General features: G+C 39.7%; 1 pseudogene; it reads left to right on the plus strand.

The window, feature by feature from the left end:
- Positions 1 to 4,985: 4,985 nt before the first annotated feature.
- LOC114907566 lies at positions 4,986 to 45,096 on the plus strand (annotated as a pseudogene).
- Positions 45,097 to 72,089: the final 26,993 nt, after the last annotated feature.

A 72,089-nucleotide genomic window follows, 5' to 3' on the forward strand; every position in this document is an offset into this window, starting at 1 on the left:
TCTCCAGGCGGTGGGGTACAAGGCAATTTGAAATTTCTTTTTATGCTTTTCTGTATTTGCCTCGTTAACCAAAAAGAAGGCACAACCTAAAAGTTGAGAATTACATTTTATTCGGAGGACTTTCTGAGGACCTCAAGCCTTGGGAGGCAGCCTCTCCAATAGCTCTGAGGGACGGCTCCGAAGAGGTAGGATGAGCCAGAACATACAGGAGTTTTTGCAACAAAAATCAGGTAGTCGGAACATCAAAAGATGACTGTTAATTAAAGGAAACCAGACATCTCAAGTTAAGGAACTTAGTAGCGCTTTTCTATGTTCGGGAAGATGCAAGAGTTTGGGCTCACTGAAATCATTCCTTTGGTACGTACCTCAGCTATCTGGGGCCAGTATCCTGTGCCTTCTCATCCTGAGACCCCCAGGTGCACCTTTGGGGAGGGGGCAGCTACAGTGTCTGAGGGTTTGATGTCGGCCATCCTGTTTCCATCCTGATTTCCCTCTCAGGGCTTACTGTGGAGGTGGCTATAATGTGATGGCTTGATGGCTGCAACATCCTTTGTTTACTGATATGGCAGGTGGCATGTTTCATTCACAGTCTTTTACTTTATTAATCAACGAACAGAAACAATAAATGCCCCTGTGGTCTGACCTCAGACTGTCTCACCCCACATCCCCTCTCCCATCAGTGGTCACTTGATGCTTCTGCTTCGGGGCTGCCTGATTCAGCCCCAGATCTGGAATAAAAGCCTCTGTCCCCACCTTCCTCCCAGGGCTCAGCTCCACGTCCCTCCCTGAGCACAAACCATGAGAACTGATCAGAGCCTTCCTGCAAAATGGGAGATTTGTCAAATATATGAAAACTAAGTAGTAAAATGTGACACACCAGCTAAATATAGGTGGTGCGAATGTCCAGTTTGAAATAACCTCAGTCCCTGGGAGGAGGGCACTGCCCATGACTAACACAGAACTTCACCCCATGGCTGGCTGATGTTATTCCTGCATTTCTCAAATGCCTCCCCTTGGCCCTTTTCAAAATAAACCAGAGAATTGGGCTTTATGTGCTTATTTGGCAAGGTTGCTCCCTAGGATCCCATCACAAGGCTGAAGCATAAAATCTAGTGAAGAGTTCTTGCCAAACCATGAATCAGTTACAGCAGGATATTCTGAACTCTGCTCTTCTTTTTGTTCCATTCTCTAATATTTCTTCACATCACAGCCCAAACAATCGCTCATAATTAAACCGAGTGAAGGAGTGGGCCTGGCAGGAAACATACTTGGCAAGGAGCCCAAATCCCTACATTGTCCTCGGCAGAGAACAATTACATCAGTTCCTTCCATTTCCAGAGGAAGGATGGGTTTTGCAGAGCAATGGATGAAAATGAGAGGAAGCAGACAGCTGATTTACATATTGCTATCAGGTTAATCTACAATTTTTTTATGGGCAAAGGAAAAGTCTTAGAGAATGGAAAGGTCTGGGGGAAAGCGGGGGTGGGAGGATGAATTGGGAGATTGGGACTGACATATATACACTAATATGTATAAAATATATAACTAATAAGAACCTGCTGTGTAGTACAGGGAACTCCACTTCGATGTACAGTAGAAACTAACACAACATTGTAAAACAACTATACCCCGATTTTAAAAAAATTTTTAAAAAGAAAAAGAATGGAAAGGTCGTTGTCAAAACCTGCTTTCACTTCCTCCGGGCTCCACACCACCTGCTGACCACGACCTCTGCTGAAAACTTTCCAGGTTCAAAGGGAAATGCAGCCAACAAGTGTGTGATAGCCCAGAGTTTGGAGGCTTCGAGAGAAGTTAGATGCCATCCCCATGTTTGAAGAGTTAAAAACATATCATCACTCAGTTCTTAGCATCTGCTATTTACTCAGTAGATTCACCGCAAATCCAAAAACAGAGAGAGGATTTAGAGTCTAAATGCGGACGCCAAGGTGGGGTAAGATAAGGGATGTCTTTTTATTTTATTTAATTTTTTAATTTTTATTTTATATTGGAGTATAGTTGATTAACAATGTTGTGTTAGTTTCAGGTGTACAGCAAAGTGATTCAGTTATACATATACATCTACCTATTCTTTTTCAAGTTCTTTTCCCATTTAGGTTATTACAGAGCATTGAACGGAGTTCCCTGTGCTAAGGGATGTCTTAAGAGTCGTTTGGCTTTGGCTCGGCTGCATCACAGAGCATCATAGCCCACCAGCTGCTTCCTGACCACAAAAGGCCTCACCAGCTCACATGTGTGCCAGGGCTCAGGTGCCTCGGGGTCCAGCGAGTGAGGAGAGGCCAGCCCAGCTTATGTTTACCCTGTCCTTCCCTCTTCTGCCCGTTCGCCAGCTCTTGGCAGTCCGAAATTTACCACAGTTCCCTAGGAAGGGACAGTTGGGGTTGAGGGGCCAGTTCTCAGAAACCCCAGACATGCTGGATATGTACAGAATCTGCTCTCCAGCCTCCCAGGTAGATGGGATGAGGGAGCCAGGCTCTCCACAGAGTGTCTCAGGCATCCAGGAGGAAGGTGTACATTCTGGAAGGCCAAGGAGATATTAGACTTCCCCCGTTTTGTTCCCTAAATTCCTTTACCTTTCACCCACTTCTCCTGGACCAAAGGTCTCAAGGCCTCACCCCCAGTGCCATCAGAGAAGGGAAGGCATCACACAGACAGGAAGGAGTGTCCAGCCCTCACCCCCATCCTGCTCTGTGAAGCTGAGGTGACACTGTTACCGAGTCCAAGCTTGCTCCCCTCGCTGCATGACAGGCCAGTGAATCGGAGATGAGGTGTTGAGGCAAGGAATACGACTTTATTCAGAAAGCCAGCAGACTGAGAAAATGGCAGACTAGTGTCTCTGAAAAACCATCTTATCTGGGTCTGGATGCCAGTTTCTTTTATAGAATCAAGAGAGGGAGAGGTGGTGAGGAAGTAAAGTAAAAGGAATGACCTTTTGCAAAACAAAACATCTCCTGGAATGACAAGCCTCTGTGAGAGGATGTGTTAGTTTCTTTTTTCTTGCAGGCACTAACAGGTGGGCAGGGTTCCCTGAGGCAGGCCATTATGTATGATTATAATAACAAAAGCAACGAAAAGCAAAGGTTAAAGTCAAAGAAACAGATCCAACGTGGAGTCTGATTTAGCTCTTCCCTGTTACAAGGCCCCTTGTGACCAGGGCAAGCCGAAGAAGTAGGGGGACCAGAGGATGAAGGGGGAACTGCAGCAAGAGGTCTGTCCTGGAGTCTGAGGGCACAGCTCCAAGACATGCACTCCTCCAGAAGATAAATCTTTGGGGTGCATCCTACACTCAAAAACTAGTTCCACAGGGACCAGATATGCCAGTTCCTGGAGGGGAAGGATCTGACTCCTGGTCCTGTGCTTACAGACAGACCCCTGAACAAACCCACACATTTTAGAGACAAACTGGACATCTTGATCCTGCAACTGGACACAGAGCATGGCTCTCACAGGCTCGCCAGCTGAGAATAATATTCTTTTTTTTTTTTTTTTTAAGGAAAAGGAAAGACTTTATTGGTTAATGCAACAGAAGAGCCCAAGAATGGATTTCAAGCATGGCTGGATCCAGGACCTCAAACACTGTCCTTAATGCTCTTCATTCAACTCACCAAAGGGCTTCTGTCCTCTGCGTTAGCATCACTGCTGGGTCAGGTGTCCTCACGAGGCAGTAAGAAAGACATCCACCGTTCCATGCACCCTCACCGGGACAGGTGCTGCTGGGTCTCCCTTCAAGGAGGGGTCTCCCATCAGTGCAGCTAGCTGACAGCCTCCAGCGGCAGCTCCAGGAGACTGAAGAAAAGTGAGAGAAAAGCTGGGGGATTGAATGGGAGGGAGCATGTCCCCAGATGAGGCAGACACCCCCACAAGGGGGCTGGCTGGCGGGCAGGGTAATTTCCCTCCTCCTCCCCCCAGGCCTGTCCATGGGCCAAGAAATCAAGTGTATTCAGAAGGTGCTGGCAGAGGAAACTCAGGAAAAATGCCCCAATAAAGAGGCAAGAATATGATTTCGACACTAATAAGAAAGCAGCACCATATACGGCAGGAGGTTCTTGTTGACGAGTGACAGATGCTCGACTCAAAAGGGAGTTTGTAACTTAGGCCAAAAGAAGAATTCATCGGCTAACATAAATAGGCCAGGGTTTGTTTTTTTTTTTTAAAGGCTGAAGCACATCTAGATTCAGAGGCTTCAATCATGTCATCTGGGTTTTGTCTGTCTCTCTATTTCTTGGCTCTTCTTCCCTCTCTACCTAGGCTGAGCTCTGCAGACTGCTTGTCCCGTGACTTTTGTTCCATAGCATCTGGAACTCCTCTCACTTTAGGGACCTTCCCACGTCCTGAGTCTCAGCAGGGCGCATGCCCTCCCTTTGCAGAAACTGACGATGTCAGATGCTTCATTTCCCAAACGCCTTTGCAGCTGGGGCTCAGGCATGTAACCCAGGTGACACTGACCAAACACAGCCGTCCTACATTTGGAACTAGACACAGAAAAAGCAAAGAAAGAAGAAAGAAGAGTAGGAACATGGAGTGGGCTTCTCCCTGAGGAGCTTACATTTCTGGTGGTCTCGGGGTCCTGTGCTCAGTGTCAGCTCTGCAGTCTGGAGACCTTGGGGCTCAGCCGCGGTGGCAATGGTGTCCTCACCGGACCTGTCCTGGGGCATAATTGGGGGCCATATTCCCAGTTATTGGCAACAGTACCTGATTCTCCAGCCATCCTAGGGATTCTTTCTGATACCCAGTGACATTTTCCTAAATGTCTTTTCTGCTTAAATTATCCAGAGTGGGTTTCTACTGCTTGCAAATAAGAACCTGATTGCAAACAGCTGCTCCAGAGTCACACCAACCCAGCTGAACAACCCCAGATGAAAAGGAACTTCTTTCTTTTAAGAGTTTCTATCAATCCAGGCAAGGATATTATTGGTCCTTGGGGGGGGGTCATAAGCCACCCCTCCCCCAATCATGTCACGAGAGGAATGAGACTTTATGACTGTCCCAGCCTGGGGAAGTTGACCGTGGAGCTCATGAAGGATGGCCTGACAAGGACCTTGCGGATGGAGGAGGTGACACTTCCCCAAGGAAATAGCTGTGCGTGATAAACGGTCTCCTTTTCTATAGAATATTCCCGAATCATTTACCAGTCTTTTAAAACTCACAAATACCAGACTGCAAAGAATTGAAAGGAGAGGTCTTGTTTGCTAGTTCCACCTCCTCAGAAGAACATAATAGGACACCTTAAAGTGAAGAAACGAAGAAATACGATAAGCAGAAGGGCTCTTTTGTGTGGAATTTCTCAAAATAAGATATATTACGTTTTCTTGTCTCCAAATTGATGAAAGTTTGTAGAAAAGATGTTTAGTCACACCGAGACATTATTAGGAAATCACAGCTTCTAAACAAAATCCTCACCTCCCCCTTTCCTGATTATCTATCCATTTCAGGTCACCTACAATATAGGGATATTCTCAAGAGTCTTATGGGAAATAACTCCCCTGGTGGAAGTTTGCCAGGAAACCGGCCTTTGCTGAGGGAAATATACAGCTTCAACCAACACATAGTGCCACTGTGCCCCAGAGAGCAGGACCCCTGCCACATGCCGAGTGGATGCTAAAACTCTTGGGAAGTATGCGCCAGTCGGAGGCAGAAAGCCAGTTTAGAAGATAAGTGGGAGAAAGCCAGAACCAAAGGGAATAGGATAGAAAGAATGAGAAAGGCAACATGCACTAATTACATCAAGGTCAGTAAAACCCTAATATAAATAGTAACAGCTGTCTGCTGCCTCCCTGCAGAAGGAGTCTGTGCTGGATGTTTTCTGTCTGGCTCTCCAGGTCTGCTCTCCAGGCCACTCCACTTTGCTCACTGACCTAGAAGCCTGAGCTATCTGACTGCATCCACTGGCCCCTGTCTGCTTGCCTCCAGTGGTTTCTTCCTGTAGGAGGCACCAAGAGAAGAGAGAAAATGAAGTGAGGTCTGAGAATTTGCTTCCCTGCTTCCCTCCCCAGGATGTCACAGCCCCTATCGGGCAGTCTCCTCTGTCCCCCCACTTTCTGGGGGTCCTGTTCACTGCCCCCTCTCTGTACCCTTCAGGACCAGGGTGGAAGGCGCTCTCTGCTGTGCACGGCTCCATCCTTGTTGGTTTCCCCAAACCACGGGGAACTGCGCCTTTACACAGTGGTTTTTACACCCTTTAATTACACCATGTGAGCAAGCCATCAGTTTCCTGCTGGGACCATGACTGATGCAAAGTCAGAACATTCTTGGAAAGACTTAACGATTGACCACATGTGGCTTAGGGTGAGTTGGGGGTGTGTGCAAATGGATAAATTCAAACACAGGAAGAGAACAAGAATGGAACTGAGGATATTAGAGGCGTTGTATTCAGTTCAGACGTGTTCCTATATTGCACCCAAGTGGAGACATAAAATATTAATATATGCATGGGGTAGAGGATTCACCACTGGAGATGAGGTTTAGGAACTGTTCACATGTTGGTAGTTAATAAAGCTAGGAAAGTAGACAAGGTTGTTTAGGAAACAACAACAGGGTGAGAAGAGATGATTGTCACTTTAAAAAAAACTAATGAAAGTCTCCAAGAGCTTACATTTCAATTGGTTAAAAAAAAAACTAATGAAAGTCTCCAAGAGCTTACATTTCAATTGGGTAACAGACAACCCTACACTTCATTTATAAACATTTATAACTGAAATTCCTGTAAATGTTTTGTACCATTTCTTTGAATCAAGGAAGAGCTTTGTCAGAGGCTTCTGGTTTACTTATATGTCAGCATGTATTTCTACAGAAATCTTCATTGTTGCTGCCATCAAAGTGACAAAATAACCCAGAGATAAAAGTGACCTCTGGAGGAAAAGATTACACATTCTTAATTGGATCAATTTCCTTTGGGAAATACAAGCATACCTTGGAAATATCATGGTTTAGATTCCAGACCACCTCAATAAAGCAAATATCACAATAAAGCGTGTTACAAGAATTTTTAGGTTTCCTAGTGCATATAAAAGCTGTTTACACTACACTGTAGTCTATTAAGTGTGCAATAGCATTATGTCTAAAAAGCAATGTACATGGCTTACTTAAAAAATACTTTATTGCTTTAAAGTGCCAACCATCATCTAAGCCTTCAGTGAGCTGAAGTAGTAACAACAAAGATCACTGATCACAGATCACCATAACAAATATAATAATAATTAACAAGTTTGAAATATTGTGAGAATTACCAAAATGTGACACAGAGACACAAACTAAGCAAATGCTGTTGGAAATATGGCACTGGTTGACTTGCCTAACACAGAGTTGCCGTAAACCTTCAATTTGTGAAAAACCACAATTATCTGTGAAGTCCAGTAAAGCAAAGTGCAATAAAACGAGGTATTCCTCAAATCATTAAAAACTAGAAAAAAGTTAATCCTAAGTAATTGTATGTGTCCTTTATATATTTTTAATCATATTTTTGGTTTTTTTGTAGCACATAAAGTAACTACATATCCAAGTAGTATAGTAAATGACAAAAGATGAATGAAAAGATTAGCAGATGGCACTAAGAACAAGATTTGAAAAAAATATCCTAACAGGCTTTAGAAAACGTAAATGGCCATCAAGAGATGAACGGAGAAACAAAATGTGGCATATCCATACAATGAAGTAGTTCTCCACCATAAAAAGAAACCAACTACTGATACACAAAAACAATATAAATCAAAACATTATACTGGGTGAAAGTAGACAGAAACAAAAGAGTGCATAGTGTATGATTCTACTGATATAAAGTTCTAGAAATCGCAAACATTAGTAGTGACCAAACGTGAATTTCACTGGTTGCTAGAGTCATGGATCAGATGGAGGAATACGCAGCAATAGAAACATTGTTGGATGGTTCTGCTTCCGGATTGTAGTGGTGGATTCATGAGTGTAGACACTTGTCAAAATTCTTTGAATTGATCTTCAAAGGAAAAAACTAGGATGAGAAGAGCTGTGGGGAGCTGGTGTATTCCCCAGAACACGAGTGTTTAATGGATTAAAGGAAAAATGGGGGCCGACAAGGGGTAACCAAGAAGTAGGAGTGAAACAGTGGAGTCATGCCGCCCACGTAGCAGAAGTGGGGACCTTAAGAGCAAAGAATGGACTAGTTAAGAGTATGACGCTAAGAAGAAATCTTTTAAGATAGTGGTTGAAACTCATCCATTGACTGCAACATCAGAGGAGACATTGATTACCTCTGTCAGAGCAGTTTCCAAAGAGCAGGACTGTGGATCCCAGGGGCCTGGGAATCCCCCAGTAAGGAGGGAAAGGAGGAAGGAGGCAGGATGCAGAGACCTGTGTTCAGGCATCTTGGGTGAGAAAAGAAGGTAGAATAATAAGATATGACAGTAACCAGAAAGGAAGAAGGGAAAGGGAAGAGAATTTTCCTTTATAAGAGTAATATGGGAATCTTTATATGCAGAAGGGCATAAACCAGCAGAGAGGGAGCATTTCAACGTAAGTTCCATTCCTTTAACCAGAGAGTTATTGATTTAGATTATCAAGACTTTTCCCTTTACAAACAATGCTGCAGTGAATAACACTGTATGTGTGTCATTTTGCACAGATACAAATACATCTATGGAATGAATTCTTGGAAATGGAATTGGTAGGTTAAGGAACAAGCGATCTCGTATTTAATATCGTATCATTTTACACCCCCACAGGCAGAATATGAGAGTACTTATGCCCTCACAGCCTCTCTAACACAGTATTTTAACAAAAATTTCCATCCTCACTAATCTGACAGATTTAAAAATGACATCTCAATGTAATTTTAATTTAATTTGCATTTCTTTTAATATGAGAGATATTGAGCACCTTTTCATACATTTAGGAGTCATTTGTGTTTCCTACTCTCTTCACGGCCTTTGCCATTTTCTATTGGGCAGCTGGTCTTTTTCTTATTGATTTTTATAAACTCTTTATATATATAATAGATCTCACTTATGAATTCCAGATTGGTGAATTCACCCCCTTGTTAAAAGTTTTTTGTAATCCCCAAATCAATACTCAACGTGCTTTTGTGTTCATTCACAGATACGCACAGAGAGGGGAAAAATCTGTCACCCAATGTGCACAGCTGAGGTCAAGCAAGGCTGTGCCCTGCCTTCTTGTTTCAGCTCCCATACAATAAAAAATGTCCTTTTCATGGTCTACTTAATGCCGCACTTTTACATCTTTGTGTTTTTTAGTTGGTGATTTGGCTATTTAACATGGCCCCCCAAGTGCAGTGCTAAGGTCTGTCTAGTGTTCCTTAGAGCAAGACGGCTGTGAAGTGCCCTATGGATAAAATGTGTGTGTTTGACAAGCTTCATTCAGGCGTGAGTTATAGTGCTGTTGGCTGTGAGTATATTAAATAAGGTGTTTTTAAACAGAAACACACATAAAACAGGTTAGCTTATATATTGATTGGTTGACAAAAATGTTGTGACCAAAAGCTATCAGGAAACGACCCCTGTGTTTCCCCAGGAGCAATGGCTCAGGATTTGCTAAGACGGTGTTCACAGTGACTTTTTAGAACATTTTAACTACCTTGAGTGATGTAGCCATTCAAGAAATTAGCTCTTTGTGACATAAGTTGCAATAATTGTGTCTAGCTTGTCATTTGTCTTTTCATCTTTCTTATTTTTTTTGGCAAGGATTGTTTTATTTTTATTTGGTTAATTTATGAAGTTATAGTTACTATAGGCCTCTGGTTATTGTGATTTAATTAAAAGGGGGAAAATGAATGCGTTATAAACACCTGAGTCCAGGTATTACCCGTCATCTGGTCTGCAGACCTCGGCCCAAACAGAAACAAGCCATCTCTCCATCCACTCAAATAAAGCCCACCTAATAGAGAGGTAAAGAGAGATTATATGACAGTTACTTCAAAGAGGAGCAATTAGACTCCCAGGGTACTATTTCACTTTTGCCCTTGAAATATTTATTTGGGGACAGCATGAGTCTATGACCTCAATTACATGCATGAAATGAATAAAAGCTTTTAATTCCATTTCTACATAATTTACAGTAGGAATATTATCATATTTGTGGTGTCACATTTACCTTCACCCAACATAAGCTACAAATGTTGCTTTTAGTAATCATCTTCCCTCAGAAGAATGAAGACCTACCTTCTGGCAAAGTGAGGAGTATTTTGTCAATTTTCAGCTAAGAGAGTCCACAAGTTGTATTTTAATGAAGTTGCAAGTGACAAATGACTCCAAATTGGAATCACAGTTCCAGCACCTCAGCTTGTCAAATCTCAGCTGGTGGCCTATTTTCAGACTCTGATAGCAACACCCTTACACAATGGACTAGGCAAAACTTCCCCTGGCCCACAGTCCTCTTGGCCAGTAATTTGACTTCAGCAACAGATATGAATCTATGACCTACTTGCAAATTATTCCTGATGACCTGGATATGGAACTGTAAAAAGGAGACTGTAAAAGCATCTGGTTTGACCAGCAGTCAAGTTTACCACCAGTAGGTCAATGAGCAGGCCACGCCTTCAGGGCTTGTGAGCTTTATCATGTATGATTTGGTACCACTGGATTCACGGTATGTTGGTGATTAATCCCACATTTGTGAACTTCAGTGCCTTGGAATGCTCAAGTCCTCCCTTCTAATTCACTATTGATTTTTACAAAATATTTGTCTTTCACATGAAACAAAAGCACTGTATTTTCTCCACATTCCCATAATTCTATAGACAAACCAAGTGGATTTGCCCTTGTTCTTAAAGAAGACAGTCTTCTGAAGAAGCAGGTGTCACTGGAGGAAGGGTTGGAGAATAGGTTCTCTGCTCCTCCTTCACCATCCTCCTTCTCTTTCGGCCGCTATAGACTGAATTGTGTCCTCCCAAAATTCATATATTGAAGGCCTAAACCCTAATGTGACTGTATTTGGAGCTAGGGCTTTTAGGGGGGAATTACAGTTAAATAAGGTCATAAGGGTGGGATCCTAATCCAACAGGATTGGTGGCTTTATAAGAAGAGGAAAAGCTGGCTTGCTCTCACTCTCTGGCTTTCTCCACTCACACAGGGAGAAAAGGTCATGTGATTATGCATCAAGATGGGCCATCTGCAGCTAGGAGGAGAGCTCTCACCAGTACCTAGCATGCTGGCACCTTGACCTTGACTTCAGGCTTCCAGAACTGTGAGGACATAAATGTCTATTGTTGAAGCCCCTAGCCTGCAGTGTTTTGCTGTGGCAGCCCAAGCTGACTAGGGCATAACCCCTCCTTGACTCAAGGGGCTGGTGCTCCCATGTTGGTTCTGAACAGCCTGTGTGTGGCCACACATTTCCCCACGTGGCCCCCAGCCCCACCTCAAATAGCACCCATGGTCCTAACCTCTCCAGCAACTTCCTGCTCCTCTTCCTCCCATTACTGTTCCTTGGAGCCCTGTTCTCGTAGGTGATGGATGGTTTGATCAAATACTCCATGCTTCATTATCACATTCATTCCCCACCCTTCTAACCCAGGTATCCAGAGGCAGAATAGGTCTCTTGATACCCATCCAAGATCCTCACACAGATTTTGAGAAGGACCCAACAAGCCTGCCAACACTGACCTTATTTCAGAACCTGGCAGAGGAAATGGGCCAAAGAAGCACCCACCCGGAGGGTCACCTTCGAAGGCCAGCTACTGCCTTCATCATCTGGTCCTGTTCCTGGGAACAGCCCAAGTGTTTGACTTCCTATTTAATCATCCTTCCAGTTGCACCATTGCCTCCTTCAGTAATTTTAGGATCATCATAATTTTTAAAAAGCTACAATGGGATCATTTCAGATGTTGAAGCAGGTTTTGTTTTTTGGCTGCTCAGCATGTGGGCATCTTAGTTTCCTGACCAGGGATCAAACCTGTGCCCCCTGCAGTGGAAACGCCAAGTCTTAACCACTGGACCACCAGGGAAGTCCCAGAACAGGACTTCTTATTAGAGAGTAGGAGGATCTTTTAGACCACCTCCGAGTAGCTTGATACTTTTATTCCATTTATCCACATGTGAGTATGGATCTTAGTCCACAAATTCAAAGATGCAAGAAATATTCATTTAAAAATGTTTTCCCTTAGATTAAATGAAATACAATTCCTAACCCCTTTTCTGCCAATCTGTGTGGCATCCATCCTTCCAAAACCCCTCTAACATGCAGTCACACCAGGATCCAAACTGTCAGGACCTTATGGTGGTCAGTTTCTCACGGCACCCTGATGTCCTCACGGGTGAGGCCACCTGCTTCCTTAAACAGAATCTCTTTGCTCTTTTCTTCTGCACCAGAAGTAGGTACAGGGCCTAAGGTGCAACCACCACACGCACTCCATTTCTCTCCTGTGATCTAAGGGAAAAAAATCTCTCTTCCTCAGATTGTCCTTAAAAGAGCTCAGCATAAACCTGTCAAATCTGAGGCGTTAGAAAACACAAAAGCCAGAAAGAGAGATATCTCACTGGCAACTTCTGCTTCCGGCCTAATTACAAAAACTTTCTCTAAGCCAAAACAAACATCCACACTTGTGGAACAATGGGGAAAGGGAGAATAGAGAGAAAAGGTAATACTTTCCTAGAGTGTCCTGGTCCACAAAAAACACATCCTGAATAGAAATATGTGATACAATTGCAGGAAAGTTCTTCTTGCTGAATTGCATTAGGCAGCTCATAACAGCACCAGCCTGGAAGGAAGACTCACTCCCAGCTCTTAATAATTCCCTATAAGCCACTTCACCTCTCTGGACTAAATTTTGTCCATTGATACATTCAACAAACTTTTATAAGCACTATCTCTGCAGGAATTTGGGGAGAGTGTGGTATAGGCCTTGGGGATTAAAGGTATGCCTTGACCTCAAGCTACACATAATCAGCCCAGAGCCAACTGCAAGGAAAGCCACACATCCGGGATGCTATGAAGGTGCCAAGGAAGGGAATTTAACATGGCCTTTTTTAGCAGCTTAAACAACACAGATGTATTATCTTGCAGGTCACAAGTCTGACACAGGTCTTACTGGGCTAAAGTCAAGGTGTGGCAGGGCTGAGTTCCTTCTGGAATTTCTAGAGGAGAATCTATTTCTTTGCCTTTTCCAGCTTCTTTACCGCATGACCCCTTCCTCCATCTTCAAAGCCAGCAAAGGCGAGTCAAGTCCTTCTCACGTTGGCATCACTCTGACCTTTTCTGCCTCCGTCATCCACGTAAAAAAATTTTTTTATTGAGGTGAAATTCCTGTAACATAAAATTACCATTTTAAAGTGCACAATTCACTGGCATTTAGTACATTCACAATGCTGTACAACCACCATGTATATCAAGTTCCAAAACATTTGAATCACCTAAAAAGAAAACTCTGTACCCAAGAAGCAGTCATTCCCCCCGCCCCAGCTTCTGGCAACCATTAATCTTATTTCTGTGTCTATAGATTTACCTATTCTAAATAGTGCATATAAATGGAATCATACAATAGGTTATCTTCTGTGGCTTCTTTCACATAGCATGTTTTTCAGGTTCATGCATGTTGTTGCATGTATCAGTACGTCACTGGTTTTCATGGTTGAGTCATAAATATCCCATTGTATGGATATGCCGCATTTTGTCTAACTGTTCATCCTTTGATGAGCATTTGGATTATTTCCACTTTTAGCTAATGTGAAGAGTGGTGCTATGAATATTTGTGTTGTCTGAGTGCCTGTTTTTAGTTCTTCTGAGTATATTCTCAGGACCGGAATAGCTGCGTTATATCGTAACTCTATTTAAATTTGAAGAATCCACCAGCTTGTTTTCCACAATAGCTTCACTGTTTGACGTTCCTACCAACAATGTATGAGGGCTGCAATCTCTCCACATCCTCATCAGCACTTGTTCTTCTGTTTTTGATGGTGTGTGTGTATTATGTGGTGGGTGTCAGGTGGTGTCTTATTGTGGTTTTGATTTTGCATTTCCTTAACGATTAACGATGATGCTGAGTCTCTTTTCAAGATTTGCTTTATAAGTAACTGAATTTGGAGGATGTGAAGGAAATATTAAAGGAAATGAAAAGAAAATAGGAAAACCAGATTTACAGATTAAATCTGATGAAGCCATGGATAAACCATGGGAGTGGGGAAAGAGAAGAGGAAACCAACCAGAGAACAATTCAGAAAGCAAAATTGTCAGATGTTAGGGACCAGTTAACTTGGGGGTTAAAGGAAAGGGAGACTCAAAGGGCCCCACCATCCTCATCTGTAAAATGGGAGGGCAGGGCCAGGCGCCCTGAATGCACCCAGCACTGACACTCCTTCTCAGAGGGACTCTGCCTTGCAAATATCAAGGAGGCCTATGAGGTGAAATTTACTCAGAGCTCCATAAAATTGACGTTGCACTCATATATTAACTGCTTCTGAGAATAAGGCTTTCTCAGTGCAGGGACAGCTGAGACAGGACACATTTTAAATGGAAACAATTCAATTTATTTAAAATTAATTGCTAGTTAACTGAAGTAATTAATTTAAACCAATGTAGCCTCTAAATATCAGTCATCGTGTTTTACATAATATTACACCAGTCAAGTGCCAAAGATTTGTCACCCTGATTAAGCCTACTGTCCTATCAAAACAGGAATACAGATTTTAATGGGAATTATTTTAAAGTTTGCACAATGGAAATAAGCCAATGCTCCAATTCCCAATTAAAGACATAAAAGTTTCATTTTAAAGTAGCATAATTCCCTGATAAGAAAGGCCAAGGTTACATTGGGAGTCACAGATTTTATAATGTGCAATTTCTGTGATTTGGGTTCTGGTTTTCTCCATTCTTACAGAAAAATGCCAAAGTTGTCATTCTTCCAAACTTACCTTAGACCTGACTTGATTGGAGCCAAAATGAATGCTTCTTCAAAGCTGTGCATGAATCACCAGGAAATTGTTCATTATACAATCTTCTCTTCACAATTTAGGAATGAATCTAATTCATAAAATAAATTTTTATGGTGTAATCTCAACAAGCAAGAACTGCACCTACTTTAAAAAAACAGAAGTGATAAATTTATCATCTGTGTTAATGCTAAATAAATACCATTTGATAGTGCTATGGTGAACACATGATATAATATTTTATATAACATTATGCACTAAAACCCACCCACTCATAATAAAACATCTTTTTTGAAAGATCGATGCATCCTTTGGTTTTATTATCACTATGTCATTAAGATAGCAAAAGAATGAAAGAATTTTGCCCTCCATAAGATATATTAAAATAGCTTTCATTTTCTCAAGTGCTTTTCTCCCATTCATTCATGATTGTTCATTTCTTTTCCTCAGCTTAGTCATCTTCAAGGCACACAATTCCAGTCAACCATTAAATTGAACTACCATCTGACCAAGTAGTTTATATTCTCTCAATCTTATTCCTAATAAGATAGAAACTGTGCATTTTTTTATGACTCAGCATGATCAGGAAATCATCTCCACTGAGGGTTCACAGGGAGGCCAGGATTAAAGTTACAGACTGAACTGTGAGGTTGGTGAGGAAAGGAATTAGAGGCAATGTCTTCTTCCTGATCTGACCTTCCCCAGATCATATACCTGGAACATTTTCTCTTTGCAGGATAAAATGTCCTTTGTCTCTAGCCACATTTTGTCTTAAAGTCTATTTTGTCTCATCTTAGTATAGATACGCCAGCTCTCTTATGGTTGCTTCTTGCATGAAATATCTTTTTCCATCTGTGGTGTAATAAAAATATAAATATTTGGTCTTTGTCCCTGGTTCCTGGCACAGAGCTCCTAAAACACTTGGAACTTAACCATCTTTTGTATGCTAATGGAATGATTCAGGTTGGTGGAGAGAGGGGGGAGTGGTACCTAAATAGCTTCAGGATGGGGGCTGGTTGCCAGAAAACCAGCCATATGATTAGAGGGTTGGGAATTTCAGCCCTAACCCCCAAACCCTGATGAGAGGAGTGGAGCTGGAGATCCAATCACGCATGCCCATGATTTAATCAATCATGCATACATAATGAAATGGCCATAAAACCCCTAAATGACGGGGTTTGGAGAACCTCTGAGTTGGGGACTACATCCACATGCAAGGAGGGTGGTACACCCAAGAGGCTCTTGTGCTTGGGACACTTCCAGACCCCACTCTATCTACCTCTTCTTCTGGCAGTTCATTGACGTTCTTTATAATAAACTATAATAGTAAGTAGAGCACTTTCTTGAGTTTTATGAGTTGTTCTAGCAAATTATTGAAACTGGGGTGGTGAGGGTGCTGATCAGTGGAAACTTCAAATTTGTTGTCAGCTGGGCAGATGTGTGGGTTGCCTGGGAACCCCACTTCGGCTGGTGTTTGAAGTGGGAGCCGCTTTGGGACTAAACCCTTTAACTTTTGGGAAAAGATGCTAACTTCAGGCAGGTAGTGTCAGAATAGGATTGAATTGTTGGACATCCAGTTGGTATGAGAGAATTGGAGAATTGGTATGAGAAATAACATGTATTTGGTGTCCAAAAAACATGCACCATCCTTTTATTTCAACCTAGTTGTTTCTTTGAGTCTGAAGCATGTCTCTCTTAGACAGCACATAGTTGGATCTTCTTTTTTTTAACCAGTTTGATAATTACTACCTTTTGATTTGATTGTTTTATTCCTTCATATTTCACATATTATTGACATACAGGCATTCCTCAAACATATCACAGGTCCAGTTCTAGACCACCACAATAAAGTGAATATCACAATAAACAGAGTCACAGGAATTTTTTAGTTTCCCAGTGCATAAAAATGTTATGTTTACACAGTACTGTAGTCTATTAAGTGTGCAATGCATTGTGTCTAAAACAGCAATGTACATAGCTTAATTTGAAGACACCTAATTGCTAAAAATTGCTAACCATCATCCAAGAGCCTTCAGCAAGTCATAATCTTTTTGCTGGTAGAGGGTCTTGCCTGGATGTTGGTGGCTGCTGACTGGTCAGGGTGGTGGTTGCTGAAGGTTGGGTGACTGTGGCAATTTCTTAAAAATAAGACAACGATGAAGTTTGCCACATCAATTGACTTCCTTTCATGAATGATTTCTCTGTATCATGCAATGCTGTTTTACCCACAGTAGAACTGCTTTCAATATTGGAGTCAATCCTCTCAAAACCTGCTGCTGCTTTATCAGCTAAGTTTATGTAATATTCTAAATCCTTTGCTGTCATTTCAACAATTCTTACAGCATCTGCACTAGGAATAGGTCCATTTTTTGAAAACCCCTTTCTCTGCTCATCCATAAGAAGCAACTACTCATCTGTTCAAGTTCTATCCTGAGATTGCAGCAATTCAGTCACATCTTCAGGCTCCACTTTTAACTCTAGTTCTCTTGCTGTTTCCACCACATCTGCAGTCACTTCTTCCACTGAAGTCTTGAACACCTCACAGTCATCCATGAAGATTGATATCAGCATCTTCTAAAGTCCTGTTAAGATTTTTTGATATTTTGGCCTCTTCCCGTGAATCAAAAGTGTTCTTCATGTCATCTTGAATGGCGAGTCCTTTCCAGAATGTTTTCAGTTTACTTCAGATCCATCAGAGGAATCACTACCTATGGCAGCTATAGCCTTACACAATGTATTTCTTAAGCAATAAGGCTTTGAAAGTTGAAATTACTCCTTGATTCATGGGCTGCAGTGTGAATGTTGCATTAGCAGACCTGAAACCAACATGAATCTCATTGTACAGCTCCATCAGAGCTCTTAGGTAACCAGGTGTATTGCCAATAAACAGTAATATTTTGAAAGGAATCTTTTTTCTAAACGGTAGGTCTCAACGGTGGGTTTAAAATATTCAGTAAACCATGTTGTAAACAGATGTGCTGTCATCTAGGCTTTGTTGTTCCATTTAGAGAGCACAGGCAGAGTAGATTTAGCATAATTCTTACGGGTCCTAGGATTTTCAGAATGGTAAATGAGCACTGGCTTCAACTTAAAGTCACCACTTGCATTAGCTCCTAACAAGAGAGTCAGCCTGTCCTCTGAAGCTTTGAAGGCAGGCGTTGACCCCTCCTCTCCAGCTATGAAAGACCTGGATGGCATCTTCTTCCAATAGAAGGCCATTTCATCTACATAGAAAACCTGTTGTTTAGTGTAGTCACCTTCATTAATTATCTTAGCTAGATCTTCTGGATAACTTGCTGCAGCTTCTACATCAGCACTTGCTGCTTCACTTTGCACTTTTATGTTATGGGTATGGCTTTTTCCCTAAACCTCATGAACCAACTTCTGCTAGCTTCAGTCTTTCCTTCTGCAGCTTCCCCACCTCTATCAATTGTCTTAGAACTGAAGAGAGTTAGGGCCTTGCTGTGGATTAGGATTTGGCTTAAGGGAATGTTGTGGCTCATTTCATCTTCTATCCAGACACCAAAACTTTCTTCATAAAAGCAATAAGCTTGTTTTACTTTCTTATTTACTGTGTATTCACTGGAGTAGCACCTTTAATTTCCTTCAAGAACTTTTCCCTTACATTCACAACTTGGCTAACTCATTGGTACAAGAGGAGGAGCTTTCTGCCTATCTCGGCTTTTGACATGCTTAATCACTTCTAGCCTTTGATTTAAAGTGAGAGACGCATGACTCTTCCTTCCATTTGGACAATTAGAAGCCATTGCAGGGCAGTTAATTGGCCTGGTTTCAATATTTTTGTGTCTCAGGCAACAGGGATGCCCAAGGAGAGGGAGAGAGATAGGAAAATGGCCTTCAGAGGAGCAGTTAGAACACACACAACGTTGATTAAGTTCATGATCTTACAAGAGTGTGGTTCATGGCGTCCAAAACAATTACAATAGTAACATCAAAAATCACAGATCACCATAACAAATATAATAATAATTTAAAAGCTTGAAATATTGTGATAATCACCAAAATGTGACACAGAGACACAAAATAAGCAAGTGCTGTTGGAAAAATGGCACCAATAGGCTTGCTCAATGCAGGGTTGCCTCAAACATTTGATTTGTAAAAAAAAAAATAAGCAACATCTGTAAAGTGCAATAGAGCAAAGCACAATAAAACAAGGTCTGCCTGTAGCTGGATTTATGTCTCATTTTGCTTTATAGTTTCTATGTGTCTCATGTCATTTTTGTTCCTCCATTTTTCCTTCACTGTGTTCTTTTTGCATTAAGTGGACATTTTCTGGCACATGATTTAAATTCCTTTAATGATTTTTAAGGTTTTTTTTTTTTTTTTTTTTTGCAGTATGCGGGTCTCTCACTGCTGTGGCCTCTCCTGTTGCGGAGCACAGGCTCCGGACGCGCAGGCTCAGCAGCCATGGCTCACGGGCCCAGCCACTCCGCGGCATGTGGGATCTTCCCGGACTGGGGCACGAACCCGTGTCCCCTGCATCAGCAGGTGGACTCTCAACCACTGCACCACCAGGGAATCCCTAAGGTTTTTTTTTGAGTTATTTTATTAGTGCTTGCTCAAGGGTCAGTAATATTTTAACTTATTAGAATCTACTTCAGATTTATACTAACTTAATTCCCATAATATACAGAAACTTTGCTCCAATATAGCTCCATTCCCATTCCCTAATTTGCTGTGCTACTGTTGTCAGATACATTAAACCTATGTATGTTACAAATGCAAAGAATACAGTGCTATAGTTATTATTTTATATAATCTTATGTCTAAAGATAAAAGGGAAAAAATATATTTATAGTGTCTTTATATTAACTGACTTATTTACCCGTTCTCATTCTCTTCATTTCTTTCTGTGAATTTGAGTTACCGGCTGGCTTCACTTTCTTACTCAGATATAGTTTCATTTCCTCTCCCCCCACTCCTCTGTACTGTTATTGTCAAATAAATTATACCTCTATATGTTATAGGTCCAACAGTATAATTTCATAGATATTGTTCTGTGCAATTTTTAAACCAGTTTCAAAAAGAAATATATAGGGCTTCCCTGGTGGCGCAGTGGTTGAGAGTCTGCCTGCCGACGCAGGGGACACGGGTTCGTGCCCCGGTCTGGGAAGATCCCACATGCCGCGGAGCGGCTAGGCCCGTGAGCCATGGCTGCTGAGCCTGCGCGTCTGGAGCCTGTGCTCTACAACGGGAGAGGCCACAGCAGTGAGAGACCTGCACACTGCAAAAAAAAAAAAAAAAAAAAAAGAAATATATAATTATACTTTCTTTTGTAGCTACCCATATAATTACCTTTACCATATATGTTGTTTTTCTATGTGAAATTGAACTACTCCCTCGCTTAAAATATTTTTAGCATCAAGAACTTCCTTTAGTATTTCTTATAAGCCAAGTATGCTAGCAGTGAATTCTCTCAGTTTTTGCTTATCTGGAAATCTTTATTTTGCCTTCATTTTTGAAAGATATTTTGCTAGATATAGGGTTCTTGGTTGACAAGTTTTTTTCCAGCACATTGAATATATTATCCCACTTTCTTCCAGATGCCACTGTTTATGACAAAAAGTCAGCTGTTAACCTTATGGAATTCACTTCTATTTGTAGAGTCACTTTTTTCTTGCTGCTTTCAAGATTTTCTCTCTCTTTGTTTAACTATGATGCTTCTGAGTGTGGATATATTTGTTTTTAAATTTCTTGGGGCTTATTGAACTTTTTAAAGAGTAAGTTAATGTTTTGTTTTTATCAAATTTGGAAATTTTTCAGTCACTATTTCTTTGAATATTTTTTCTGCCTCTTCTCTGTCCTCTCCTTTTGGTATTCCCATTACACATATTTTGATGCAATACATTTCTCTGAAAATCTGTTCATTTTTCATATTTTTCCCTGTTTTTCAGATGCATAGTCTCTATTGATTCAGATTCAAATCTGTTGATTTTTTTCTTCTACCAGCCAAATACACTGTTGAATCCCTTTGGTGGAGTCCTATAATAATAGTTCATCACTTCCTGCTAATTCCTTTTGTTAAACCCAGCAATTCAATTCTGCCTTCCAGAGGTGACCTAAGCCTGACCCCCAGGCACATCCCTCCTGAGAGATTTCAGGACCCTGTCTTACCAACTTTCATGGAGGTTTGGTCAACATCATTTGATTTAAGGCAAATGCCATTATTCCTGTTTTAAATAAATAAGAAAATTAAAACACAAAATTGAGCAGTAATTTGTTCAGAAAATGAAGGACTGGAGCCGAGGTCTTCAAAGTTTTAATCAAGCCAGTTACTGAGTGTGTATAAGAGTCACCCAGGAATTTTTTTAAAATCTGAGAACAGTAATATGATAAGCAACTAGTTACAGGTTCAAAAGCATTTAGGAGAGAACAACAGGCAAGTCCAAACATTGAAAAATAAAAAGAAGAGAAAATACCTCATTTTCCAGTGGAGAGATTGTTACTACACTGGAGTCAAGAGAAAGGACTGCAAGCTGGGACTTAGTGACCAGATAGTGCTCACCCTTAGTAAGAACTCAGTAAGAACCTTATCTTAGTAAGAACATTATCCTAAGTATGACTAACTTTCCCAACTCCAAATAACCTTAAAGAAAAATCTGACAATTAGAACATTTTAAGCCATTAGCTGAAATGAGAGTTTCAAAGCAGTAGCTTTAGATCACCTCTGGAGATGGATGGTTTCCTTTTTTTTTTTAAATTTGTACCCTATTTTGTTCCAAAAAGACTTAAGATTATTTCTGGAATTTATTTTTGTACAAACATTTACCAAGTGTCTATGATGGCAGGCTCTTTTATATAAATGGATAGAGCAAGGCCCTGCCACCAACATCTCAGAAACGGAACTGAACACATAGATTCAAACGCAGCCTGTGGAATCTGGCAGCTCTAGATCTGTGCTCCAGCTCCTTTCCTTATTAAGGTAAAACCTTAGACCTGCTATTTGACCTCTTCAATCCTCAGGTTCTTTGTAAAACAGGGAAAACCACATCATCTACTTCACTGGATTTGGTGGCAGTTAAATTGTATAATTCTCCAAATGTTGAAAGCATGACTATCTTTCAAACCTATACTGAATGGGAGACACAGTTATTTAACTCACTAATGAGGAAACCAGTAGGGTCACAAAGCTGATTCAAAGGCATATGTGAGAGACTGATACACATAATAAATGAAAAAGAGTGCTAGAATAAGATTGCTAAATTATTTTTAGACTGGTATGTCCTATAGAGTAATAAAACTTAATATTTGGGGTTATCTTTTCTATGGAAATTATTTGCATTTCTGCCACCCAAAAATTATTTGAAATGTATCAGTCTGCTACAAGTTGGCATCTAATTCCTCCTGGGCCTGAATCAATAGTAAATGGGAGGTCAAACAAAGATGTATGTCTAGAGAATTAGATAATCTTTGGGTAGTCCTGTTAGACAATATTCCAGCATGAAAAGACATGCTCTCATCATTTTGCCTTATTTCCAAATTTGGGATAATTTTTCTTAATACACTTTAAGTGTTTAGCACAGAGCTTGCTACATAATAAGTGCTGAACGTATGATAGCATATTTATCATTTCATTCTTTATAATCCTAGCTCTGCTGCATACTAGCTGGGTGGTCCTAGGCATGTTTTCTCTTTGCTTTAGTTTTTTCATCTATAAAATGGGGATAATGGTGTTTTCTACCACACAAGGCTATCAGGAGGATTAAGTAAATATTTAATATGCACAAGACACTTAGTATCTGGCACATAGTAGTCACTAAATAAGTGAAAGTGAATGCTGTCATTCTCCAGAACACTTGGTGTCACACTACAGCCAATATTTTCACAATATAAGGAAATGAAAGGGGAGGAAATTGCTGTAATATTGAGAGGATGGGCACAGCTGGTCAGAGAATGCTCAAAGAATACCTTTGCAGCTTGAACTTGGACTAAAGAACAAGTTATTTATAGCTGTGCTGGGAAACCAGCTCACCCTTGCCTCAAGCATTATTAAAATGGACGTGTTCCAGAGTTCTGAAAGCAAGGATAAATTTCATACTCTTGTCTACTTTTTGTCCTCATCCTCACATAGTAATAATATGCAACACACTTTCACAGGTTACTACAAACACTGCCCCATTCTTCTAGACCTCTTGTGACCATGACATCTTTCCCTGGGGATGAAAACGTTAATTACTTTTTACTAAAAGCAGCTTCCCCAACACGTTTGACTGCCTTATTTGTTGTGGAAATAGAAAGCAAATGTCATCACCAACCAAACGCTCTACACAATCCCAGCCCAAATAGCCAAGAAGCTACACTATTTTCATATTTTCTCCTCTGTGTGAGGAGCATCTGAACTGTGTGTAGATAAGACTATTCTCTTTCCACAATCTTCTGGAATTGGTACATCGGGGAATGCACTTTAGACCAATGACCAGCTTAAGCTGGTGTAAATAAGACACCCATCTGAGTGTTGTGGACTTCTCTGTTCCATGAGTCATTATATGAAGGATAAATAACATGATCATAAATACCCAGAACCCCCAGAGTCAGAACAGCTATTTTTTTTTCAGTGCACACAAATATTGATGAAAATAGGTTTAATGGCAGTTCCTGTGGATATGAGATACTAGGAGGCCACCTGGAGTTGTGTTTCTCTCCTCCCAGGTCATGGTTCCTAAGCTGAGATTCAGCTGTATGAAGCCAGAGAGTTCAGACTGTGACTGTCACTGAAGATGTACCTTTTAATAAGCCCATTTCAAGGATAAGATGGGCTATACTGTGTCACCCTATAAACAGGTGATTAGTGTTAAAAGGTTATCACGGCCTTTTCAGAAGTGATTCATCCTTCCCTATTTATTTATTCATCTATTCATTTGTTGACTGTCTCTAATGATAGAAGTAATAACTATATTACTAATTTCAGATAATCTGTATATCACAGAAAAGTACAAGAAAATAGCCAAAAATTCTGCATAATTCCACCACCCAAATATAATCCTGGCAACAGGTTTTTGTTTTGTGTACTTCTAAAGTCGTTCATGAGAGAAAGATTGATCATACCTTTGTACATTTGTTCATACATTTGTAACCTGCCTGGCTGGTGAGGGTTTGTTCCAGTTATCTAAGTCTGCATAACAAACCACCTCCAAACTTAGTGGCTTTAAAAACATCAATATTTATTTTACTCACAAATCTGCACTTTGGGCAGGGCTTGATGGGGACAGCTTGTCTGTGCTCCACTTAGCGCCAGCTGGGTCAGCTCAAAGGCTGGGGTGGCATTATCTGAAGGCCACCTGGTTTGCACGCCAGGTGCCTGGGCTGGAAGACTAAGACCTGAGACTGAACAATTGGGTGTTCCCAGGAACCTCTTGTTTTCTGTGTGCTCTGCCCTCATGTTGTCTCCAGCATGGTAGCTTCAGGTGAGCTGGACTTCTTACATGTCAACTTAGGGTTCCCAAAGCTTGTGTACTGCCTGGGGTTAGGGGGACACTGTGTCACTTTTATAACTTGGCCTTGAAAGCACACAGCATCACTTCCACCACATTACACTTTTTAGAATCGAGTCACTAGAACCAGCCCATATACACGGAGAGGGCAAACTGGAATCCATCTTCTCAGAGGAACGTCAAAGAGTTTCTGAGCATGTTTTTAAACCCCAGGGAATTTAGCAACTAAATGAATAGTTGAATAAATAAATAGGGAAGTATGAATCACTTCTGAGAAAGGTTGTGAAAATCTTTTAACACTAATCATGTTTCTATTGTGTGCAGTATAGCCCATCTCATTCTTGAAATACACCTATTAGAGAAAATGCATACATTCTGTGGCAGTAAACGTTTGCTGGAATGGACCTAAAAAGTCATGAGTATTTTCCTGTATCAGTGAATAATTTAACAGCATGATTTTAAGAGTTGCATTGTGGATTTATCATAATTTATTTAACCAATTTCCAGTCACTCAATGTCAGATTTTTAAACCATTTACTTTGTTATATAGATAACTCTATGATTACAGTTTTCTGTTTTCTTTTGATAATTTCAGGAACATAGAATTTCTGGGTGAAAGGGATATGTATTTTTAAGGTTTAGACTATCTACTGCAAAAGTGGCCTAGATACTTTAAAAGAAACTTTAGTTTTTATGAAATTTTACAAAATTAAGCAGAAGACACAGAGATTTCCCATGTGCTCCCACAAGCACTGCCTCTCCCGTTATCAACACTTGGTACATTTGTTATATTGATGTACCCACACTGACGCATCATAATCACTCAGAGTCTATAGTTTATACTAGGGCTCACCCTTGGTGTTGTACCTTCTATACGTTTGCACAAATGTGCAATAATATATAACCATCATTATAATATCATACAGAGTATATTCAGAGTGTAATGACATGTATCCGCCATTATAGTATCAGACAGAATAGTTTCTCTGCCTTAAAACTCCTCTGTGCTCTGCCTTTTCTCCATCCCTCCCACCAACCACTGGCAACTACTGATCCTTTTGCTGTTCCCATGGGTTTGTGTTTTCCAGAATATCATATAGATGAAATCAAACAGTATGTAGCCTTTTCAGAATGGTTTCTTTCACTTAGTAATATTTATTAAAATTTCCTCCATGTCTTTTCCTGGCCTGATAACTCATTTCTTTTTAGCAGTAATTAATATTCCATTACCTGAATGTACCAGAGTTTATTTATTCATTTACCTAATTGAAGAACATTTTAGTTGCTTCCAAGTTTTGGCATTTATGAATAAAGATGTTTTAACATCTGTGTGCAGGTTTTTGTGTGAATATAAATTCTCACCTCCTTTGGCTGTATATCAAGGAACATGACTGCTGGATCATATGATAAGCCAATGTTTAGTTTTTTGAGAAACTGTCTTCCAAAGTGACTGTATCACTTTGCATTTCCACGAGTAATGAATAAAAGTCCCTGTTGCTTCACATCCTCACCAGCATTTGGTGTTGTCAGGGCTCTGGATTTTGACCTTTCTTACAGGTGTGTTGTTCTCTCTGCTTTTTGTTTTAATTTGCATTTCCCTAATGATACAGGATACGAAGCATCTTTTGATATGCTTATTTGCCATTTATATATCTTCTTTGGTGAGGTCTTTGGCTTGTTTTTTAATCAGGTTTTTTTTTTTAATTGTTGACTTTTAAGAGTTCTTCATATATTTTGGATAAGAGTTCTTTATCAGATGTGTCTTTTTTTCCCAGTCTGCGCCTGTGTTTTCATTCTCTTGACAATATCTTTTACAAAACAGAAGTTTTTACTTTTAATGAAATTCAGCTTACTGATTATTTCTTTCATGGACCATACCTTTGGTATTGTATCTAAAAAGTCTGTGTCAGATCCAAGGTCATCCAGGTTTTCTATGCTATCTTCTAACTGTTCTAGAGTTTTGCATCATACATTTAGGTCTGTGACCCATTTTGAGTTAGCTTTCATGGAGGGTGTATCATCTGTGTCTACACTCATGTGATGTCCAGTTGTTCCAGCTCCATTTGCTGAAAAGACTACTTTCTCTCCAGTGTATTGCCTTCATTCCTTTGCCAAAAACAAGTTGACTGTAATCATGTGGGTCTACTTCTGCACTTTCTATTCTGTTCCATTAATCTATCTGTCTATTCTTTTGTGAACACTACACTGTCTTGATTATATTTTAGCTTTATAGTAAGCTTTGAAGTCAAATAGTGTTAGTCCTCCAACTTCGTTCTTGTCCATCAATATTGTGTTGGCTATTCTGAGTCTTTTGCCTGTCCATATACACTTTAGAATCAGTTTATTAATCTCCACATTATAACTTGCTGGAATTTTGATTGGGAAGGCATTGAATGTATACGTCAAGTTGGAAAGAACTTACACTTTGACAGTATTGAGTTTTCCTCTCCATGAACATGGAATTTATATCCATTTATTTAGTTTTTCTAATTTCTTTCATCAGGGTTTTGTAGTTTTACTCATATAGATCTTGTTAGATTTGTACTTAAGTATTTTACATTTTGGAGTGCTAATATACATGGTATTGTGTTTTTACATTATTGTGATTAGTCCATTGCTCGTATCTAGGAAAGCAATTGACTTTTGTATATTAAACTTGTATCCAACAAACTTGCTATAGTAACTTATTAGTTCCAGGAGTTTTTTTTTTTGTTCTTTCAGATTTTCTCCATAGTCAATCATGTCCTCTGCAAACAAACAGTTTCATTTCTTCCTTCCTAATTTGTATACCTTTTATTTCCTTTTCTTTTCTTATTGCATTAGCTAACACTTCCAATGTGATGCTGAAAGCTTTGAGTTTCTCTCCTTTAATTATAACATGAGCTGTAGACTTTTTGTAGATTTTTTAATCAAGTTGAGGAAGTTCTAGTTCCTAGTTTACTGAGAGTTTTTAATCATGAATAGATGTTGGATTTTGTCACATGCTCTTTTTAATTCTAATGATATTATCATGTGATTTTTCTTCTTTAGCCTGTTGCTGTGACAGATTACATAAATTAATTTTAAGTGTTGAACTAGCCTTGCATACTTGGGATAAATCTTACTTGGTTTTTGTATATAGTTCTTTGTATACATTGTTGGATTTGATTTGTTAATATTTTATTGAGGATATTTGCATCTATGTTCATGAGAGATATTAGTTTTCTTTTCTTGTAATGCTTTTGTGTGGTTTTGATAGAAGGGTAATGCTGCTCTCATAGAATGCATTAAGAAGTATGCCCTCTGCTTCTACTGAAAAAAAAGTTTAGAGAATTGGTATAATTTCTTCCTTAAATGTTTGGTAGAATTTACCAGTTAATCCAGTTGAGACTGGTGCTTTCTATTTTAGAAGGTTATTAATTATTGAGTCAATTTCTTTAATATATATACGTCTACTCAGATGGTTTATTTCTTCTTGTGTGAGTTCTGGCAGACTGTGTTGTTCAAGGAATTGATTTATTTAGGTTATCAAAATTGTGGGCATAGAATTGTTCCTAGTCTTTCTTTATTATCATTTTAGTGTCCACAGTATCTGTAGTGATGTGCCATCTTTCATTTCTGATATTGACAATTTGAGTTTTCACTTTATTTTATTAGTTAGCCAAGCTAGAGGCTTATCAATCTTATTGATCTTTTCAGAGCACCAGCTTTTGGTTTCACTGCTATTATTTGGGGGAAAACTGTTAACTGTTAGATAATTTAAGAATAAGAAAAATAAGTTTTATAGTTTGCTTTCACTTATTCCTTCTTTGATGTTCTTTCTTTGTATAGATCTAAGTTTCTGACCTATAACGTTTTCCTTCTCTCTAAAAGAACTTTTAACGTTTCTTGCAAGACAGGTCCACTGGCAATAAATTCCCTCAATTTTTGTTTTTCTGCGAAAGTCTTTATATCTCCTTCACTTTTGAAGGATGACTTCACAGGGCACTGAATTCTAGGTTGGTTGGTGACGGGTTTCTCTCAACAACTTAAATATTTCATTCTAGCCTCTTCTTGCCTGCATGGTTTCTGAGGAGAAGTCAGATGTAATTCTTATCTTTGCTGCTCTATAGATAAAATATTTTCCCCCTCTGGCTTCTTTCAGGAGTTTTCCTTAATCTTCAATTTTCTGTAGTTTGAAAATATATGCCTAGTTGTAGGTTTGGGGAGTTTGAGGGGTTTGTTAGTTTCTGCATTTACCCTGCTTGGTGTTCTCTAAGCTTCTTAGATCTGTGGTTTGGTGTTTGACATTAATTTGGGGAAATTCTCAGTCATTACTGTTTCAAATATTTCTTCTGTTCCTGTCTCTTCTCCTTCTAGTACTCCCATTCTCACATGTTAAACCTTTTGTAGTTGTTCCATGGTTCTTGGGTATTCTGGTTTTTTCCCCAGTCTTTGTTCTCTTTGCTTTTTGGTTTTGGGGCATTCTATTGAGACATCCTCAAGCTCAGAGATTCTTCCCTCAGCTATGTCCAGTCTACTAAAAGCCCATTAAAGGCATTCTTCATTCCTGTCACAATGTTTTCTATCTCAATCATTTCTTTTTGGTTTTTGTCTTAGAATTCCCATCTTTCTTCTTACATTGCCCTTTTGTTCTTATATGCTGTCTACTTTATCCATTAGAGTTCTTAGTATATTAATCATAGTTGTTTTAAATCCCCAGTGTGATCATTCCAACATCTCTCCTTTATCTGAGTCTGGTTCTGATGCTTGTTCTGTCTCTTTAAACTGTGTTTTTTGCCTTTTGGTATGTTTTGTAATTTTTCCTTGATAGCCTAGAATGATGTACTGGGTAAAAGCAACTGTTGTAAGTAGACATTTAGCAATGTATCAGTAGTAGTGAGGTATGAGGGGAGGGGAAGCATTCTATAATCCTATAATTAGGTTTCAGTGTTATGTTTGTTTGGATTATGATTCCAGCTGATATCTAATGCAAAAACTGGAGAAAATGTAATTTAAAAACTAACAGGATCCATGTCAAAATGATGTCTGTTCTGACAGTATTTCATATCAGTTGTGCTTCTCAATATAGCATTATTTTACTCCTTTGCCTATTAACTGCTTTGCTCTGGACAATTTTTTAAATCGTGCATAACAATTTCTCTTATGTATGAATGATTACCAAATATACAAGATTTTACACTGTGCCTCTCAATCTGCTTCCATTCTTTGGAATGAATTCCTTTCTATTGATCTATTTCTTATTTTGTTTGAAAGTATGGCCTAGTCTTGATATGCAGTGTAAATGGCTTTTGTTGGAACTGAAGATCGTGCTTTCCAGTCCAGCTTTCCTCTAGCTCTGCTTTCAATTAAAGTTCAATTTTGCTCCATTGTTGGCCACAGTATGAGATGCATTATATAAAATCTAATTTGCATATACTGAAACATTAGAAGCACACCAGAGGCACTTCTTATTATTTAAATTCTAAAATTATTCCCTTATCCCACATCTGGTGGGATCATGTAAGGTTCATTTTTTTCCTATCCTCTGAAATCCCCCTGTGAGCCATTAGTGTTAGATGAAATCATCCCCAAAGACTCTGAAAGGAACTTTATCAAAGAGTCATACCTCTAGCATTGTGCTTTCTTGTTTTATTCACACATAAAAAAGTCAATATTCACATGAACAACTTAGCTTTACTTATTTCTACAAGCACAATGGCATTATATTTATACTTAAGAAAGTGAGAAGGATCAATGATTTCTTGGAATTCTCTCTGTCTCTCTCTGTCTCTCTCTCTCTCTCTCACACACACACACACACCCACACTCTCTCTCTCTCTCTCCCTCTCTCTCTCTCTCTCACAAAGCCTTGTATATATTCCATTTTGGTTGTAACCCCTGTGGTTGCACAAAGCAGAAACCCAAAACAAACAAATTTAACCAAGTGAAAATTCATTGGTTCAAATAACCGGAAACTCCAAGGGCAGATTTTCAGGTACTCATGACATAAGGGCTATAGGTCCAAGCAGTATCTTCAGGCCTCAGTCTCAATCTCTCACTACATTGGACTGGTTTGGATCAGGTGCTTATCCCTGAACCAACCCCTGTGGCCAGAGTGTGAAACCTGTCCATTGAACAAGTCTGGTCATGTAAATCTCCTGAATCCAAGCCCATCCAAACACTTTGACAGACAGTTGGGAGGGGTATTTCCCATGGAAAGATCAAACTGATTGCCAGAAAATGGTGGTATATTGTGGGAGGTACACAAAATAAATATCCACTAAACTCTGTAGACAGTTTGGAGAATCAAGCATTCCTCCAAACCCAATCTGACTCTCAGCCCTCTTATTCAACTATTGTGCTTAAATAAACAAAATGATTCAGTCAAGAAATTAGGTCAGTGAAAAACATTTGAAAACTTGCGCTGTGTTGAAACATAGAGACTCCAAGTATTTCTCTTTTCAAATGGTATGCTGTCATCACACATACCAATGCAGTAGCTCACCATAGTCATCATGCCAGTAAGAGGGTCAGCACCAATGAAAAAGAAGGGTTAATAATTCCAGTCACAATTGAGGCAACATATTTATCTCATCTATCTTCCAAAAGCCCACTAAAATGACAGGAAGAAAAAATAATTTTAAGAATAAACATGGTAGTACAAAGAGAATCATAGAAGAGATGACAGCAGAAAGATCTTAGAAGCTGGGAAGCAGATGGATAAGACTTGTGAAAGGTGAAAACTGGGCCGGCAAGGGGTATGGGATCCAGAAGCAAGTCAAATCAAGGCAGAATGGATGAACGTTAAGGGCTTCGAATGGAGTTTAGGTGGGGAATCAAAAAAGAAAAATCTGACAAAAGTTAGGCAGAGAAATAGACATCTAGACCTGCCTTCCAACCCAGAGTAGCCTGGGGGCTGGCCTTACAGCACTCGGGTAAAAGACAGGAGGTGTCGTCTCTGGAGGCGTTGAAAGAGAGACACTGAAAACATGTGGGCCTCAGGAGAGGTGCATACTGAAAGGTGCATCCTTCCTCAAGAATTCTAAATTTGATTTTTTTAATGAGATAGAATTGACACTGTGTATGTTTAAGGCGTATGTGTTAATTAGATACAGTCATATATTGCAATATGACTACCACCCTAAATTTGACCCTGGATTTCCAAGTTATTATGAAGGTATAGTAGTCAGGTAGAAGAATAGAAAATATTTTTAAAATTTCTTTTATTGACGTATAGTTGATTTACAATGTTGTGTTCATTTCTGCTGTATAGCAAAATTGATTCAGTTTATATATATATATATATATATATATATATATATATACATATATATTCTTTTTAATATTCTTTTCCATTATGGTTTATCACAGGATATTGAAGATAGTTCCCTGTGCTATACAGTAGGACCTTGTTGTTTATCCATCCTATATAAAATAGTTTGCATCTGCTAATCCCAAACTCCTAATCCATCCTTCTTCCACCCCCTCCCTCTTGGCAACCACAAGTCTAGAACATATTTTATTAGCAATTTGTTAGCTCTATTTATGCTTTTTATGTTGATAGAAATGTAGTATGTGGGCTTCCATGGGTACTCTTGCCTCAGGTCCTACAAACAGAGTTCAAAACAAACAGGATAAAAGAACCTTGAGGAACACAGACAGTGTAGGGAACAGAAACAAACAAACAACAACAAGCCACACTGTAAATGACATACTCATAGAGATAGGAAGAGATGCTGTCCAAGAGGTGGAAGGAGCCTGAGCCCCTTCCAGTGGCTGCTTCTCCCTGGCCTGGGCAGAGCCACTGGCTTGAGTGAACAGAGGTCCCTCAGAGCATCCTGTGCTGCCTGTAAGAACATCCCCTTCTGGAGAGATCCCACATGAACGATTGGCACCACCTTCCATGCACCTTAGGGGGTCCCATGGAGCTCTTGTGCTCATGGCAGAAACTATCCCCCCCTCCACCGACATTCCACTACTGTTAGGCCTGAGCCTGTGTCCCTCGGTCACTGAGAAGAACAGCACAAGAACCTCAGCCCAATGGCATTGAATTCCCTAAACTGCTTCTCCCACCCTTTGTTTCCTAGCTGTGAACCTCCACTCTGACCTCTGGAATATGGGATTAGATACAAATTCCATCACCAGCAAAACCCCTACATCCTCAATTTCTTTTCTGAAAATTCCCTTCACTTTCTGACCCTCAAAGAGACCTGGCTCCTCCTAAAGCTATAGCTTTCCACATGCCTGATGCAGGTGGTGTCCGTTTTCCCTCCCACATCCCCTGCACCACGGGGCCTCCTAACCATTTCCATTTCTGTCTGCTCCTGCCTAACACCTCTCTGAAGTTCCTCTGAAGCTCAAGTGTTCACACTCCGTCAGCCACCACCTTTATTAGACTATCCCAAGGTCACTTCCCCTCATTCCATGAAGATCTTAGCACCTGGCTTGTGGTCCCTTTCTCCAGCACTAAACCAGCTGTAACATTTGGCATGTCAGTATGGAGATGGTCTACCCAACACCCTGGCTGCTTGGCTCCTTAAGTTTCCCTCCTCCAAGCAACCATTTCCTCAGCTCCCCTGACCCCAGAACACTTCGTCACTACTCTGCATCCATGCCCTGCTCTCTCACTTTGCCAGCTCTCTCAGCCAAACCCCATTTCCACTCACTCCACATATGCACCTATGCAGTTGACCATGGCTGGAAGAAAATGAGGTAACCAGGCTGACTGACCTTATTTAAATTTGGTATCAGTAACCACACTTGGGCCTTTAGTGCTGATTAGCAGAAGGAACACCCTTCTTTCTTCCTTTTCCTCGCCTACTTTCCTAGGTTAATTTTTCACCTTTTCAAACCCTTGTACACTGTTGGTAAGAATGTAAATTGGTGCAGCTACTATGGAAAATAGTAAGGAGGTTCCTCAAAAAACTAAAAATAAAGTTACCATATGATCCAGCAATCCCCTTCCTGGGAATATACCAAGATAAAACTTTAATTCAAAAAGATACATGCACCCCTATGTTCATAGCAGCACTGTTTATAATAGCCAAGACATGGAAACAACCTAAATGTCCATCAACAGATGAATGGATAAAGAAGATATGGAGAATGGAGCCTGCATTTCCGCAGAGCTGGAACTCTTGGCTTGGGATCTCTTCCCTCCACCATCACTGAACTGCCCCGGAGCCCGAGGGGTGGGTGGCCTCACTGAGGCTGCCGGTTCTGGAGGGGCCCCAGCAGCCGAAGCCATGACAGTTCTGGGGACTGCAGGCCAGATCACTCATCCTGGGGTGAGCCAGCTGCCATGTCATGAGGACACTCAAGCAGCCCTAAGGAGACATCCATGTGGCAAGGAACTGAGGCCTCTTACCTACAGCCACGCCGCACCGCACAGCATGGGGGACCCTAGTTCCCTGACCAGGGATTGAACTCACATCGCCTGCACTGAAACCTCGAATTCCAAAGTACTGGACTGCAGGGAAGTCCCTGTCCTTTATTATAAAATGTGTGAGTACAAGAAGACCTCAGAGCTTCTGAAAGGCTCTTGGTGCTCTAGTCAGGTGTCTGGGCTGTGCTTCTGAGGTGGGAGAGACAAGTTCAGGAGATTGATCCACAAGAGACCTCCCAGCTCCACGAAATATCAAATGGCAAAAACCTCCCAGAGATCTCCATCTCAACACCAAGACCCAGCTCCACTCAATGATCAGCAAGCTACAGTGCTGGACACCCTATGCCAAACAACTAGCAAGACAGGAACACAACCCCACCCATTATCAAAGAGGCTGCCTAAAATCATAATAAGGCCAGAGACACCCCAAAACACACCACCAGACATGGACCTGCCCACCAGAAAGACAAGATCCAGCCTCATCCACCAGAACACAGGCACTAGTCCCCTCCAGCAGGAAGCCTACACAACCCACTGAACCAACCTTAGCCACTGGGGGCAGACACCGAAAACAACAGGACCTACGAACCTGCAGCCTATGAAAAGGAGACCCCAAACACAGTAAGGTAAGCAAAATGAGAAGACCGAGAAACACACAGCAGATGAAGGAGCAGGGGAAAAACTGACCAGACCTAACAAATGAAGAGGAAATAGGCAGTCTACCTGAAAAAGAATTCAGAATAATGATAGTAAAGAGGATCCAAAATCCTGGAAATAGAATGGAGAAGATACAGGAAACGTTTAACAAGGACCTAGAAGAACTAATGAGCAAACAAACAGTGATGAACAACACAATAAATGAAATTAAAAATTCTCTAGAAGAGATCAATAGCAGAATAACTGAAGCAGAAAAACGGATAAGTGACCTGGAAGATAAAATAGTGGAAATGACTACTGCAGAGAAGAATAAAGAAAAAAAAAAAGAAAACAATTGAGGACAGTCTCAGAGACCTCTGGGACAACAATTAATGCACGAACATTTGAATTATAAGCATCCCAGAAGAAGAAGAGAAAAATAAAGGGACTGAAAAAATATTTGAAGAGATTATAGTTGAAAACTTCCCTAATATGGGAAAGGAAATAGTTAATCAAGTCCAGGAAGCACAGAGAGTCCCATACAGGATAAATCCAGGGGGAAGCATGCTAACACACATATTAATCAAGCTATCAAAAATTAAGTACAAAGAAAAAATATTAAAAGCAGCAATGGAAAAACAACAAATAACATACAAGGGAATCCCCATAAGGTTAACAGCTGATCTTTCAGTGGAAACACCCCAAGCCAGAAGGGAGTGGCAGGACATATTTAAAGTGATGAAGGAGAAAAACCTACAAGCAAGATTACTCTACCCATCAAGGATCTCATTCAGATTTGACAGAGAAATTAAAATCTTTACAGAGAAGCAAAAGCTAACGGAATTCAGCACCACCAAACCAGCTTTACAACAAATACTAAAGGAACTTCTCTAGGCAGGAAACACAAGAGAAGGAAAACACCTAGAATAACAAACCCAAAACAATTAAGAAAATGGTAATAGGAACATGCATATCAATAATTACCTTAAATGTAAATGGATTAAATGCTCCCACCAAAAGACATAGACGGGCTGAATGGATACAAAAACAAGACCCATATATATGCTGTCTACAAGACACCCACTTCAGACTTAGGGAAACATACTGACTGAAAGTGAGGGGATGGAAAAAGATATTCCATGCAAATGGAAATCAAAAGAAAGCTGTAGTAGCAATTCTAATATCAGACAAAATAGACTTTAAAACAAAGACTATTACAAAACACAAAGAAGGACACTACATAATGATCAAGGGATTGATCCAAGAAGAAGATATAACAACTGTAAATATTTATGCACCCAACATAGGAGCACCTCAATACATACGGCAAATACTAACAGCAATAAAAGGGGCAATCAACAGTAACACAATAGTAGGGGACTTTAACACCCCACTTTCACCAATGGACACATCATCCAAAATGAAAATAAATAAGGACACACAAGTCTTAAATGAATGAAAATAAATAAGGACACACAAGCCTTAAATGATACATTAAACAAGATGTATTTAATTGATATTTATAGGACATTCCATCCAAAAACAACAGAATACACTTTCTTCTCAAGTGCTCATGGAACATTCTCCAGGATAGATCATACCTTGGGTCACAAATCAAGTCTTGGTAAATTTAAGAAAATTGACATCGTATCAAGTATCTTTTCCAACCACAATGTTATGAGACCAGATATCAATCACAGGAAAATATCTGTAAAAAACACAAACACATGGAGGCTAAACAATACACTACTTAATAACCAAGAGATCACTGAAGAAATCAAAGAGGAAACCAAAAAATATGTAGAAACAAATGACAATGAAAACAGGATGACCCAAAACCTATGGGATGCAGCAAAAGCAGTTCTAAGAGGGCAGTTTATAGCGATACAATCCTACATTAAGAAACAAGAAACATCTCAAATAAACAACCTAACTTTACACCTAAAGCAATTAGAGAAAGAAGGACAAAATAAACCCCAAAGTTAGCAGAAGGAAAGAAATCATAAAGATCAGATCAGATATAAATGAAAAAGAAATGAAGGAAACTAGCAAAGATCAATAAAACTAAAAGCTGGTTCTTCGAGAAGATAAGCAAAATTGATAAACCAGTAGCCAGACTCACCAAGAAAAAAGGGAGAAGACTCAAATCAATAGATTTAGAAATGAAAAAGGAGAAGTAACAACTGACACTGCAGAAATACAAAGGATCATGAGAGATTACTACAAGCAACTATATGTCAATAAAATGGACAACCTGGAAGAAATGGACAAATTCTTAGAAATGCACAACCTTCCAAGACTGAACCAGGAACAAATAGAAAATATGAACAGTCCAATCAGAAGCACTGAAATTGAAACTGTGATTAAAAATCTTCCAACAAACAAAAGCCCAGGACCAGATGGCTTCACAGGCGAATTCTATCAAACATTTAGAGAAGAGCTAAGACCTATCCTTCTCAAACTCTTCCAAAATATAGCAGAGGAAGGAACACTCCCAAACTCATTCTATGAGGCCACCATCACCCTGATACCAAAACCAGACAAAGATGTCACAAAGAAAGCAAACTACAGGCCAATATCACTGATGAACATAGATGCAAAAATCCTCAACAAAATACTGGGAAACAGAATCCAACAGCACATTAAATGGATCATACACCATGATCAAGTGGGGTTTATCCCAGGAATGCAAGGACTCTTCAATATACGCAAATCAATCAATGTGATAAACCATATTAACAAATTGAAGGAGAAAAACCATATGATCATCTCAATAGATGCAGAGAAAGCTTTCGACAAAATTCAACACCCATTTATGATAAAAACCCTCCAGAAAGTAGGCATAGAGGGAACTTACCTCAACATAATAAAGGTGATATATGACAAACCCACAGCCAACATCATCCTCAATGGTGAAAAACTGAAACCATTTCCACTAAGTTCAGAAAGAAGACAAGTTTGCCCACTCTCACCACTCTTATTCAACATAGTTTTGGAATTTTTAGCCACAGCAATCAGAGAAGAAAAAGAAATAACAGGAATGCAAATCGGAAAAGAAGAAGTAAAGCTGTCACTGTTTACAGATGACATGATACTATACATACAGAATCCTAAAGATGCTACCAGAAAACTACTAGAGCTAATCAATGAATTTGGTAAAGTAGCAGGATACAAAATTAATGAACAGAAATCTCTTGCATTCCTATACACTAATGGTGAAATATCTGAAAGTGAAATTACGGAAACACTCCCATTTACCATTGCAGCAAAAAGAATAAAATATCTAGGAATAAACCTACCTAAGGAGACAAAAGACCTGTATGCAGAAAATTGTAAGACAGTGATTAAACAAATTAAAGATGATACAAATAGATGGAGAGATATACCATGTTCTTGGATTGGAAGAATCAACATTTTGAAAATGACTATGCTACCTAAAGCAATCTACAGATTCAATGCAATCCCTATCAAACTACCACTGGTATTTTTCACAGAACTAGAACAAAAATTTCACAATTTGTATGGGAACACAAAAGACCCTGAATAGCCAAAGCAATCTTGAGAAAGAAAAATGGAGCTGGAGGAATCAGGTTCCTGGACTTCAGAATATACTACAAAGCTACAGTAATCAAGAAAGTATGGTACTGGCACAAAAACAGAATTATAGACCAGTGGAACAGGATAGAAAGCCCAGAGATAAACACACACACATATGGTCACCTTATCTTTGATAAAAGAGGCAAGAATATACAGTGGAGAAAAGACAGCCTCTTCAATATGTGGTGCTGGGAAAACTGGACAGCTACATGTAAAAGAATGAAATTAGAACACTCCCTAACACCATACACAAAAATAAACTCAAAATGCATTAAAGATCTAAATATAAGGCCAGATACTATTAAACTCTTAGAGGAAAACATAGGCAGAACACTCCATGACATAAATCACAGCAAGATCCTTTTTTACCCACCTCCTAGAGAAATGGAGATAAAAACACAAATAAACAAATGGGACCTAATGAAACTTAAAAATTTTTGCAAAGCAAAGGAAACCATGAACAAGATGAAAAGACAACCCTCAGAATGGGAGAAAATATTTGCAAATGAAACAACTGACAAAGGATTCATCTCCAAAATTTACAAGCAGCTCATGCAGTTCAATATCAAAAAAACAACCCAATCCAAAAATGGGCAGAAGACCTAAATAGACATTTCACCAAAGAAGATATACAGACTGCCAACAAACACATGAAAGAATGCTCAACATCATTAATGATTAGAGAAATGCAAATCAAAACTACAATGAGATATCATCTCACACCAGTCAGAATGGTCATCATCAAAAAAATCTACAAACAATAAATACTGGAGAGGGTGTGGAGAAAAGGGAACCCTCTTGCACTGTTGGTGGGAATGTAAATTGATACAGCCATGATGGAGAACAGTATGGAGGTTACTTTAAAAACTAAAAATAGAACTACCATACGGCCCAGCAATCCCACTACTGGGCGTATACCCTGAGAAAACCATAATTCAAAAAGTATCCAGTACCACAATGTTCATTGCAGCTCTATTTACAATAGCCAGGACACATAAGCAACCTAAGTGTCCATCAACAGATGAATGGATAAAGAAGATGTGGCATATATATAGAATAGAATATTACTCAGTCATAAAAAGAAACAAAATTGAGTTATTTGTAGTGAGATGGATGGAACTAGAGTCTGTCATACAGAGTGAAGTAAGTCAGAAAGAGAAAAACAAATACCATATGCTAACAGATATATATGGAATCTAAAAAAAAAAAAGGTCTTGAAGAACCTAGGGGCAAGACGTGAATAAAGACACAGACCTACTAGAGAACGGACTTGAAGTTATGGGGAGGGGGAAGTGTAAGCTGGGACAAAGTGAGAGAGTGGCATGGACATATATACACTACCAAATGTAAAATAGATAGCTAGTGGGAAGCAGCCACATAGCACAGGGAAACTAGCTCAGTGCTTTGTGACCACCTAGAGGGGTGGGATACGGAGGGTGGGAGGGAGGGAGACACAAGAGGGAAGAGGTATGGGGATATATGTATATGTATAACTGATTCACTTTGTTATAAAGCAGAAACTAACACACCATTGTAAAGCAATTGTAGTCCAATAATGATGTTAAATAAAAAAGAAGAAGATATGACACTTATTACAGTGTAATATTACTCAACCGTTAAAAAGAATGGAACAATGCCATTTGCAGCAACATGGATGGACCTAGAGATTATCATACTAAGTGAAATAAGTCAGGTAGAGAAAGACACATATCACATGATATCGCTTATATGTGGAATCTAAAAGACAACACAAATGCACTTATCTATGAAACAGAAACAGACTCACAGACACAGAGAACAGACTTGTGGTTTCCAAGGGGTGGGGTGGTGGGGGATGAATGGATTGGGAGTTTGGGATTGATTAGCAGGTGCAAGCTATTATATATAGAATGGATAAACAACAAGGTCTTACTGTATAGCACAGGGAACTGTATTCAATATCTTGTAATAAACCATAATTTAAAAGAAAATATAAAAGAATGTGTATATATTTATGTATAACTGAATCACTTTGCTGCACACCAGAAAGTGACACAATATTATAAATCAACGATACTCCAATAAATAAATAAATAAAAATTTCACGCATTTTCCTTTCTCCTCAAACCTTCAACATCTCCATCCCCATCCTTAACCTCAATTGATGTCCTTGCTTCTTATTTCATCAAATAAAGAGATATAGTCAGAAGAAGGTGTCTACAAGCTACTACCACCAAATCTCCTGGCCTACCTGCATCTGTGCCCATCCACTCTGCCTTTACTCTCATGAAAAACGGATGAGTGGTCCTAGCTCCACTCCAAGGCCAATTCCTTCCGTATTTACGAATTCCACACCCCCACCTACTCAAGAACAGATGTGCTCCAACTGTCCTCTCTCTACTCTGCATCATCAATTTTCCCTCAAATTAAAAATGAGGGCGGGTCAGGGGGAGAGGAAGAGGAGGTACAAACACGCTTGAACTCCTATCTGTCCCTAGTGGTCACTGCATCATTCTGCCACCCTTTCAGCAAACTCACAAAACAGCATCTATACTAGTTGTGTCCAATTATTTTCCTTCATCCTCCCTTGAATCCACTACAGTTAGACTTTGGCCCTTGTTACTCAATCAGAACAGCTTTTTCTGTTGTCAGTGAAATAGTACTCAGTCTTCATTTTACTCCCCCTAATTGCAGCATTGACACAGTTAATCCCTCCCTCTCCCCAGGAACATTCTTCTCTTGGTTTCTAGGACTCTCTCTTAGTTTTCCTCCTTACCTTGCCAACCACTCCTCATCAGTCTCCTTTGCTGGTTCCTCCTCACCTTCCCAATCTCTGAATGTTGGAATGTCCAGGATGCAGTCCTTGGAGCTCTTTTCTTTCCTTCTCTCTAAATGGCATGAACTCTTTTCTTTCCTTCTCGCTAAATGGCATGGGCTATTGATCACTCCTAATTTATATCTCTAGTCCAGACCCTTCCTTTGAAATCCAGACTCATCTATCCAACTGCCTTATTGATAAATGAACTTGGATCTCTAATATGTATTTCAAACTTAACATGATTGAAACCGAGTTTTTTATCTCCCTCTCAACCTGGCTCTTCCTATATTGTCCTCGTCACAGTAAATGGCAACAATTCCCTTCCTATGCTTGGTCCTAAAACCTTGGATCCATTCTTGAGCCCTCAATTTCCTCAGCAACTATTGTCAGCTCTTCTTTTGAAGTATATTCAGAATCTGGCCACTTCTTGCTCTGTTAGTCGGGTCCAATTTACCATCAACTCTTACCTGCACTATTGCAACAGCCTCCCAAGCATTCCTTCTATTTCACCATTGCTCTCCTATTGTCCCTTCTCCACCAGGCAGTCAGAGCCATAGTTTTTTGTTTTTTTAGGTTTTTTTTTTAAATTGAAGTATAGTTGATTTCCAATGTTGTGTTAGTTTCAGGTGTACAGCACAGTGATTCAGTTACACATATATATACATGCTTTTTCATATTCTTTTCCATTATGGTTTATCACAGGATATTGAATATAGTTCCCTGTGCTATACAATAAAACCTTGTTGTTTATCCATCCTTATATAATATGTTGAACAGCTAATTGCAAACTCCCAGTCCTTCCCTCCCCTACCTCTCCTCCCCCTTGGCAACCACAAGTCTGTTCAGAGCAATAATTTCCAAGTGTAAAAGTCAGACCATGCCTTCCCTGTACTCAAAATCCTCCATGATTTCACACCCCTGATTCCTCTCTGACTTCACCTCTGATCACTCACCCCCTTACTCATCCCGATCCAGCCACACTTGTCTCCTTGACTTTCCTTAAATTTCCCATATCCCCACCTCAAGACATTTGTACTTTCAGTTTCCTCTGCCTGAAAAACTCTTCCCCAATATCACATCTTGCTTCCTCACTTCTTTCTAGTCTGTTCACAAATCTCACCTTGCCTTTGAAACCTGTCTTGACTTCCCCTCTTGCCAGTCACTCTCAGCCTTCCTTGACTCTGCATTTTTCTTCAGAGACTTATCACTACCTGATTGACACATTGAATGCTTTTGATTGTGAGCTACTTTTCGATTGTAAGCTCCTTAAGACAGAGATTTTGTTTGTTTATTCATTGCCAATTCTGTAGTGCCGAGAATAATACCTAGGACATAATAACTGATGCTCAATTAATATTTGTTGAATGAAAATGGTTGATTGAAATTAAGTTGAATCACCAAAGTGAGAACAAAAGAAAACATCTAGAAAATGGAACCAAAATGCTGTTGAAAGTTAAAATATGACTGATGGAATTAAAATCTAGTAGACAAATTTGAAGATCGAGTGGAGAAAATTTTCCCAGGAAAAAAAAGAGACAGGAAATAGGAGAAAAAAGATGACAAAATAAAATGAGCTGGATAGAAAGGAAAATACCCAATACTGGGAATTCCAGAAAATGAGATAAGAGAAGAGAAGGAGAAGATGATCAAAGAAAGAATTCAATAAATTTCCCAGAACTGAAGGACATGTGTTTCCAGAATAATTTTTGCATCAAGGGAATACAAAATTACACAACACTCATGTAAAGATATTGGTCTATATCCAACAAAATATATATACATTTACCATTAGACCAAGCGATCCCACTCCAGGGCTGCATCCAAAAGAGATGTTTGCAAATATGCCAAATGACATACGCACAAGGATAATTATTATAGAGTTATTTGTAGTAATAAAAGACTGATGACAATCCAGATGTTTATCAATAGGAGAATGATTGAATAAGCTATGTTATCCAGTTGTAAGTAAAAATTTTGATCATTAGAAGAAATGCAAATATGAATGGAAAATTGGATAATATTAAGGCAGCATTATTTAGTTTTATACAGGTAATAATGAAATCATAAATATGTTAAAAGAAAACTCATCTCTTAGAGAGGCATATTAAAGAATTTATGGGTGAAATAATGGATATCTTGCATTACCCTTAAAATATTCCACAAAAAAATTTAAAAGAAGGGGATGGATAAAACATGACAGGCAAAATGTTGTAATTATTTAATCTATATGATTAAACATGATTGTATGTAGACATTCATTATACTATTATCTTTACTTTTGCATATATTTGGAAATTACTGTAATAAAAATATTTATCTCCAAACGCAATGGATTTTTTATTACCACCCTTAATGTACATTATCCAAAAATTAGTATATACTAGAGACAAAATGAAAGTCCTAAAAGCTGAGAGGAAGAGTGAGAGAGAGAGAAGGTGGGGGAGGAGAGAGAAAGAGAGAACAGATCACATAAAAAGAATCAAGAATTTTAAAAAAATTCAATCCATTAAAAAAAAAGAATTACAATGGCACTGGGCTCCTCAATAGCAAACTTGACCCCAGAAGACAATGAAGAAGTGCCTTCAAAATTCTGAGGAAACAGCTCGCAGAATGGAGAAAATATTTGCAAATCATATAACTGATAAGAGACGTGCTCAAAATATAAAAAGAATTTCTACAATTCAACAATATAAAGACATATAACCCAATTAAAATACCAGGAAAGAATTTAAATAGGCATTTCTCCAAAGAAGATGTACAAATTTGAAAATAAGTGCATGAAAAGATGCCCAACATCATTAGTCATTAGGGGATGCAAATCAAAACCACTTGAGATACCACTTCACATCCACTAGGTTAGCTATAATGAAAAAGACCATAACAAGTGTTAGCAAGGCTGTGGAGAAAATGGAACCCACATATATTATTGACAGGACTGTAAAATGGTACAACCCCTTTGGAAAACATTTTGGTGGGTCCTCAAACTGTTAAACATGGAGTTTCCATATGATCTGCAATTTCACTCCTAGGCATAGACCCAAAAGAACTGAAAACATACATCCACATAAAAATGTGTACTTGAATGTTCATAGAAGCATTATCTGTAATAGCCCCAAAGTGGAAACAATTCAAATGTTTATTAAATGATAAATGAGTAAACAAAATTGCAATATCCTCACAATGGAATATTATTTAGCCATAAAATGGAAAGAATTATTGATACTACAACATGAATGAACCTTTGCTAACATATGCTAAGTGAAAGAAGCCAGTCAGAAAAGAAGCACATATTTTACGATTCCATTTACATGAACTGTCCAGAATAGGCAAATTCATACAAATGTAAGGATGATTAGTGTTTGCTAGGGGCTGGGGGAAGTGGCAAATGACTGAATGATTCAAGGTTTCTTTTGAGGGTAATGGAAATATTCAGGAATTAGATAGTGGTCATGACCACACAACCCTATGAATATACTAAAAACCACTTGATTGTGTACTTTAAATGGATGTGTGAGTTATATCTCAATAAATCTGTTATTTTAATATTTTTGAAAGCATGACCACAGATGCCAGTGGGGTCTGTGGCTCAGTCAGTTGGCATCCACTCTTTGACTTCTCTGCTGACCCACCAAACTTTTTAAAAGATGTTCAAGCAGGCTGCTCAGTTTACTTACTAATCCAGAATTTTTTAGCGATTTTGCATTTGTAAATCTTCCCAATCAAGTCCAGTGAAAGTGCTTTTTTAGTTCATACTGATGATTAAAAATCCATGCTCATAGACTACCCTTGACTGATCTCCAACACAAAATAATTTTACATGGAACAGAGACAATTGAAAAAACTTTCCAAATCGAGGCTTAAAGAGTTAAGATCAAAGAGAGAGAAGGGGTCAAACTGTGACTTACAGCAGTGGTTACACCAAGATATGGTGATATAGCCAACTGCAGGGTTGAATATTATCTCTTACATTGATAAGCAGTTCAAATGTTATCTGTGTGATGAACATGTATTGAACAGACGGTCATATCACAGAGAACACGATGCATTGTTGTTTTTATACTTTCATCTTTTGATCATGAACTTAAATTACTTGAAGCTAAATTTATGAAGATAATACACATGAACTATTGTATCTGTAATTGCAAAAGTTGACAACCTTAGTGATAAAATGACCGCCATTGAAGAAATAGATTCTTGATAAAATTGAAAAACATAACATCAAAGTTTACCACTTCCTAGGAGAAGAATCAGATGAAGATGAAGAGTTTAAAGATCAGACTAGGCTCCCTCGAGTCTCGGATTCCAATTTCTGCAGATAGACATGAATGGCGAGGGGTTAGAAGTCATTGCTGTCCGTGGGGCTTTGTGGGCATGAAGACCCCAGGACAACATGACAGTAGCTGAGCACAGAACTCATCGCCCACCCGCAGACCTCAAGGGGCTAACCCAGGACTTTCACTATGAAAGGCTTAAGAGAAACAACAAAAAAGCGAGGATCTGAATAAAGACCACACCTTGCTGGAAATGCTAGTTGCATGCAAGAGATGAATGCAAGTGAATTTCATGAATGCAGACACAGATGCAAAAGCAAATGCAGGGTGGAAACGGAGATGGCTGTGCTCCTGAGCACCTGTGTAAGGGAACCGCCAGAGCAGGAATGTTGTTATTCATGCAGTTGTTGGAAGAATGTTCATCCTTTTAACAGTTCCTGTGGAATTTAATTTTGCTTTCATTTTTAGATGAAAGATAACAGCATCTTTTTTTCCTAAAAAAGTACTTTAACATTATTCATCATTGTTATGTTTTTTAATTGTGCTGTAAATTTCTTTTCATTTTTCTTCCTATTTAACCATGAATGCTGGAATTGGTTTTCAATAACTGCTCAGACAGTATCATTAATAATTAACTTCTTTGAGGTCAATAGACCTAACTAGCTAATCATTGATTAGAACTATTGATTTATATCAAGAAAAGAAGTTCATTAAGTCAGACAGAGAAAGGCAGATACCATATGACATTGTTTATATGTGGAATCTAAAAAAATGATACAAATGAACTTATTTACAAAACAGGTATAGATTCACAGACATAGAAAACAAACTTATGGTTACCAAAGGGGAAACAGGGTGGGGGAGGGATAAATTAGGAGTTTGGGATTAACATATAAACACTACTGTATATAAAATAGATAAACAACAAGACTTGTACGGGCTTGTACAGGCTTACTAAATACAATTAAGAGTTATACCGTCTATACCCTAATAAAGATTGAAAATTTACATTCCAGTTTACTATTTAGCTTAAAGAGTTTAAGTCTACTTCCATATCTATAGAGCCTATTAAGGCTAGATGGGCACACCCCATCTTTCAGGTCATCCTTAACCCCTTTGACCTGAGAGAGGAGACTTAGCTGCTTCTTTAGTTCTTCAATGTCTTTTTCTTGCTCTGTATTCATTATTTTGTAATATAATGGAAAAAAATCCAAAAAAGAATATATATAGATATCTATATATATATATATAAAACTGAATCACTTTGCTGTACACCTGAAACTAATACATTATAAATCAACTATACTTCAATTAAAAATTAAAAAAAATTTTTTTAATTAAAAAAAATTCATTTTAAGTTGTTTTTGAGTGGCAAGGCGTCTATCTACTGATACAGAAAGACTAGCTGATGGGACCTGGGATGAGGCCATCACTGAGCACGCAGTCCCACTTTGTCTCTTCCTTGGTTCTTACTGTGTATGTTTGAGCACAACACTTAAAGCCAGCTTGCAGCTACCATTCAACACAGATAATTTACCTATACACTTATCTGCTTACCAAGTAAAACAATGGAAAACAATATAATGAGAAAAATCATACTTAAATAGCTTTGGAGAAAAAAAAAGAGGCTTCCACGGGGTAATTTTAAAAGTACTCTGGATTCTGATGCCAAATAATTTTAAAAGTTAAAGCAATTGGAGTAAACTCATTCTAAGCCATTTTTAGTTTGTAATCTTCTAAAATGTTTATTCCTCGAAAGTTAATATTGGTTACATTGTGCTACAGAAAAAAGTCAAAATAGCTTATAAGCTCCAATTATTGGATTTTAAATTAGGATTCTTACCTACAAAATGAGAGAGCCAGTAAACTATATTTTCATTAACTAAATTTGAATATAATGTTCTCTCTTTTAAAAGAATTTTAAAAGCCTTAATAGGCCTGTTGCAAAACCATTTTAAAGATCAGTCTCAGCATTATTCATTAGGTTCATTTGGGGGTTAGTCTTCAAGATCCCAGACCCAGGATGCGCTTGTGGGTTTGGCCAAATGGAGCCCTGGTACCTACAAAAAGGGACTTTGTTCCCTTTTTGGATAGTTTTCTGATGGAATGAGATTAGTAGTGATCACTGTGTCGTGTTTGGATGGTCTCACCCGTTGTCATCCGCTGTTATTTCCTTCATTCTGAGTAATACAAATTTTTCCATATGTTGTCCAAGAATAAGATGTATCTGAAATCAACGCCAGTAGATTTCAGGTGCCAAAGGTCAAAGGTACTGATGTTCACCTACTGTGGGCAAAATGTGGCCTTTTTCCTTTTTAGTGTACCTTACTGTGTAGTACACTAATATGTGAGTTGAAATTCAAAGTGTTTGCTTTCTTTCAACATTTCTACTGATATTTTCAAGTTAGTCCCCCAAAATTGATATAATAAGGGAACTAATGGGAGTAAAGACAGCAGTGGGTGTTGGTTTATTTGCATTTTCATTTTCATCAATGGGAGGTATAGAGATTGAAAAGAAGTTCAATTTAAGGAGAGGGTGGGAGTTTTGTTTTATATTTGGTCAAACCAAAACTAAAAAAAGGATAAGTTAAAAATATTAGCTTTGAACGTATACTACTTCAAAAATACTCACGTTTCTCATTAATACTGCACATTTTTCCTCGAGTAACTATGAATGGTCAAATGTGATATGGTTTCCTTTTACGGAACTTTTTAGCATTTACCTTTAGGAACTCTATCAATATGTTATATTTGAGTTATTATGCATGTTCTTACAAGAGGAAGTATTCTATGACTTCAGTAGATTACATAGGTCAATTTTTAAAATTATTTTGACATTTGTTAATTATACTAAATTGTTTTATCTATTTGTAAATGACCACTATAAACTAAGCCTTGTGACGCTCCAGTAAAATTACTACTCAGCAGAAGTTAACATTTAATCATGTTTATGAGGGTGAGGGAACCTATAGTTTTTATGTCATTGTTTTGCCGCCTAGATTTAGAAAAATGATTTTGTTCATTATATTACATTATTTTACCAAGATATTACTAATATCTACCTATAAAAATGTACGTTGGAAACTACTTATTTTACACAAATGTATATCTACTAAACTTTTTAATCAATAAAGTACTGTTGTTTATATATTTTCAAAAGTTCTGAAGGAAAATCATTTTAAACCTGGAATTCTAAAATAAGCCAAACAATTGTGAGGGCAGGATTAAAATATTTTCAAACATGCAAACTCTCAAAACATTTATTATGCATGCAACTTTTCTTGGAACATTATCAAAAAATATGTTATAATAAACCAAGGGAGCAAACCAAGATAATGGAAAGCCTAACTCCGTCCAGCAGGTGGTCCAATCAGAAGAGAGATGAGAGGAGTGCAAGGTGATGACGAAAACAGATCCAAGGGCAACAGACCCAGAGATTGGCCATGGACAGAGGCTCTGGGAGCTTTTCTCCAAGAAATGATAATCGTGATGGATGACCTGATAGGTAAGGATGTTTTGAGAGAAGATCCATGTCTCTGGAGCGAGTTTTGGGGATAAATTAGAAAAAGACACACTAAAAAATTATTTTGAGGATGTTTTTCTCGAACACTAAAAAATTTATTAGCTCCAAGAGAAACAAATTTGTACAAAATAAGAAATGTGATCACAGCATACTATGTGACCCAGGTATGAATAAAATTTACATGGGAATAATAATGGAAGCAAAGAATATTGAGCTAACCAAATATTGTTATATAAGTATATTGGAGGAATGGGGGTGGGTGGTTGTGCGAGTGTGTGTATACTTGTGTGTGCAAACACCTGCAAGACCCCTGCCTATCTGGGGGTGGGGAGAGCTATAACACCTATATCCTCTTCTGTAAGTGGACCGTCAATAGGTAACAGCTAACACTGCGAAAACCAAGACTCGCAGTATAGTCATTTTATTTAGAAATATGGAGGTAAACTCCAAAAGAAATAGCTAAGAAAGTTGAAAGTGCTTGCTCCTGTGAAGCAGAGATGGGGGTGGTGAGAGGCAGTGCTTTATTTTTATAATGAACATTGTGGAGCTGTTTGACTTTGAAAATAGGTACAACTTTGATTAAAATATAAATTTTTAAAAGAAACATAAATAAATATATACACACATGTATGTGCGTATACATATATATATTCAGAATTCACTTAATTCTAGCCACAATTCAATATTCAACTTTACACAAGAAGAGAGAAACCTTAAAACAGAAGCTCAGAATGTCTTGACTATGTCTTTATTTTGAGAATGAACAGGGACTCCTTTCAGAATCTGATGTAAATGAAGATCTCTCTACCAAGAAAAAATGAACTCAAAATTCCAGACAGTTCCACAGACTTCCTGAAGCCCATTTATGGATCTTCTGGACATCTACATATCACAATTTAAGAACCCTTCCTTTGGGCTTCCCTGGTGGTGCAGTGGTTGAGAGTCCGCCTGCTGATGCAGGGGACACGGGTTCGTGCCCCGGTCCGGGAAGATCCCACATGCCGCGGAGCGGCTGGGCTCGTGAGCCATGGCCGCTGAGCCTGCACGTCCGGAGCCTGTGCTCCGCAATGGGAGAGGCCACAACAGTGAGAGGCCCACGTACCGCAAAAGAAAAAGAACCCTTCCTTTGAAGGAAAGGTAATAAATACGCAGACACCTGAAAGGGCTTTACTGCTCCCCCAAGGGGCCTTCCTTGGTGGGGACCGTGGGCATGGGGTATGCCATTACACCTTCTCATGCAGGTCACCCTTCCAAGCAGATCTCAAAGGCAGCCAGACTCTGAGCCTCTGAAGTTATTTCCTGCCCTCAGTGGTTCTGAGACCTGAAGACAGTTTTCCTCTCTTTGTTTCAAGAATGAAGGAAAACAATTCACCTCTACCTTGGACATCTGATCGCACAGATCTGATCTCTACGCATTTCCTCTCCATTACCAATGCTGTTGAGTCAGAAAGTGTTGGTGCATGGTTTCATCTTCTGGACCCAATTTGGCCATAAAAGATGAAAGAAACCAAAACCAGATTCTTTTCACATTAAAAATGATGAAGGCCCCATGGAATCTGGTACATGAATGTTTGCTCTTAGCATTTTCCCCAGATTTTGAGTCATTTGCAAGGGTCCATGTTAGGGTTGTGAGACATATTAAAGACACACACAGACAAAAAAACCCACTAAATTAAGAAGCATTAGGTGAAGTTCTAGTCCGCAGTGGCTTTGAACCAGTGAGTTTTCACAGTTGTACATTAACTGGCTGTTGAGTAAGCCACCAATCGCTCTCTTTGGTGATCTACAATTCACATACAACCTGCTGCCAAAATCAAGGGATGCCAAATCACGTTAGTTATAAAATGCAGAAGAATATTTAAGGTGCTCTTTTTTGCACGTTGGCAGGCATCCCTACCTAAAAGAAAGAAATTAAGTAAGATTTTGCCAGACACACAACAGAGAAGAAATTTTTTTTATTTTTCAGCCTTTCTAGAACTGGTCAATTGCAAAAACTACCCTCTCCTCCCCAATTATATTTTGAAAAAGGTAAAAAGCTACCTCAGAAAGTACTAGTTTTCCATACTTGAGCCTGTAGTCAATTGAATTTCACCAAAGCCCTCTCAGTTTCTTTGCTCTTTTCAATAAAAGCCCTTGTAAGCAGGAATATACTGTGAAATTATTTTTCACTATTAGTTAAGAGGCTTCCTTTAATATTTTTCCACATTAAATAAAAACAAAGACTCCCAAAGGAATTAAAAAATAAGTAAGAATAAAATCAGAAAAAGCACATATTAGTCACATGCAGAGTCATAAGGATATGATAAAAGGCATGTCAAATGGTTTAGCACTTAAGAGGTACTTCTGTAACAGCCATTTAGAGGAGAGGGCTGTAAGCCATCCCATACCTGTAATCACCATGACCTTCAGAATTATGGGTCAGAACCCAGACAGCCCACCTCGCAGCCAACACGGCATTAATCAGAGGCAAAGTAGAAGTGCATTTTTAATTCCATCAGTCATCTTTTAACTGATCTATCTCAGTACCCAGGACAGGATAATTTGCAAGAGGGTATTTAATAATACTTTTTAAATAGTGGGGAAGGGCAATTGGAAAAATAAATGAAATCTTCCATTCATTCAGAAACTCTATTTACACTAATGTCATTAGCACCCCCTTCCCCCGAAGCTCTTTCTCTACTTGTCTTATTTACTGGTTTGCTAACTGAAAGATGAATTGAGGCTACCTAATTAGAGTTAATTCTAGAGTTAAATCTAGAGTTCTAATTAGAGTTAGAACTCTCTCCTGGATGGCAGGACCAAGATATACATTTACTTCAGCTCTGTAATCCCAGTGTTTCAGTGTCTTGCCTAATGCTCCTCGACTTCAAATGTTTAACAGACTGTTTTGTCTCTTTCAGACCTACACACATACACCTGGAACACTTCAAGAACTCTATTTAAATTTCTTCTCTTCCCTTGATGGTCCTCCAAGGGCACAGCTGAAGCTCTTGGTTGCCTACACTAAACCCCAATTTTATCGGAATAACCTGCTTCTGTCAAAAAGCCAAAGGCTTCACCAACCTTCCATGGCAATCCCGTCCCCTTGCTATTGATTGCTTTAGGAATGGTCTTATCATGCAATTTTGGCCACTCACTCACCAAGAGACATCTGCTGGAGTTTGCATGGGAAGACGTGCTCTTCAAAAAACATACAGAAAAAAAGGCCCACATTTTCTCTGGGCAATGTCTGGAGGTGATGCCTAGGATTGTTGTAGGCTCTTGTTACCCTCAATGGATGGTGGGGCCAAGAGGGTCACAGACAGAACCTAACAAACAGTGTCTGAAACCTGCCCTCCCTCAGGACACCTTGTGATGTGAATTAAGGAATTCCCTTATTCTTCAAGACAATTAGGTTGGGGTTTTCTGATCCTTGCAGCAGACAGCAGCCTGACGTGTTCAGAGGGTAATCCAGAGGACCTTTACCCAGGGGACATTCCTCTTTGGGTCTTTGTTCTTTGCTAGTATTTTCACAATCCCACCACCAGGGTATAATAAGTAGCTAAACCAAAGGGGAAAACATCCCTAGGCCACAACACTCATAAAATTTCCCTTAACATCATCTGAAATAGGGCCAGATTTCTTGAAAAAAATCTCAAGATATATCTTTGGGAAAAGCTGGGAAACTAAGTTATAATAATTACCAATGATGTCAAGTAGCACTCCTGCAGAGTTAGTTTGTGGGCAATAACCATTTGATTAATTACTTCCATTCACGTTGAGGGCTTAAAGAAAAAAAAGTGACAATACTTTTTTAAAAAGAACTATCCAGAAGTGATAGAATTAAGGATAAAGTAGGGAGGCATAAATTTAAAAAGAAAAAAAGCAAATATAACAAAAGGATAGAGTTCTCCCCAACCAAGAGAAGTTCACAGAGTTTGCTTAAGAGATTTCAATTCTAAATAAATCACATTTTACAATCACCAGTGGAAAAGGGCAATAAACAACTTAATCACCAGTTTCGTATTATCAACATTGAGATCTACAATTTATGCTTCTTTAAGTGGACTACTGAACATGGTCGGGGTGTCTACAGAGAACTGGGTCAACTTGTTGACACTGGCAACAAGGCTCACAAACTATAATGTATAGAATGGATAAACAACAAGGTCCTACTGTATACCACAGGGAACTATATTCAATATGCTGATAAAACATAATGGAAAAGAATATGAAAAAAAATATATATATATAAAACTGAATCACTTTGCTGTACAGCAGAAATTAACACAACATTGTAAATCAACTATACTTCAATAAAATAAATTTTTTTAAAAACCATGGAGTAGGGGCCCAACAGTCAGAGGTGGTATTGGGACATCATGGGTTTCAGCTAGTTGCTGGGATAACATTCAACGCATCAAGTTAGGAATAGAGGACTGTGACCTAACTAGCTTCCCTGCACTTCCTGGAGCATCTGGGTGAATGTCATTCTGCTTTCTTTCAAACAGATGAAACTGACTCTTCAGATGGAATTGATAGAGTGAAAGACTGAGTCTAATGTGGTAAGAAGCTGTTAAAAGATTAGCATTGGCTTTGGGTGGAAAAACAATTATGCTGAATTACAAAGACATCTGCCACACACTCAGCAAACGATCAGAGAAGCCAGATTTTCCTCACATTTTACTTTCTGGACCCTTTTCAATTTTCAAATAGAATACAGTGCTCTGATTATTTTCCTTAAATAAACTCAGAACAAACTTAGCCGGATACTGTTCCCTATAGAACCTTTTTTTCCAACCACTTACCCAGCAGGAAATAAAAGTGACACCCTCTATTTCTATAGTGCTTCACAATTTTCAAAATTCTTTAATGGGCATTCATTTGATAAACAACATTCGTTCATTCATTTGCATTAATTCATTTGATAAAAAACAACAGACTTAAGCTTCTTGCAGCTCTGCTTAAAGCAATTCTACAAAGACAGGGTGTGCATTCCTGTCTGCTGTCCCATTCATTCATTCGTTCAATAAATGTTCATTGCCTACAATGTGCCAGACACTGTTCTAAACTATGGGAGCACAGCAGTGGGAAAAGAAATTGACAAAATCCCCGACCTCCTGTCACTAACATCCTCATAAACACAATATAACTGTTTTACATATTTCCAACTGGTTATGGGCCCATCATTAGCAAACAGCTTAGTTTTTCTCTGTGCTGCATTAAGTGTGCAAGGAGGTTTAAATAACTTTTTGAAGGAGCAAGACCCAAAAACTAATACTTTGAGACAGGTTACTACTCAACAGTATGGGGAAAGTTTATTAATTCACAATGGGAAAAAATCAGGCTTCTTTGAAGTATTTCTCAAGTAAGATTTCCACTCACTATAAATCCAGCGAACAACAAGGAACATCACAGTACTTCTTACACCCATTTATCACACGCAGATTCATTATGCGCAGGGCATAGTACATTTGTTTTCACTTGAATACATACATCAATTCCTCGATGTTAGTAAAATTATTTAAAATTTCAAGATTAAACACACACATACATACATCTTGGAAAAGCAAAGTGAAGTTAACTTTGTTGTCAGGCTTCTGTAAGTTAATAGATATGATATGCTTAAAACTGCCTGGCAAAGAGCAAGCATTCGATAAATGTTACCTATTAGTACTATTTCACCACGTTTAAAGATGAGAAAACCCAGGCCCAGAGAGGCAACTTGCCCAAGGGGCAAAGTTGGTTGGTGATTGAAGAGGGACCTAACCCCTCTAGGGGCTCGTCCTGTGGGGATGGGCACAGCTGGCAAAGGAGAAAAAATAAGCGTCCTCTCTTCAGGGGAAAACCTGTCCTTCTCTACGTCAGTTCAAATTAGTAATCTAAAAGAATTAATCTACTTTAGGACTGTTCTTACCCCTCGGATGCCTCCACACAGCAAAACTTTTGTCAAAATTGCTGATTCTGTACAAGTTCCATTCTCCCAGGTTCACTTTAATTACTAAAACATTTACCCAGTGTGATAGAGGCATGGTTAGTTAGCATGACGACTTCTTTAGACTGACCCTGCTAGATCACACAGGGAACTTTTAGTGCGGGGGGGTTGTATTTTCGTTTAAAGGTATCCTTTCCGACGCTCAGTACTAGGGTGTTCACCGGATGCTCCGAGGACGGAGCATGCGCACATTTGCCGACGCCCTCTGCACTACCACCACCCCCCTCCCCCACCCCGATAAGGCCTATTGGGAGAATATCTTCCTTGGGTACAAGGTTCCGGGGTTGCCACTGGAAATGACTCTAAACTGAGAAGTCCTACTGCTTCCTTGGGGCTGATAGAATCCCTTCACCTTGGAGGGGCCATTAGAGCATCGGCGGGCCTTCTGGAATGGTCCTCATTGGTCCAGTCCTCAATGGCAGATTGAGGATCAAAGTTCCATCTGTGTATGTGATCTGACCATGGTCCGTTCCGTCTCTTGCCTTAACTCTGGAGGGGCCGTCAGAGCCCTCAGAGCACTGAAGCCTCACCCCTCTCCTCCTTCCGCTGCTTGGAGGCTGTTTCTATTTCTCTGAAATCTGGATGCTAGATAAGCTCTGGCTTCAGTTACAAAACCCAAAGGATGCTAGAAAGCCAAGCACGGGTGCCAAGCTGCTCGGACCCGCAGACTTCATCAAGGACCTGGTTGCAACTGCAATCCTTACAGTTTTAGAAAGGAATCTCATTCCAAGGCCAGAAAGAATCATCTGGTATCACATGGGGTAGATTTATTGGTCAAAAGCCTAATGATAAGAGAATTATGAAATCTTCTTAGTCTGTTATTTAAAAGATACGAAAGCATTTCACGTCCTTCAAATGATAAACGCATAAACATAAGTTTAAGAGATTCTGTTGCCCTCTGTCTGTAAGTCCACTCATGAGCCCAGGGAAGGCTCAGAACCCTTGAGAGAGCTATGTCTGGCTTATCCTCTGGGGACACGAGGTGACAGATGCACTGAACCCTCCTTGAGAATCACTGTCTCCCAGCAGCCCCGAGCCATGGAATAACAGAGTTGTGTGCAGCAACCTTGGCAAAGGCATACAGTCACGCTGGTCGTCGAGTTCAAGAGGAGGTCAAGAATTGTGCAGTGCACACCACGCATTACAGGCTATTTGTGGAAAGCCTCATGTGTATTTTCCTTAAAGGACGACCGTATGGTGAGGAGATGAAGCTGGCAGTCTGGTGTTTAAAGAATCGGTATGATGGGGGCTTCCCTGGTGGCGCAGTGGTTGAGAGTCTGCCTGCCGATGCAGGAAACACGGGTTCGTGCCCCAGTCCGGGAAAATCCCATATGCCGCGGAGCGGCTGGGCCCGTGAGCCATGGCCGCTGAGCCTGCGCGTCCGGAGCCTGTGCTCCGCAGCGGGAGAGGCCACAACAGTGAGAGGCCCGCGTACCGCCAAAAAAAAAAAAAAAAAATTAAAAAAGAAAAAAAAGAATCAGTATCACAAACATTGTAAGTGCAAAAGGGGAATTTCACAAACAAATATTTAACTCAAAGGGAGATGTGCTGAGATGACAGAGGAAAATGTTTTCCATGGAACATTAAGTTAGGAGACTGTGCCCAAGGTGACAGAACAGTCACAGTCTGCTACAGCGATTCATTTACTGTCCTGCCGACCACAAACCTACCCAGTAAGCCATGAAATTGCGTCTGGAGGCAAACTGTGGCCAAGCCCAGGAAGACCATCTATCACTTTCTGGGATGACTTTTTTTTTTTTTGCGGTACGCGGGCCTCTCACTGCCGCGGCCTCTCCCGTTGCGGAGCACAGGCTCCGGGCGCGCAGGCCCAGCGGCCATGGCTCACGGGACCAGCCGCTCTGCGGCATGTGGGATCTTCCCGGACCAGGGCACGAACCCGCGGCCCCTGCATCGGCAGGCGGACTCTCAACCACTGCGCCACCAGGGAAGCCCCTCTGGGATGACTTTTAAAAATTAAAAATAGGAAAGGCTTCATTGTGGGACAAGTCTCATTGTGACTAAGAAAATAACTCCATTTAACTTTCTAGTTATAGAGCTAGAGATGAAATGAGGGTTAGCTAAAGGACCTCCAAAAATAAGCGAGTTAAGAGACTCTTTCCTCTGCTGTTTTCAGACCCTGGCTTTGTGCACCAAGGCGCTAGCAGGAGAGTGACTGAAGCCCTGGGATGTATGTTTCTGTGCCTTCTAGAGAAAATTCCACCCAATCATAGTTACCTCTGCTTTCTGACAGCATCTGATCCAGAATAAAACCCTGCTTCCTTGAACCCTCACCAAAATCACCTATCACCAGCCCAAACCCTGTAAGAAGTTCTTTCTAATCTCCACTTACTGAGATGCCCCACAGTTCCCCATGGAGTGAAGTTTGCCTTTGTTGAACGCATTGATAAACCCAAACTTTCTTCCACTGCAGGTGGATTCCTGGCCATCTCTGTCCAGAGGTCATTGTCAGTGTAATAACAGAAGAAGGTGCTGGTACCATCTTACAGTTCAATCAGAGGCAGGCAGCTCCCTTGTGCTGTGTCAATACATATCATCCAAAAAGGTAGCTAATGTGGAAAATTCAAATTTCTCTCTTTTAAGAGTCACTCAATCATTCTTCAAAACAGTATCAAAAATCACTAGTCAATACATATTTGTAGCCTCTTTCATTGTCTCTACCTCTAAGGAGAATTCTAGGTCATCCTTCCACTCTCCTTGGCCACCTTCCCAACTAGCAATGATACTGACTGGCTTGATCAGCTCTGGGCCGTTGCTGGTATCACATCTGGGCAGTGGCGAGAACGAAAGCACATGAAAGACTCATGGGAGGTGAAACCAGCCCATGTGACGAGGGCTGAGCTGGGGAAGTACAGGAGGGAAGAGAGTGCATCAGCTGGGTTTAGAGGGGCCCATTTTGGAGATGAGGTCAGAGTCAGGAAAGAGAAGTAGTAGAGAACTTGGATGTGGATACGAGGAGGGAAAAGAAGTTTACAGAAATGTTCCTCACTACTATATATAAAACAGATAACTAATAAGGACCTACTGTATAGCACAGGGAACTCTACTCAATACTTTATAATGAACTATATGGGAAAAGAAACTAAAAAAGAGTGGATCTATGTATATGTATAACTGATTCACTGTGCTTTCCAGCAGAAAGTAACGCAACATTGTAAATCACTTAGACTCCAATTAAAAAAAAAAAAAAAAGAAAACTTCCTGTGCTTTATAAAAGTACCACACGCCCCTCCACCCTCTCTCCCCTGTTCACCTTGGTCTTTGGGGACAGAAGGTGAGAAAGATTTCGATTTCTTTTCATTTTCTCTTGTTGATGGTCTTTTTTTCAATGTTCTCCCTCCCCCAGGTGACTGAGCCATATGACAGCTGAGCCAAAAAAGTCAGCTCAACGGTACCTAGATTTTGCCCACATCCCAGCCCTCTCCTGAGCCCACCCCACCTTCCTGTGTTTATATAGCACTCACAGAGGGTGAGGCAGAATGGCCTACAGAATCATTATTTCTAATTGTCAGGTCTGTCTCCCCTACTGAAATGTGGGTTCCTTGAGGGCAGGGCCTGGACCCTACTTATTTAATCCCCTGTGTACAGAGGTGCCTAGCATGAGGTACTCACTCAGCGTACTTTGTTTTGTTAAGTAAGTGTCATCTGGCCTCCTGTTCCAGCCATCACCACTAGCTCTGTTAGCAACAAGGCTTGGGAGAGACCCACGTAAGTCAGCTGGCATTGTCTCCTCCTGAATACTTCTGCCTCTCTCGTCTCTTTCTTTTCTTTTCCAATCCAGGCCCTATTGTAGAATAGTAATAATTAATGCTGCTTACAGACCCTGTGCTAGGCCCTTTATATTCTTTTTTTATACATTCTTTTTTATCTTCTTTTCCATTTTGGTTTATAACAGGATATTGAATATAGTTCCCTGTGCTATACAGTAGGACCTTGTTGTTTGTCCATTCTATATATAATAATTTGCATCTGCTAATCCCAAACTCCCACTCCATCCCTCCCCCAGCCCCCTTCCCCCTTGGCAACCAAAAGTCTGTTCTCTATGTCTGTTTCTGTTTTGTAGATATGTTCATTTGTGTCATACTTTAGATTCCACATATAAGTGATATCATATGGTATTTGTCTTTCTCTTTCTGACTTACTTCACTTAGTATGATAATATCTGGGTCCATCCATGTTGCCGCAAATGGCATTATTTCATTCTTTTTATGGCCGAGTAGTATTCCATTGTATATATGAACCACATCTTCTTTATCTGTTCACCTGTTGATGGACATTTAGGTTGTTTCCATGTCTTGGCTATTGTGAATAGTGCTGCTATGAACATAGGGGTGCATGTGTCTTTTTGAATTATAGTTTTGTCTGGATATATGCCCAGGAGTAGGATTGCTAGATCATATGGTAATTCTCTGTTTAGTTTTTTGAGGAACCTCCATAATGTTTTCCACAGTGGCTGCACCAACTTACATTCCCACCAACAGTGTTGGAAGGTTCCCTTTCTCCACAACCTCGCCAGCATTTGTTATTTGTAGACTTTTTAGTAATGGCCAATCTGACTGGTGTGAGGAGGTACCTCACTGTAGTTTTGATTTGCATTTCTCTAACAATTAACCATGTTAAGCATTTTCTCATATGCCTATTGGCCATCTGTGTGTCTTCTTTGGAGAAATGTTTATATTAAGGTCTTCTGACCATTTTTCAATTGGGTAGTTTGGTTTTTGTTGTTGAGTTGTATGAGCTGTTTGTATATTTTGGAAATTAAGCCCTTGTCAGTTGCACTGTTTGAAAATATTTTCTCCCATTCCATAGGTTGTCTTTTTGTTTTGTTTATGGTTTCCTTTGCTGTGCAAAAGCTTGTAAGTTTGATTAGGTCCCATTTGTTTATTTTTGTTTTTATTTCTATTGCCTTGGGAGACTGACCTAAGAAAACATTGGTAAGATTTATGTCAAAGAATGTTATGCCTATGATCTCTTCTAGGAGTTTTACAGTGTCATGTCTTATGTTTAAGTCTTTAAGCCATTTTGAGTTTATTTTTGTGCATGTTCTAACTTCAGGATTTACATGTGGCTGTCCAACTTTCCCAGCACCACTTGCTGAAGAGACTATCTTTTTCCCATTGTATATTCTTGACTCCTTTGTTGAAGATTAATTGACTGTAGGTGTATGGGTTTATTTCTGGGCTCTCTATTCTGTTCTATTGATCCATATGTCTGTTTTTATGCTAATACCATGCTGTTTTGATTACTGCAGCTTTGTAGTATTGTCTGAAGTCTGGGAGGGTTCTGCCTCCTGCTTTGCTCTTTTTCCTCAGATTGCTTTGGCAATTCTGGGTCTTTTATGGTTGCATATCAATTTTAGGATGATTCGTTCTAGTTCTGTGAAAAATGTCTTGGGTAATTTGATAGGGATCACATTGAATCTGTAGAATGCTTTGGGTAGTATGGCCACTTCAAAAATATGCATTCTTCCAATCCAAAAGCAGGGGATATCTTTCCATTTATTTGAATCATCTTCAGTTTCCTTTATTAATATTTTATAGTTCTCAGCACATGTCTTTCACCTCCTTGGTCAGGTTCATTCCTGAGGTTTTCTTTGTGTGTGTGTGTGTGTATGTGTGATTTTATAAGGTATTGTTTTTTTAGGTTTCCTTTCTGATATTTTATTGTTAATGTAAAGAAATGCAACCAATTTCTGTATGTTAATCTTGTGTCCTGCTACCTTGCTGCAATGTTTCTGTAGAGAAATTATCTGATAGCCTGGTAGGGGTTCCCTTGTAATTAACTCTTTTTCTCTTGCTGCCTTGAAAATCCTCTCTTTAACTTTTGCCATTTTTATTATACTATGTCTTGATGTAGATCTGTTTGGATTCATCTTGTTTGGGACTCTCTTTGCATCCTGCACCTGGATATCTGTTTCCTTCATTATGTTTGGGAATTTCTCAGCCATAATTTCTTTAAATACATTTTCAATCCCCTTTTCTCTTTGTTCTCCTTCTGGAATCCCTATTATGCGCAGATTGGCACACTTTATATTATCCTACAGGCCTCTTATTGCTTTCATCTTTTTTTTTCATTTGTCTTTCTGTCTGCTGTTCTGATTGGGTGATTTCCATTATTCTATCTTCCAGATCACTTATTCGTTCTTCTGCGTTATTTATTCTGCTATTCATTGTCTTTAGCTCTGCTTTCATCTCAGCAAATGAGTTTTCTAATTTTTCTTGGCTCCTTTTTATAGTTTCTAGTTCCTTTTTACAGTACTCTGCATTTCTGTTGATAGCCTTTTTTTTTTTCTGTGTTTTTCTGTGTTTTTTCTGTGTGTTTTTTTAAGTGTTCCCCCAACACTTTTTTAAAAACTTTTTAAGGCTTTGTGTTTTTTTTGTTTTTTTTTTTGCGGTACGTGGGCCTCTCAATGTTGTGGCCTCTCCCATTGCAGAGCACAGGCTCCGGACATGCAGGCTCAGCAGCCATGGCTCACGGGCCCAGCCGCTCCACGGCATGTGGGATCTTCTCAGACCGGGGCACGAACCCACGTCCCCTGCATCGGCAGGTGGACTCTCAACCACTGCGTCACCAAGGAAGCCCTTGACAACCTTTTTTAATTCCTTCAGTATTTTCAGTATCTCCTTTTTGAAATTGGTGTCTTTTAGACTGAAGAAGTCTGTTTCATTGTTTGTTCTTTCAGGGGAATTCTCTTGGTCTTTTAACTGGGAATGGTTCCTCTGCTTCTTCATCTTGCTTATATTTCTCTTACTCTGTGAGTTTAGGAGAAACAATTATCTACTGTAGCATTGGAGGGCTATTTATATGTGGGAGCATCGCTGTGTAGCTTGTGTGGGTTTAATGTTTTTGGTGCGAGGGCTGTTTTTAGTATGGATGTCTGCCGCCTCTTTCCTCAGTGTGTGCTGGCCATTATCTCCTTGGTGGGGGTTGTGCAGATGTGGCGGCTGGCACCCTCCCCCAGAGCCTGTGATGGCGGTGGCTCATGCCTGCCCTCAGAGCCCACAGTGGTGGTGGTGGCTGGCTCACACTACCAGAGCCCACCTCTGCAGAGCTCATGTAGGCGGTATACTGTCCCCTGAGAGTGCACACATGCAGGGAAAGAGGCTGCATTGGCGGTTCCCACCCCTCCCCTTGTGTGCCCCCCAACAATGGTGTCTCACCTCTATGGCGGGCCTGGGCTTCCTCCATGTACACCGTTGGCTGTGGCAGCACCCACACTCCAGCCCTTCAGGCTGTCTCCATGCAGCCAACACCAGTCCTTTCCCTTAGTCCGACCTCCAAGCCCAAGCTTCAGCACCCAGCTCCTCCCTGCCCTGCCCCGCCCCGCACTGGCAGACACAAGTCTCAGGCCTGGGAGTGCTGGGCAGCACTGACTGTGCAGTTCTCCCTCTGCTCTGGCTGCAGCAAACTAGTTGCTGCACTCTGCTCCAAGGCTCTGAATCTCCCCCTCCATCCCAGCTGATCTCCCCACCAGTGAGGGGGCTCCCCAGGGTGCAGGAGCCTTTCCTTTTTCACAGCTCCCTCCCAGGGGCTCAGGTCCCATCTCGATTCCTGTCTCTGTTTTTTCTTTTTTCTTTTGTCCTACTCAGTTACATGGAGGTTTTCTTGCCGTTTCAGAAGTCTGAGGTCTTCTGCCAGCGTTCAGTAGATGTTCTCTGAGAACCATTCCATGAGTAGGTCTATTTTTTATGTATTTGTGGGAGGAAGTGAGCTCCATGTTCTACTACTCTACCATCTTGATCACTCCCCCTATATAGTTTACTTATACTAATTCTCATAACAATTCTGTGAGGTAGGCATTATTTTTCCATTTTAAGGTTAGAAATCTGAATCTTGAAGAAGTTTCATGATGTGCCTGGGACCAAGCTGCAAGTAACAAAAGTGGGGCCTGGGTTTCAGACTTTTCACTGCTGTGTCATGAAGAACAAACTGAATCTCACGCAAAACCCTCCATCAGGCCTACCCTGTGTTATCAGACTTATCTCCCGTCACCTCCCCAGAGTTGACTCAACAGGACCACCAGGATTCCCTCCCCATGTGCCCACGACTTGGCTCTGCTGTTGTTCCTCCTGAGGACCACCCCTGGCCTGGCTTCCCATCTTACCCACCCATCCCCAGAGGCCCAAGTCAAATGTCTCCACATCACGAAGCCACCCCTTCTTTCTCCATCCTCCACTGGTGTGATCGTGCTTCTCTCTCACATTTAGTGTGATCCTCTCTTATAACACGTATTATATTCTGCCTCAAATGAGAGAAGTTCTGATGCACATCTTTGTACCTCATCCCTCTTTACCTTCCCAATGAGGCACAGTAACAGCAAACACATATAGGGCTTACTTATTGGGTGTCTGAGAATAGTCTAAACAGTGTACATGTATCCAGTAGCTGAATCCTTATAATAACTCCATAAGGTATATGCCATGGCACAGAGAGGGCAGGAAATTTGCCTGGGGTCACAAAACCCACATGTAGCAGTGGCAGGGTTAGACAGTCCAGCACCAGTGCCTGGCCAGGAACCAACAAGCCAGGCTGCCTACACATAGCAGGATCTCAGGAAGTGTTTTCTGAGTCAAAGAACGAATGAATACACAACAAAATGAATTCAAGGCAACAAATTCAGTGTGAAATTAACCAAGCCAGTCATAGTTTGGGGCTTTTTTGACATCCAGTTGCCTCAAATTCATGGCATTATAAAGAATTTTTTTGTATTCATCAGTCACTTTTTTCATTCATCCAACAAATATTCTCTACAGACTATGTGCCAGGCCCAGGGCTAAAAGCACATGAGTTTTTGCTCTTGAGAGCCCACAACCATCCATGAGAAGAGCTTGCAGGTGCCCACCATTTGCACTGGGGGAGAGGGTTGTATAGAAATGTGCTATGGGGACTTTATACATGGCTTTCTTTCTGCAGTGAACCATGACTGAAGCAGCGGTTCAATCCAGGGTGATTCTCCCCTTCCCAGTTGACACTTTTGGTGTCATAACTAGGGGTGGGGTGATACTGCATCAGGTGGGTAGAGTCTAGGGATGCTGCCAAGCATCCCGCGGCGCCCAGGACAGGCCCCATGACAAAGACTTACACTGCCCCAAATGTCATTAGTGCCAAGGTTGAGAAACCCTGTACCAAAAATGTAAAGAAAATGCCCTGTGCCAAAAATCAAAGATGCATCTAGTATATAAATAAATCCTGGAAACCTAATACCGAGTACAGTGATTACAGACAACAAAATTGCATTATAAACATTAAACTTGTTAAGATACTAGACCTTAATTGTTCCCAACACTAGAAGAAATGCGAACTATATGACATGATAGGGGTGTTAGGCGATGCTACAACTGCAATATAAATGCAGCAAATCAGTATGTTGTACATTTTGAAGTTACACAGTGTTGTGTCTCAAATATAACTCAATTTTTAAAAATCAGAGATGAACAAAAAAGCTCACATTTAGTGGGTGCCTCTCGGACCCCTCAGGGAAAAGACCTGCGTAATTTTGAGAAAAATAAAAACTACAGCACTGATAAGGAAATAAGCAAAGCATATATAGCAAAATAAAATCAAGTTCAAAATAAGCCTTGAATCGGTAGTATTGGCAAATTAATCTAATCACCGGGAATTTGGCCAATGCCATCTGCAGTGCCTGTGTGCTGGCAAGAGGAAGATTACGTTTCCAGCCTACCCCAGAAATACCCTTAGGAAGATGTTAGTCAGTGATCCTGCGTGCCATGGGGCTGAGGTTCTAGAATGAGAAACTGCTTCATCTGAGGTAAAACATGACTTCTAAACCTGAGGTGTACAGGACACCTGGCTCAGGAACATCCAACATTTTAGAGGTTGAATATGGACCCAGAGCCCAACCCTGCAGACCAGTCCAGAGAGGGGAGAGATGGCAACCCTTTCCTGGCTACACAGGGCCCTCAGCATGGGCTGCTCTTGGGCGTTGAAGGAGCTCAAGGAGGGGTCCTTATCCCCCAGAATACTCCTACCCAACCCTCAGAGAGAGGAAGCACTCACTCTGATACAGGACAAAAGGGAATAACAAACATGGATTAGCACCAGCCTGCCAGGGTTCAAACCCCAGCCCTACCCCTTTTTTTAGCGGTGGAATCTTAGGTCAATTACTTCACCCCTCAGTACTTCAGTACTGTAATCTGTAAAATGGGGGTTGATGACCCACCATATTAGGTTCTTGGGAAAATGAAGTAAATCAATACAGGTAAAGGACTTAGAATAATCCCTTGCTCACAAGAAGTGCTATATAAACCTTGGTTGTTGTTCTTAGAATGTGAACCCCTTCAAGGAAGAGGCCACAGCTCAACTTTATGGCTTTCCCTGGGCTTAGCCTAGTGCCTGTGTAACTCCCAGAATATGTCTCGGTGACTTAACTCCCAAGCAATTTTGCCTTGGTTTGATGTCAATATTTTATTCAAGGAGCTCTCTCATCAATGTTGATATAATTTTGGGTTTTTCCCAAGTCACTAGATTATCTGAGAACATTTTTTGAGTTTATTTAGAGTTAGAACCAAGGGGAAATCTCACAGAAACGTAGACTTAGTACCTTAAATGCTTTTTTAAAGTGTTTTGGTCAGTCTAGAGAAAAGGAACTGACAAGGGTCCACCTTGGGTGGGAGTGTGGGAGTGGGTGGTGGGAAGAGGAAAACACATATCAAAATAATTTCTCATTTCCATGGAGATTTATTTTTTGTTGCATTTGGTAATTTTTATTTCTACTTGTTTATTGAGTAAAGTTCCCTAATCTAAGTGTACAGGGTGATGAGTGGTACATACACATAGATGCTTACAACCATGAGATCACAATCTGGAACAAACACTCCAGCACCCCAGAGGGTCCCCTGCCCCTTCCCAAACCACAGTCTCCTTAAACGTAACTGCTTTCCAACTTCTATCACTATCAATTAACTTTGTGAATTTTTGAACTTCATAAAGATATTTTTCTATGCTTCTTTTCTGGGAGATTTCTTGTTTTACTTTCCATGCTTAAGTCTGTGATCCATTTCAAGTATATTTTTTGTGTATGGAGTGAACTACAAGTCAAAGTTTTATATATATATATATATATATATATATAATTGCTTCATTACAATTTATTGAAAAGACTGTCATTTCCCCACTGGTTGCAGAGGTACCTTTGCTAAAAATCAGTTGACCTTCTACATGACAGTCTGTTTCTGGACTCTATTCTGTTCCTTTGGTATATTTGATTATCCTCTGTCAATACATTACTGAATTCATTACAATAGTTTTATAGTTTCATAAGTTTTAAAATTCGGTACTGTACAAGTCCTCCAATTCTGTTCTTCAGACTCCCTTGGGATTCTAAGTCTTTTGCATTTCCATATAAATTTTAGCTTCAACTTGTACATTTCTACCAAAACAAAAACAAAAAACCTCTGTTGGGATTTTGATTGGGATTGCATTGAATCTATATATCAATTGGGGAGAAATGGCCATATTTAACTTTTGATGTATGAGCATGGTATATATATATATATATATATATATATATTCTGTTTAGGATTTTTTCTCTATGTTTATGAGCTATGTTGGCCTATAGTTTTCCTTTCTTTTATCTCCTTGTCAGCTTGTGGTCTCACTGTTACACTATCTTCATAAAGTAAGTTGGGAAGTGTTCCCTCTTCCTATGTTTTCTAAAAGATTACAGTTAAGATTGGTATTATTTCTTCCTAAAATATATTTAAGAATTCATCAGCAAAGTTGTTTTGACTTGGAGTTTGTGAGAATATTTTAAATTACAGATTCAACTACTTTAATATACATAAGATTATTTAGACTGGCACTTTCTAATCGGGCAATTTTGGTAAATAATGTTTTCTTTCTTTTTCTTTCTCTTTCCTCCTCCTCCTCCTCCCCACCCCCAACCGTCACCCTACTCCCCTTTCCCCTCTTCCTTTGTAACTGGTTTAAACTTGCTTTTTGTTCCAGCATATGGTCTATTTTGGTGACTGTTCCACCATGGGCATTTATAAAGAATATGTTTCCTACAGTTTTGGAATACCGACTTTTTGTCTTCTTATTTTATCAGTTACTGAGAGAGGTATTTTAAAATCTACATCTATGATTGTGGATTTGTATAGTTCTTTTATTTTGTTTTATATATTTTAAGTATATATTATTAGATACATACATTCCTGTTGAATTGGCCCTTGTATCATTATGAAATGCTCTTCTTTATATCTCTAGTAATATGCCTTGTCTTAAAGTGTACTTTCTCTGATAGGCATAGCCATACCAGCTTTCTCCTGGTCAGTGTCAGCATAGTATATCTTTACCATCCTTTTCGTTTCACCCTGTGTCTTTATATTTAATGTGTAAATTACAAACAGGAAATATTTGGGATAATTTTTAAAATCTAGTCTGGCAATCTTGGTCTCTCAATCATAGTATTTAGTCCACTAATGTTTAATGTAATTACTAACATATTTGAGTATAAGTCTACTATATTGCTTTTTGTTTCAGTTAACCACCATTTATTTTGTTGTTGCTCCTTTGTTCCTGCTTTCTAAACTCCTGTTTAATTAATTGAGTATTTTTCGGTATTCCATTTTATCTCTTCTGTTAGCTTTCAGTTAAGCATTTTGTATTAAATTAAAGATTATAACATGCATCTCATTCTTGACTAAGTACAATCTACGTTAAATTAATATTTTCACCACTTCATGAATAATGCAAAACAGTTTAATCTCATTTACCTTCCTCCTGCTTTTGTGCTATTGTTTTCTAATATTTTATTTTTACAAATGTTATAAGCCCCCCATAAGACATTACTATTGTTTTTGCTTTAAGTGACTTCTACTTACATACTTTTTGTTGAAAGATTAGCTTTTGTCTTCATGTTGCTCTTTGACGATCTACTCTGTAGCACATAGGTTCTTACACATCTATATTTTCCATCTCCCTCCATCACATAAGTTTCTTGATGGCAGGGACCACATGTGACTTGTTTATTCCCAGCATCTAGAATTGCACATAGAACCTCTATATTCAATGCATAACTTTTTTTTTTTTTTTTTTTTTTTTTGCGGTACGCAGGCCTCTCACTGTTGTGGCCTCTCCCGTTGCAGAGCACAGGCTCCGGACGCGCAGGCTCAGCAGCCATGGCTCACGGGCCCAGCCGCTCCGCGGCATGTGGGATCTTCCCGGACGGGGGCACAAATCCGTGTCCCCTGCATTGGCAGGCGGACTCTCAACCACTGCACCACCAGGGAAGCCCTCAATGCATAACTTTTGAGGAAATTTATAAGTGAATGAATGAATTGTATATCATGAGCATAGTGCCATATCCAACACAAAGTAGCTGCTTAACAAAGAGCGAATGAGTGACCTTGTTCCTTGACAAGACCCCTCCTCTTATTTCTAAGTTCGCAACGCCATTCAGACTGCTGCACAGACCTCTAGCTTAAATTAAGTTTCACCACTGCATAAACATTATCTTAACCATGTTAGTGGTTTTGATAAACTCTATTTGTGTATTATATATCCAGGTAAAAGCATCTGAAAACAAGACATTAGTAGAGGTAATATTCTTTTTAGGTTATTTATTATATTAAAGATGAACCAAGCCAAAACATGTTCCTTTGGAATTAGCTTTCAGATAAATTGACTTCCTAATGTAATTTCCAAAGAATGGAGATTTATTAGACACAGATATTAAAAGAGATGGTCCTCTTTCTCAGAAATCATCAGCCTTAACAACCAATAAAGTCTGACCTAAAGACAGGTGAAATCTCTTCTTCTTAAAGCAAAGGAAGATTCTGTGTTTTAAAACAAATTGGTCTTGCAGTTTACTTCAGCTATTTTCTGCAGACAAGCACATTCAGTCTTCCTGACTGTTAACAAATTGTACAAATGGTACCAAATCAACATAAGTTTCACCTAAGTGATTACTTAACGACTTCTAGATTTCCTCTGTGTCACTTTACAACAGAGAAGGCAAGCTTTGGAGCTCACATGCTTATCCAACCTCAGGTTCTTTAATGGAAAGATAAAACAGATAGGCTGTGTGTTAATCAGACAGAACTATCACTGTGCCATATCCAATAGAGGCTGGAGAAAAGAGTGGGAAAATGGAAAGACTAAATTAAAAAATTAATCTCTGCGTCAACCTTGTGAGCTTTGGATAATCCACATACATGAATTTCTCTAAGAGCTTAGACCTGGTGGCTGTCTTTGTATTTTAAAACGTCTAGGACCAAACTTTCCTAAAATAAAGAATAGCAGTGGATGCACTATTAATCTGTTTATTTAACAAATATTTGTTGTATACCTATTATGTGCTTAGGTAGTAAATAATATAGTCAAAATCATAATGGTCAAGTAGCTCACATTCAGACTCAGAGCCAGGAGAGAGGTAAAGTGTGTGGTCAGGAAAGGGCAAGATACGAAGCTGTCAAGACTGGGATGCACAGGAGTTGACCAGGTGAAAGTGGGGCAGAGACAGTGTGTGGAGATGCAGAAGGCAAGGTGGGGATGAGGAACTTGGGAGCATTCATAATGAGGCAAATGATTTTCTAGGTACCACGAACATGGAGATGTCAGGAGTTTCTGACCGCGAACACATTCCCCAGGGTAATGGATGCCATGTGAGGCAGAAAAGCATCCATAAAGAGAACTATTCTTGCAAAACTTTCAGAGAATTCCCACAGAGCCTTTAGGGACAATTATTTCTCATAAGTACCTATTACCATGATAATAGCTGTAACTATTTGTTGTGTGCTTGCTCTGGATGGAGCATTGCACTGAAGGCTGTGGAGGATGCCTCACCTCATCCTCTACTAACATAATGCTGTGGGCATTTGTTAATGTATAACATATATATCCACGGAGACTTGGAGAGGATAATTTGCTCAAGTTCACAGAACTAATAAATTGTGGAGCCATGGCATTAGCCTGGGTCTGCTAGATGGCAGAATTATTGTGCTTGGTAGAGGTCAGAATATGTGATTGAATAACTGGAATTATTCAATGAGTATTTATCCAGTACCCGCCATGGCCAGGTACTACACTAAAATTATAAAACAAGGGGGCTTTAAATGCTTCTGGTCCAATCCTTTCATTTTAGGTTCGCAAAAACTGAGGCTCACAAAAGTTGAGGGACTTTATAATAAAGTGCCATTCTATCTTTGTCAGTTATATAGGGGAAACAAATTTAAGAAAACAGAAGAAATTATAGGTCTATGGATTTTTATTTTAAAATATTTAAGTGGTGACATCACCAAGATGGCAAAGTAGTAAACCTCAGCCTCCAGTGCCCCCGCAAAGATCAACAATGAGACAGCTATCCACAAGCAAAAGCAGCTCCAGGAGAGCTCAGGGTCCACTTAAGAAACCTCAGAAACACAGAGGAACAAAACAGCTGAAAATTACCACACATAAAGGGAAGGAAGAGTGAGGAAGAACAGCATCATTTTGCCTGCATCACCCTGCCCCCCAGGCCAGCATTCCTCAGCGCCCAGAAGGAACTCCCCAGCTGCAAAGAGTTCCCCTTATGGGGACAGTGCGGGCAGGGAGATCGAGTAGCTTCTCCAGCCTTTCAAGGAACTGTCTTGGGTTTCACCCCACCCTGAGACAAGCAAAGCTGAGATAGAAACAATAGGAACGAGGGAGAGAGCAGGGCTACCATTATCAGCCACACAGTAGGAGCAACTGTCGTTCCCAGTGACCTACTTTGCAGACGAGCCCAGCAGCTTTCACCACTGAAGAAAGCAAAGGTCAGCACAGTTGCTGCAGCGCCCCCCTTCAGATTTCAATGGGTTTTCACCCCCCAAGTACCTGCCTTAGCAGACAGCAGCCAATGAATTTCTCCCCACTCCCTCCAGGGCTCCTACCCCGACAAGAGCCCAGGATCCCCACCAGCAGCCAGCATGCCCAGGCCTCTGCAGCTTTAGGAGTGCAAAATGCAAGCTTAGAGACCCTGTGACTGACTCTACCACCATGCGTGAGCTTGAAGCTAGCCTCTCTGGCTGTGCACCCCTGGCCTGACTCCTGACACCAGCCTCCACTGCTGTGTCCATACCCACGGAGAGATCCAGCACAGGAGTGCATGCTGACAGCCACCACCTCTGCAGCTTCCAGGGCACCCAAATCAGTTTCAGAAAGGAAGAAGTAAAATTGTCTCTGCTGATGACATGATCTTATGTATACCAAATCCTAACAACTCCACCAAAAAACTGTTAAAACCAGTAAACAAATTGAGTAAAGTTTCAGGGCATAAAATCAACACATGAAAATCAGTTACATTTTTATACACTAACACTGAAGTTTCTGAAAAAGAAAGAAAACAATTCCATTTACAATAGCACCAAAAACAATAAAATACTTAGGAATGAGTTTAACCAAAGAACTAAGCTATAAGACATTGGTGAAAGAAATTGAAGAAGACACAAATAAGTAGAAAGATATCCCATGTTCATGAATTGGAAGAATTAATTTTAAATTGTCCATACTATTAAAAGCAGTCTACAAATTCAGTGCAATCCCTATCAAAATTCCAGTGGTAGTTTTCACATAAATAGAAAAAAAAATCTAAAATTCATATAGAACTACAAAAGAATCTGAAAGCCAAAGCAATTCTGAGAAAGAAGAAAGCTGAGGCATCACACTTGCTAATTTCAAACTATACTACAAAGCTATAGTAATCAAAACAGTATGGCACTGGCATAAAAACATAGACCACTAGAACAGAATAGAGAGCCTAGAAATAAACCCTGGCACACACAGTTCCCTTGCATATACACAACTGATAATTGACAAGGGAGCTAAGAATATACAATGGGGGAAAGAACAGTCTCTTCAATAGATGGTGCTGGAAAAACTGGATATTCCCATGCAAAAAAAGTGAAATTGGACCTCTATCTTACACCACTCACAAAAAGTATCTCAAGATGTTTTAAGGACTTAAACATAGGACCTCAAACTATAAAACTCCAAGAAAAAAATGGGGAAAAAATCGCCTTGACATTTATCTTGGCAATGATATTTTAGATATGACACCAAAGGTACAAGCAACAAAAGCAAAAATTATCAGGTGAGACTACATCAACCTAGAAAACTTCCATATAGCAAAAGGAAAAATAAAATGAAAAGGCAACCTATAGAATGAGAGAAAATATTTGTAAATCATGTATCTGGTAAGTGGTTAATATCCAAAAATATAATAAACTCAGACAACTCAAGAGAAAAAAAATCAGACAATCCAATTAAAAAATGGGCAGAGGACTTGAGTGGACATATTTCCAAAGAAGGTGTACAAATGGCCAACAGACACATGAAAAGGTGCTGAACATAACGAATCATCAGGGAAATGCAGAGCAAAACCACAATGAGATATCACCTCATACCTTCTAGAATGGTTACTGTCCAAAAGAGAAGAGATAACAAATGCTGGTGAAGATGTGGAGAAAAGGGAACACTTGTGTACCATTTGTGGAAATGTAAATTGGTGCAACCACTATGAAAATCAGTATGACAGTTCCTCAAAAATTGAAAATAGAACTGCCATATGATCCAGCAATCCTACTTCTAGGTATAAATTGAAAGGAAGTGAAATCTCTATCTTGAAGAGATATCT

Source organism: Monodon monoceros, unplaced genomic scaffold, assembly GCF_005190385.1.
Source record: "Monodon monoceros isolate NGI ecotype Baffin Bay Population unplaced genomic scaffold, NGI_Narwhal_1 Super_Scaffold_3, whole genome shotgun sequence".
Classification (NCBI taxonomy): Eukaryota; Metazoa; Chordata; class Mammalia; order Artiodactyla; family Monodontidae; genus Monodon; species Monodon monoceros.